Genomic DNA, 72,089 nt, shown 5'->3' on the forward strand with positions numbered 1-72,089 from the left:
TTCCTGCTGTGGAGGGTCTCACATTTTGTCATGAATCAAGAGGAAAGAGGAAGAGTTGGTAGAGAAAACAGCTACCGATCTCGGTATTGCTTTGGAAATGCTTTGCTTTAGGAGTGCTCACACTGCTGTCCATCTGCCTGTTCTCTCACAGAAACCACAGTAACAAACATAACAATGCATTAGCTTAGAGGTTTTTAAGGAAATTAATCTAGTTTTCCTTAAGCATGTTCCATTCTCTGCTCATAAAGAAACAGAGGCTGAGAGGAAGAATGCAGGCAAATAAGTCTTTTCAAGTGTCATCATTCACAACACAATGTAACTTCATTTTTATAATACCTAACACATGAAGGCTATCCTAAAACGCTTTACTGTGTTAAATAACATATTCACATAGGAAAAAAATTAAGAACAGGTTGGAGAGGAAATTGATAAAGTTAGAAGACAAAGCTTTTTCATTTTTTTATTTTCAGGTTTTCTTTTTCAGGAAAAAAAGGTGAAGATTCAGGTAAGCAAAGAAATAGGGAAGTCTGCTCTAGATGGCAGCAGGTAGGAGGAGAAAGGTTCTTTCACCCAGCCATGGGAAATGCACCAGTGTCAGCTACCACTACCAGAAAGGAGACCTAGAGGAAGACAAAGAGACAAGTGGAAAACCAGGGACAGGAAAATCAGACCTGATTAAATTCCACACAGTGGAAACAAAACTGCCTCCGGGGTTAGAAATCAAAGCATTTGAATGGATATGGTATGTAATACAAAACTTGCTTTCACATAAACTTCCCATAAGGTTACAAAAGGAATCCAAAACTTGGACACAGTTTGTCATAAAATGCGACCATATTCATAAAATTTTTCATTGAGACAAATTTAAGTTCCCTTCTGTGCATCTCATTATCCTGAAAAACAAGTTACAAAGGGTCTGATATCCCCTACTTGAATGGTTCTCCACTGACAAAACTTCAGAAGCACAATTGCTCTGTTCTCCATCACATTCTGAGAACAATTCCCCTTTCGTAACATCAGCACTACGTAGAAAAATGGCATTCCACTCCACAAAGAGCTTTAAGAATCCAACACTGAGTTCTGCCTTTTAGTAAAAATTGTTTTCAAGTTCTCTATAAAGGAGAATAATTAAAAAGTAATAAATTCAGGACATACAAAATATTGGATTTCCTTAATATTAATCTTTAATGTTGATACATTTAATATCTGAATTTAATAAAAGATATTACTTTTTTCAAGTGAATAGTCTGAGTGCTTCATTCCAAAACCATAGGAATGGGATATTTTGACATCATCCAACAGTTTCCTTCTTTTTCCCCTAAATGAAATTACTGCAAAACCTGCCCAATTTCTCAAAGCTTTTAAATTTTGAGAGAATCTTAGATTTCAAAATAACATATTCTGTTGAATTTTGTTCAGCCTGCAATGAGCCAACAGTGTATTTCAGAATTTTAATATTCTCTTTTAAAACAAACCAACAGAAAAATGGTCCGGCTGTTACTTCTCCTTCTTCCTGTGATTTTCCTCCCCTTAGTTGTCAACAGCAGCAGTGGTGAGATGTCTCTTCTTGTAGAGCTATATGCAGGACACCCTTGGATTTGCTAGCCCCTGCTCAGGCCAGTGGGTTGTTTGCACGTATAGTGTTATAGTGTTGATGGGAAAACTGGGTGAGATGTAGTTCACTGAAAATGAACCGGACATGGGGTTTTGAGAAGTGAGATGAGCATTTTTCGTCTCCTATTATGGGGAATAACAGTCCTCAAGATGAAATGATCTTTCTGAGATGTAAGTGGGACTTATTTCAGATAGGGCTGATGAAGAGAAACACAAGGTAGAATGTGACGTAGTATTTTTAATGAGAATCATGTATCTTCTGCATCTGTCAGCTTCCTCATCTGCTTAGTGCCTGTCTAGAGGCCAGCAGGAGTTAATGGTTGCCATAGGCATCAGGCTGACTTCTTTGCCTCCATCTGGTGAAAAATGCCTTTAGCAGGAAAACTGTGAAGTCCCATGGCTCAGCAGCATCTGTATGGCTCTACACAGGGGCAGTGAAAAAGCAGTCACCCCAAAGCCAGTTTCACTGTTCTCCACAACCATTCAGAGCAGTGTTCTTGGCCAGTTTGTTTGTTCATTTATTTTTCTCCTCTTTCTCAGGCATTTCTTTCAGTTATAACCTTCCACGTCAGAAGGATCAGGTTAGGGTTTTTCAGGTCTTTAATAGAATAGAATAGAATCATAGAATAGTTAGGGTTGGAAAGGACCTTAAGATCATCTAATTCCAACCCCTCTGCCATGGGCAGGGACACCTCACACTAAACCATCTCACCCAAGGCTACGTCCAACCTGGTCTTGAACACTGCCAGGGATGGAGAATTCACAACCTCCCTGGGCAACCTATTCCAGTGCCTCACCACCCATACAGTAATGAACTTCCTCCTTATGTCCAGTCTAAACTTCCCCTGTTTAAGTTTTAACCCATTACCCCTTGTCCTGTCACTACAGTCCCTAATGAAGAGCCCCTCCCCAGCATCCCTATAGGCCCCCTTCAGATACTGGAAGGCTGCCATGAGGTCTCCACTCAGCCTTCTCTTTTCCAGGCTGAACAGCCCCAACTTGCTCAGCCTGTCTTCATATGGGAGGTGCTCCAGTCCCCTGATCATCCTCGTGGCCCTCCTCTGGACTTGTTCCAACAGCTCCATGTCCTTTTTGTTGAGGACTCCAGAACTGCACACAATACTCCAAGTGAGGTCTCATAGGAGCAGAGTAGAGGGGCAGGATCACCTCCTTCGACCTGCTGGTCATGCTCCTTTTGATGCAGGCCAGGATACGGTTGGCTTTCTGGGCTGCGAGCGCACACTGCCGGCTCATGTTCATTTTCTCATCGACCAGCACCCCCAAGTCCTTCTCCGCAGGGCTGCTCTGAATCTCTTCTTTGCCCAACATGAAGCTGTGCCTGGGATTGTTCCAACCCAGGTGTAGGACCTTGCACTTGTCATGGTTGAACTTCATAATGTTGGCATCAGCCCACCTCACAAGCGTGTCAGGGTCCCTCTGGATGGCATTCCTTCCCTCCAGCATATCAACCAAACCACACAGCTTGGTGTCATCAGCAAACTTGCTGAGGGCGCACTCAATCCCACTGTCCATGTCAGCGATGAAGATGTTGAACAAGACCGGTTCCAACACCAATCCCTGAGGGACACCACTTGTTACCAGTCTCCAGCCGGACATTGAGCCATTGATCACAACTCTTTGTGTGTGGCCATCCAGCCAGTTCTTTATCGACCAAGAGGTCCACCTATCAAATTGATGTCTCTCCAATTTAGAGACAAGGATGTCGTGTGGGACAGTGTTGAACGCTTTGCACAAGTCCAGGTAGATGACATCAACTGCTTTACCCTTGTCCATCAGTTCTGTAGCCCCATCATAGAAGGCCACCAGATTGGTCAGGCAGGATTTCCCCTTAGTGAAGCCATGCTGGCTTTCACCAAGTATCTTGTTGTTTTTCATGTGCCTTAACATGCCTTCCAGGAGAATGTGCTCCAATATTTTAAAAGGCACAGAGGTGAGACTGACTGGTCTATAATTCCCCGGGTCTTCCATTTTCCTCTTCTTGAAAATGGGGATTATAGTTCCCTTTTTCCAGTCGTTGGGAACTTCACCTGGCTGCCATGATTTTTCAAATATAATGGCCAGTGGCTTAGCAACTTCATTCTCCAGCTCCTTCAGGACCCGCGGATGGATTCCATCAGGTCCCATGGACTTGTGCACTTTCAGATTTTGAAGATGGTCTCGAACCAGATCCTCTCCTACAGTGGGCCCAAGGTCTTCATTCTCACAGTCCCTGCGTCTACCTTCCAAGACTTGAGTAGTGCTGTCGGAACCTTTGCCAGTGAAGACCGAGGCAAAGAAGTCATTCAGCACCTCAGCCTTCTCCAAATCCTGTGTAGCCAGTTCTCCCGAGATCTTCCTCAGGGGGCCTATGTTGTCCTTACTCTGTCTTTTATTTGCTACGTACCTGTAGAATCACTTCCTGTTATCCTTAACATCCCTAGCCAAGTTTAATTCTGATTGGGCCTTAGCTTTCCTAACCTGGTCCCTAGCTTCCTGGACAACATCCCTGTATTCTTCCCAGGCCGCCTATCCTTGCTTCCACTTTTTATAAGCATCTTTTTTCATTTGAATTTTCCTCAGCAGCTCCTTATCCATCCAAGGAGGTCTCCTGGCCCTCCTGCTGCACTTCCTTCTAGTTGGGATGCAGCACTCCTGAGCTTGTAGCAGGTGATCCTTGAATATCAACCAACAGTCTTGGGCCCCCCTGCCCTCCAGGGCTATATCCCATGGAACCTTACTAAGCAGGTTCCTGAAGAGGCCAAAGTCTGCTCTCTTGAAGTGCAGAGCAGTGAGCTTGCTACACGCTCTTCTCAGTGTCCTGGGGATCTCAAATTCGACCATCTTGTGATCGCTGCATCCAAGGCTGCCTTGGAGCGTCACATTCTCAAAGAGCTCTTCCCTGTTGGTGAGCACGAGGTCAAGCATGGCACCTCTCCTTGTTGGCTCCTCTATTACTTGCAGAAGGAAGTTGTCTTCCACACAATCAAGGAACCTCCTGGATTGCTTGTGCCGGGCCATAGCCATTGTTCCAACAGATGTCAGGGTGGTTGAAGTCACCCATGAGAACAAGGGCCTGCGAGCGTGAGGCTTTTCCTATCTGTCCATAGAGTGCTTCATCCACAGGTTCTCCTTGATCAGGTGGCCTGTAACAGATCCCCACAGCAATGTCTTACATAGCTGTTTTCCCTTTAACCCTGACCCACAAACTCTCTGTAAACTGCTCACCTGTCCCCAGACAGAGTTCCATACTCTCCAGCCTATCCCTAACATAAAGGGCAACTCCCCCTCCCTGCCTGCTGAGCCTGTAACCTTCCATTCCAACACTCCAGTCATAGGAGCCATCCCACCATGTTTCTGTGATGCCTTTTATATCATACCCCCATAGATGTGCACACGTCTCTAATTCCTCTTGTTTGTTACCCAAGTACCAGCAGCATATGGGTTTTAGTATATATAAAACACTGCAAACTGGAAGAGGAGAATAAGGAAGTATGAGGTGGTGATGAGAGAGACAAGGATGTTCTTGTGTAGAGGCACAGAATGTAAAAGGGTTAGGAGTTTTCTTGAAATCCTTGATAAATTATATAACATTATTATTACTATGCATTTTGGAAGGAAATATAGTTTAGGATTCATGATCTGTAATCAGTTAATTACATTTAATGACATTTTGCTTTTGCAGTCAGTAAGTAGTACTATGCCATCCCATTTTACCAGATATGAAACCATGTAAAACTTTCTCTAGGCAGTGCAATAAACTGTTGGTAGAGTTCAGAGTAGCACCTGAAAATTCTTTCCCTGTGCACCAGCAAAAAATAAAAATAAAAGAATAAAATTATGGAACTGCCTTATAATGAAAATTATATTCTATACTGGTGTTGAATAAAATGCAAAAATAAAGTTTGGGACTCTACCATTTCAAGTGGCAGAGGTTGTGCAGGGGAACTGGATCCTGGCAGATCTCAACAACTTTCAAGCCTTGAATAACCTGAGAAACGTTAGATTCTGGTACTGCTGACTTTGCAACTGAGATAGCCCCAAAGCTATAAGGGAAATTAGACCTGCACTGGTTCTATGTACTATCTTTTCAATACATCATTACTGAAAAGAGAAGTTATATAGGAACCGAATTCTAGTCACCCACTCCCTGTGGCATGCACCACTTATAAATCTCAACTGCAATCCATTCTGTTCTTGGAATTTGGAAGAAGATAATTCATCAGAACTAATAAATGCAGAGAAAGAATTGTTTAATTTAGGTCATCAGGTTACCTGTAATATATATCAATATTCACAAGAATTCAACACCCTCACGTTTTTGTGACTTGCTGGGTGTTCTATGTATTCCTGATACATTCTTGTTAGCATTTGAACATTCCTGGGCTCTTGTACCTGCTGCCCTCAATTACTTCAACAAGGATTAGCTCTTTCTTTGCTCTGTTACAACTTCTACCTGCTAAGAAGGAGGGAAAAATCATCACTGTATAGGTACATGGGAGCTCTGCGATGTTTTCATTTACTGAAGGCTGGAAAACATCACAAATCTCTGCTTCTTGAAAGGTCTTGAGAACACGGCTATACAAATTGTATCAGATTTTGAGACATTCAAATTCCACATACAGAAGCTTATTAATTTTGAAACAGAGTAAGCTGGTGCAGTAACCACATGGCTGGGGTCAGTAACTCCTGGGGTATCACCTGCTCTCCATCTCTGTCTCACTGGTTGGTCTTGGGCAAAGCTTTGCTTCATGTTTGGGAAAGCTTCTGTCCCAGGTTGCACACCTGTAAAACAGGCTAGACTGATAAATACTTCTCCAGGGCAGCTCCTTGGGCTTTGTGGGGTTCTCTTGTTCAGCCTTGTAAATGTAAATGAGTTCTGTGAATGTCAAAAGTTCTTACATGTCATAACTTTGCTTACAGTTCAGGAGCTTTATTCACAGATCTCTTGGCAGGCATCAGCATAGGAAATGGAAGGGCTGGAGGAAAAATTGGAGCAAGCAGGCAAAGATGCTTAAATGGGAAAAAGGAAATTACTTGTGGGGGAGAGAGCACCACTGAGAGTTTCTGCTGTCAGCAGTCTTACCCAAAATAACCTTCTGTACTGCCATTCCAGCCAGAAACAAGTTGCAGACTCATACAAGCACACAGAACTGGGGCTTAAAGAAAACAGAAATAACACACAACTTTTGTGGGAAAGAGTGTAGCTGTTGGAAGCACTATTCACTTTATTGTGGAGAGGACACAGTGGAGTCTGGGAGAACCATAGTGTCCTGTGTGGGAGTCCTCAAATTAAAAATCCCCTTTACAGTCTGTTTCATCTGAGTCATTCGTCTTTTGAATCATGAGGTAGATTGTACTAGCCTTTAGCACTTTACTAACCTGTGATAAAGATGTAGCTTGAAATCCCCTTGACTCCTCCTCTGGCTGGTTTTATTGAGCATATTTGAGTAGACAAAATCCTAAACTGCCCAAATGTATTCTTTGTTGAGGATTTAGACACCTACCCCGACTCAAACTGAAAGGACGCTGCCAGACAGTGACTGTCCACTCTGAGTAAGATGTCATTTTCCACAAGTCCCTCCTATCCTGGAAATGTCTCTGTAGTGCCTAAAGACTCCTGCCTGATGTAACTGTGAGGGGACATACTGTAGGAAATGAAGCTGGAAGGACAGAAAGACTGCTAAATGTTATATAGGTTTTATCTATTATTGTCAGTATAGCTTTATGAAAGAGTACTGTCAGCCATGTCTCTCATAGCTGTTTTCTAACATTTGCTTGCTTATTTATAGAACCACCCTCACTTTTTACCTGGATTCAGGAGTAAAAGAAGGGAGGAAATTTATAAAGCTGGAGTGTTCCCATAGATTTGCTATAGGAGAACTGATGTTTCTTTTTGCTGAAAATAAAGGTCCAATTAGAAAACAGTATCTACAGTGAGGTGTGCACAGTTGAGGGAAATTTTTGATGGTTTCAGTGGGAATTAAGCACCTCTTAAAATCGTTTTCATAAAACTGTAATCAGATAAAAATGCATAAGTTGTACACTTAACCTTGAAAATTTCCTTTTATATATCACCTGAGGAAAGGATTCATCTTAAATTTGAGACATATGCATCTCCTGTCTGTAACCATGAGGATAATGTCTAATATCCAAGGAAGAATTGAATATCTTACCATTTTAAATAAAGAATTAGAAAATGTTCTAACAAGTATCTTCTACTTTGCTAAAAGAAAATGTGATTCTTACAGAACAGAAGAGAAATAAAGCCAGATCAAGAATAATGATTTCAAATGTGGCAGAGTGCAGAGCATGCAAATACTCCAGGATGTGACAAGAGAGCTGCATGATCTTATATCAGTAGGTTCATAGTACTGACAGCTCTAGTTCAGGTTGTAAAACAGTTTCCAGTGGAAATTTGGTTTCGTTTTCTCACTTTTTTTTTGCTTCTTCCCTTTAATGTACAATTTTTAAAGTCTTGATTTGAAAATTTACATTCAAACAGAATTAAGAATAAAAATGAAATGTTGAAAAATAAGCATATGTTCATTGTCTGCAATATCGGTATCTGTGACTTTGTCATGAGTGAAAGGGCTTTGAACAGTACGTCTATCCCCACAGACTGATCTGTCTAGGTCCTCTGCCATTTTATTTTCTGGCCCAGATCAGGGTCCAAATCTTAGAGATGAGGCTTTAGACTAGGGACACAGGTATTCTCCTCTACAATTACATTATCGTCTGCACCGCACCATGGTCATCAAAATTGGAAGACCACAGGTGGGGCCTTCGTCAGGAATTGATACCCATCCTTCAGCATATTAGATATAGCAGACATAGGATCTTCTGGGGAAGGCTTTCAGGGAGCTAGACCTGAACTACAGATTACAATAAAGATAGAAATAGAAGGCATGGAGGTCCTGCAGCTCAGCTGCTGAGATCTCTCTCAAAACCTGCTCTGAGCTCAGCACCATAGAAGTCAATGAATCTGATTCTGTTGTTTGACTACTTACTTATCCTGCATAAGTCATGGCCTGTTCAGAAGTCTGGAGGGTCCCAGAAATACTTCTTTTCTGCAACAGATTTCCTAAATTTCCTCACTGTGCATGGTTCTTGCCTATTTGCAGAAGCTCCTAACTAGACAAAAATCAAGTTTCTTCCCCAATGATAGTTTTAGGTTTCATCAGGTGACTTAATTTTTATATAGGATCCAAGGACAACATCATGAAAGACTAAAAAGTGTTCATATACATGACCTGAAGGAGGATGCTTCTCAACAGATTACCATATTAGACCTTCTAATCTAGTTTGGAAGGTTTTTGTACAATTTAGGAGAGAGGGAAAGACATTATCTTGGTTTAGGACTTTTCTGTTCTGAGTGATTTTTATCTTTTGATGGCCTTTATCATTTATGCTGCATTGGCTTATGGATTTCTGATATTTGTTTCCTAAGTGTAATTTTAAGACAATACTAGACGTTTTCCTTTCAATAGGTTTAACTTTTAGTTTTTCTTTTCATTGATCATCTCTAGACAGAAGAAGCTTGATAGCTTACTCTGCTCTTTCTCATTCAGTTTATGACTGTTTTGTGGCTTGTGTACAATACTGAGACACACAAACGTGTATGTACTTGACATCAGATGCTAACCGCACTTAGGTGTTCCTGATGGACAGATGAATATCATCTTTATTTGTTTGAAGTAGTTTTTGTGTGGAGATCACCATAAGATTAATATATTCAAAATGCAACAGACATTAGTAAAAGAAGGTGGTAAAATAGCAAATGGATATACCTTGATAAGTGAGCTGTTTTTTAATGTCACAGGAGTTCAAGCAAGTCACTAAACATCTGCATGAACATTTCAATGCTTTCTATGTAACATCAATACAATTAATTGTCTATTCACAGAAGCAAGTCTAAAGGCTTCATTAGGACTTACAAATATCTTTGAGACCCTTGAAGCTAAAGTAAATTTTTATGGATAGTTCAATGTATAATATAGAATCATAGAATTATAGAATCATAGAATTATAGAATCATAGAATAGTTAGGGTTGGAAAGGACCTTAAGATCATCAAGTTCCAACCCCCCTGCCATGGGCAGGGACACCTCACACTAAACCATCTCACCCAAGGCTTCATCCAACCTGGCCTTGAACACTGCCAAGGATAGAGAATTCACAACTTCCTTGGGCAACCCATTCCAGTGCCTCATCACCCATACAGTAATGAACTTCTTTATATCCAATCTAAACTTCCCCTGTTTAAGTTTTAACCCATTACCCCTTGTCCTGTCACTACAGTCCCTAATGAAGGTCCTTCCCCAGCATCCCTATAGGCCCCCTTCAGATACTGGAAGGCTGCCATGAGGTCTCCACTCAGCCTTCTCTCCTCCAGGCTGAACAGCCCCAACTTGCTCAGCCTATCTTCATACAGGAGGTGCTCCAGTCCCCTGATCATCCTTGTGGCCCTCCTCTCCCAGACTTGTTCCAACAGTTCCATGTCCTTTTTATGTTGAGGACACCAGAACTGCACACAATACTCCAAGTGAGGTCTCATAGGAGCAGAGTAGAGGGGCAGGATCACCTCCTTTGACCTGCTGGTCACGCTGCTTTTGATGCAGGCCAGGATACGGCACATTGCAGCCTGCTCATGTTCATTTTCTCATAAACCAATACCCCCAAGTCCTTTTCCGCAGGGCTGCTCTGCATCTCTTCTCTTCCCAGCCTGAAGCTGTGCCTGGGATTGCTTCGACCCAGGTGTAGGACCTTGCACTTCCATGGTTAAACTTTGTAAGATTAAATTAGCAGATAAATATTACCAGATCGTTGTGGCAGGAACAAGCAAACATAATTTACCCAGCAAAACAAGATCCTAATCCTCCTCAAAGTTTAAGATCAGCAAATAATAAGAATAAAAACTCTAAAACTAAAATAAAAAATTAACCACACACATGGTTAAAACTAGAATTTAGTGTCTTGTCAACATTTTAAAAATTCAATTAAATATTTTTCTGGGATTTCGGGATTTTGTTTTTTTTTGGGCTTGTGTTGGCTTGGTTTTTATTTTTTTTTTTTCATTTTGTTTTTTAAAGTTTATGTAGTGTTGAGAACAATTTAAGAGTATGACAGTCTTATGAACCCCTGTCCTTCTATTGCAACAGTGTAACTACCCTCTAGCAACCACAGCATTGCATACCTGTAAAAATAACATGACAAAAATATTTAGTGTATTTTTAGCCACCTTTTAATGCTAATCCATAATTAATTTGTAGCATGTATTCAATATTATTACATTGGGTTTGTGTTCTGATTTTTAATGACTTTTGAAAAGAACGACTAAGAAAAATAACACTGTTAATTAACAGCATCAATTCAGAATGAAGTTAATGGCACATTTTGCGTTACTAATGCAAGTAGGATTTGGCCCTTAGGAAGTCATTTCATATGGCAGTTACATGTTTATCTCTGAAGTACCAATACCAGCTGCCAGGTGGGTGGCTGACGGTGAAAATATGTAGGATTTAGATTGTTATGCCAATGAAACTTTTTGACTTGATATTGTAGGATATTTCTTGTAGATGACTGGAAGATTCAATTATAGCTAAAGAATGCTTCAGCCCTCTTAACACCGTAGAGAGATGAGTTGTACCAAATGACCTCAGGAGTGGAAAAACAAGTTGGAACAGAAAGACCTGAAAAGGGAGATAAGCCCCCAGAGAGTAATAAAGCAGATGAGTGAGACATGAGGGATAATGAAAAGGCAAATGGTTTAGATAAAAGCTAGAGCTGAAAGTTACAGCAGAGTCCAAAGTCCAGGTTAAGCCACTGTTCCTCATATACCCCCTCTTCCTCACACCAATTGAAAACCAAAACTTTGTAATGGCCAGTAATGAAGTTGATTTTCCTAGGTCATCCTTTATGTTCGGTCACATAGCTCTCTGATTTGTATTTCTCCAGCCTTTACTTATATTCTTAGTTCAGTGTAACTCGTTCAACCCATGATGATGGGCTTCAAAACAGACCTTCAAAAGCAAGAGCAATTATCACCTCACCTTCCTCCTTTTGCTACTGGAGACATCAACTCCGCTCATTCATTATGTAGCTCAACTGCAATTTATACCAGGGAATAAAAGGACAGAAGGGAAAGAATTTGTTGTGTATTAGGAAGATATTTTAGAGTACTGTTTCTAAAGCATAGGAGGAACAAATATTACTTTCACTGTTCCTATTTAAGAGTCTGAACGCTGAGTTTGCTCCTTGCTTTAAAGCATTGCAGTCATTAAAATGATTTCTCAGAGGTGCAGTAGATCTACACAGTCATTAGCATAATGTAGTATTTAAAAAACAACTATGTTCTTAAAAAAGATTTTTCTTGTTTTTCCTCCTTATATAACTTCTGCATTGTGCAACACTGGAAATGCTGAATCCCAAAAGGATACTCCCAGCTGGCAAGCAATCTTTATTGAAGGAAATGTGATACTTTTACATTATTATCTAGCTAAAGATTTTGAGGTCTTTTGGTAATGCTAATTAAATAATTCTCTCAGCACCTCGCCTGAGGTACTATTATCAGTTCCACCTTTTATATGAGTAAACTGGGTCTGTCTTGTCCAACCTCAGATATCATTCCAATGAATGCAGTGAGCAAAGAATTAATGCTAAACTTCTTCATGCTTTTCAACAATTCAACATACTTATTTTCAACCATTTTTTGTCTCTGTGCCATACAACATTCCTCAGGCTAATGGGGCCTGAGGGGAACTTTACCTTTAATATATCGGAAATTTAAAAAAAACAACCCAACACTGCAATTTGGGCATTAATGTTCTGAGGCTAACGTATGAGCACTTTCAATAAAATTGCAACTTAGAAATAAAATGTCCATCTAGTTTTACTTCAGTAAGGGACAAAAATATTCTTGAGAAACTGCCTGGTCCCATACTTTTCCTTAATGCTTTGGGGAACATCTCTAGATGCAATAGGCAGTCTTTGCCAGTCACAACCAGCAGCAACCCTCGCCTCTCAGACGAGTGGATGTCTACATTCCTCAGTACATAGGGATGTCCCAGCAATTCTTTGAAAGCTGTTGGCTTTCAGAACCTGCAGGTGACGTACTTTTTCTCCTTCCAGCCTGTGTGAAACCACTGAAAATCAGTGGAGTAGGTGAAAAAGGTCTGTGAGTTCCTCAGCTGTAGCAAGATGCTTGTTTAATTAACTGCTTGAAAACTTTGGTGCCTAAATATACGTAGCAACTGTAAAATAAGGACAGCAATTTCACAGAAATGTCATTTTATTGCTCTTCCTCTTCTTGGATCATCAGGAGTGCAGGTCTCCCCCTTGTTATCTGGTATATACACATTAAGGGTAGAATCTGTGAGTTTCTGCTGGCAGTATATATTAAATATATAATTTTTTTGTATTAAGATTCCATATGAAATTAAAAAAGAAACTGCTTTAGACCAGTGTTCATCATAGAAATGAAAGCAAGGCTTGGTCTAATTTCTGAAGTAAATAGGACTTTTTGGGTTTTTTCCTGCCATTAAGCCATAGTATCTTTTGACTGCCATATAAACCTCTCATTCCCCTAAAGACACTTTTATCATTTTCTGTTCCTACAAAATCTGCCTACTTCCTGAGCTCATTTCACTGTTCTTCATTTCAATCAAAAATTTAGGATAGATGAGATTTTGAGAAGACACAGGAAAGTAGCTCTGTAAGTCTCACACCTCCACCAAGCCTCTTTTCTATAGGAAATGACAGAAGTACTTCTTTTATAAATTATCTTAAAAAGTGAAGTGGTTTACATTTTGTGGTCCATATTTTTCTCCAAATAAGTTGAAGGACTCTTCCTACTTTTTGCAACAATTTGGATGCTAACAGAATGGACAATCATCCAAAACATTAAGAGATACTGGTTCAAGTTTCGCAAGAATAGGATATACAGGAGGCTGAAATCTCAGCTGCATCCATTCTAACCAGGATGCTTGTGTACTTCCCCATAAACCTACATGGGAATACTGCAGCTAAACGCCCTCCAAAATTAAAGGCTCCTCATTAAAATACCAATAGACCACTGCTTTGACTCTTGGCTTCCTCTCAGTTTTGCTGCTGTAGATTTTACGTTTTCCTTAATGAATCACATTCCTGAATCACCATCTGGAAATAACTACGCACTCTCCCCATCTTTCCCCCTAAAGGCTGAGAATAAGGATGTGTCCGCCAAGTACAGTGAAGGCTACATGAGATATATGAGACTTAAACTGGTTTACTCTAAGCCCCTCCAGTGTGCTACCAGCCTTCAAAGAAAAAAGATAGAGCGAGAGACTGTTAAATTTTCCCAGTAATCTGATGAGAAGAGAGAGAGAAACACAGAGAGAGTTCACTTGGCTAATTTCTAGCCAGCAGCTACAACAGTGCTTCTATTGGGAGATACGAAAAGAGACAAAGATATATAATAGCTATAGATTGGCTTTGTTGGCTAGAAGTTTTAACTATGCTGGGGGGATGATGAGGTAGAGAGGCATGCTCTCAGGGGATATTTTTTTACTTTGATAATTTTGGTGCATCTCTAGCTGCACATTCGCTTAACACTGACTGAAAATTAAGTTTTTAACATCTCACACTGCCTGCATACGTAGCTGAAATGAAAGCTGGAAAAATGCGTTGACCTTGTGTTTTTCTCCATTGCGCTGACTTTGTGATATTCAGATTCAAATTCTGTTGGCCCAGTGTTTTGGACAGAAACCTTCCTTCAATAGACACATTTGTTTCATCTTATCTTCACTCTGTTCCTCCCCCATCCCTTATTAGAAAAGATGGGCACGTGCCATCTTGCTTTATAGTCCGCCCAGTCCACTGTCATTAGATTATTCTCAAATTTGTTTGTCAAATCCTTACCCAAACCGTTCTTCTTGTACTAACTCATTCTGAACAAGAAACTACACATCACGTCTCTTTCATTCATTCTTAAACTAAAGCAGTACTGTCTCCCAAAGCACAAGCATTTGAGAGTTATGCTTTTTCATATTTCTTATCCATGTTAAATCCAAGATCATTTTGTTCCCCCTTACCACCTCCCTCTTCTCCTGACTGCTTGCCTGGATAAAAATAAAAATGCCTTAAGCAAATCCTTTCATAAGCTTATGTATTGGGATAGGTAGACCAGAGCTCCTAACATGAGAGAACACATTTCTAGGAATGGGTGTGTGCCTGAAAGCTAGAAACTAGACAGGACAGGGTATCCTGTTTTCATAAACTAACTGATCTCCATTTAAAAGACTAAATAATTTGACTTTATTTCCATGAGGTTCTGACCTTTGGAGAGAGAAGCTTGTGCACCTTTATGTGACACCCAATAACCATTGTGTCAGTGATGTTTCTTCTTTCTGGATACATGCACATAGCAAAGAAAGTGGGATAATATAAATGAAGATCAGAGAGATGCAAATAAAAGGGGACTGGTACATATACAGTTTTTTGAAAGTTGCATGAAATTTTGTACAAGTCATAATTTTCTCATACCTTAGTTTACCCAGCTAACGTAATGTTTATGTTACTGGTATCTACAGTATCATAGCAAGAGTGATGCTTTGCTAATTAGATGGGTATGCTAAATTCAGTGGTCATCTAAGATTTCATTGCTACACTGCAGAGCTCAGAGACCTTCATTGTTACAGCCATTCCAGAACTTAAATCTAGCTAATTACAGGCTCCAAATATTGTGCTTTCTCAGGGTTAGGTCCACAGAGAGATTTGGGGTAAATCAATCCAATTTTTAAGCATTGCAGAGATTCTTAACCTCCCACTCATCTGCTGCCAAATTCTGAATCTTTAATTATATATATAGAGCGTTTAACTTCACCAGAAGCAACTGAAAACTTTATCCAGAATGCCAGATAACCAACTGGTATGGCCACTGTTCCTGGATGGGAGGGGGAGGTAGGACGGGGGTGGACAAAAAAGGAAAAATACTTCAATCCCTGCTTCAGAACAAAAAAGATTAAAACTTAAAAACTGCTCCCTGACTTTCTGGAGAGCAGTCTGAATGAAAGTGCTTAAGTTGCAGGTATATTTGTTTCTATAGACACAACTCATGAGGAGAGCCTAAACCAGAGCTAGGTGCCCAGCTCCACTGTGATTAAGAATCTCAAGAGACCCCAGTCTCTGAGGGGGGAAATTAGCTGCTTTTTGTGTGGTGTGAGCTTTATGACCTGTCTAAAGCTTCCTGGTTTTTGAACCTCCAGCCTCTATGCTCCTCAGTCATTTTATGTGTCACCTGTGACACTTTGCACGGGGGCTTTGAGTTTCACTGAACTGCTCCCCACCTAAAAATTACATGTTGTGAGACCCAGGTCCTTTTATGGATCCAGCCACCAGTTCACTACATATTCCTTAAGACTAAGTTCATCCTCACATACCTGGGCTAACTGCTAACAGCTTATGACATACAGCTGAGGTAATTCTAATTCCCTCTAGTAAAAAGTACAGGATACACATGCAGGAGGTAGTTCATTATGGTATCATAATCATGCACTGCTTATACCCCAAAGTCACTCACTTCCATTAAAGGTCAGGAGAGCAAATGTGAACTGAATCACAAAGTGAGTAAGTAGCACTGTTTGGAGACAAGGTCGATGAGGTCATGGTGGTATTCATGGTGATGGCAGCCCTCATGAATTCACCTATTATTTTTTATTTCATTGCCTTCCTAGAAATTTTTCTAAGCTTTAAATAATTACAACCTGTGACATTATTTGTTTAGGATTTTGTTTTGTTAACCAGGACATATTCTTACTCATTCTTAATTTTTCATAAATACAAATATTTGTTATTGCATACAGGCTAAGAAGCAGGGCTAAGCTAGACTAGCAAAACAAGTGGATCTGAAAGAATGTCACAATTTTTGCAAATCTTTTTGTACCGTCAATACGGTAATGACTGCAAGGACTGCCCAGTGTGATCATTAGTATTTTCTTCTTCAGCTCAGGAAAAGGTGTATTAAGATTTCTGAAGGATATTGCCTGGAAGCTATGAAAGTAGAAAAGACAATCACATGGACAAGTAAATATTAGCATTTTAATACCTACCTGTTTATTGTGCGGGTGATTTGCACTGAACAAATTTTTGCAGGTTGTGCAGGACAGAGGCATTCCTTGTGGCTGTGTGCGCCAATGGGTACTCCCACATTTTCCTAAACTGGGGACTTACCAGTCACACTTCAGGTCATCAAGTGGAGAACCACCAAAGAAACAGCACAGAAAATCCAAACAGCCCTTATTCATCTGCTCAGGCTCAAGTTGGGCTAGTTGACCGGGATATAAATCTGGGTCTGAATTCTTTCCTGAACTCATTGTCAAGGCCTAAACAAAACCAAACTGAACTTAAAATCAGATTTTCTTCTTTGGTATGAAAGAGAAACCAAAGAAGGATTTCCTAAAAGAAGGAAATGTTTGGAAAGACTGTCCTACTTTTTATCCTCATCATCCTTTCTTCATGAGAAACTCTGTAAAAGAGGAATAAAGTAGATGAAGTCTTTTAAATTACTATTGGCAGTTACACAAGTCAAGAATCAAAATGAAAAGTAAAAATCAAATACGTCACTCCCCTTCTGGCAGGATACATGTTTTTAAGTCACAGATCCATTTCAAATACCTTGATATCTGCAATTCAGCATTTCCCCTGGGTAAACCAGGCAACCAGCTCCTAGATATAGAGGCCAGAAGAACATTGTACTGTTTAACTTAACTGTCAGATCTGTACATAGGAAGACACCACCACTCACTATTAAAAAAAAAAAAACACAGAGTGACATGCAGGATCTGTTTAGGGACACTACAGAGAAATGTTGTTTAATGGTGTAACACACAAGGTGAAAAGGAGCCTTATCCAGGGACACTAGAGAAGCAGACTTGGCAGAGAGAATCTCAAAGATTGACTTGGCTGATATCAATCAGATTCAGTGACCGCCAGTCAGAAGTATTCTTTTTGCAGATTACAGTCAGCACTGCAGTCAGGCCTTGTGGCTAGTATATTTACTTTTTATGGCATTTAATTTTTATGGCTGTAAGTGGTCAAGACCTCAATTTTATATCTGGTGGAACCTGGTACAACACAATGTCCTTAGCACCATGCCTGAGCACTTGTTCAGTACCATCTGTTAAACAGAAGTGTTCCCTGACAGCCTGCCATTTAACTATTGGACTAGTCCAACACTGCTTAACTCATGAGTGTTGACAAGATCACAGTATAAATTGATAACATTTATTTATTATTATTAATATTGTTATATTATCCCACCACTCTACATTCCCAATCACAAATACAGCCCCATTGTGCTGGGCAGTGTGGAAACATTATGTAAGATAATGTCCATAACTCAAGGGCATTACAAATGAAATAAGCAGAAATTAGGTAGGCATTGAAAATACTCTAATTAGTGCCAAAAATATGAAGTGGTACCATAACTGTTATCTGCATCCTTGTTTGTCATTAAAATGTCAGCATTTGCCAACAATAATCTTACTGTATTATTCAACACAATCCTACAATGATCTTAGAGTATGAAATTATTAGAATTGCTGTAATTTGGGGAAGTAGGTCTTGCTATACCAGCCAGCTGTTTCCGTTCCCACATGCAGCCCCATTCTCCGTTTAGTCAGCCCAAGCTATTTGAATAAATGGGCCAAACTCAGCAAGGACAGACTTCACAGGGGCAAATCCACAAGCTCCAAGGAACTCTAGATTTCCCCAAGCACAAGATATGGGCCATCATACTCCTTCTCATTTTAAATCAAAACAAATCACAAAAAGCTGCAACCTGACTTTGTAAGAAAGTAATTCTGGATCATGTAGTGATGCATGTCAGAAAGTCTAACATGCCACCAGCCTATTATAGCAAAAGCAATAAGAACAACAAGTTATAACAGAAGTAAAAATGAAGCCCTTTTCTTGTGTATGGTTTGATTCTTTAGTTTTTGGAGAGGTTTTTTTTTTTTGTTTGGTTTAAATCCTTGCTTTGGGACACACACAGACAAACAGTTTAGCATTCTGAAATCTGTTTTGCTGCAAATAGGGACAGGAAAAGGGAAACTTACATCTTTAATTACTATCTTATTGTTGGTAGAATTTATAAATTATGATATTGTTACCTGAGGGCTTGCTGACAGACTGCATCAGTTCTCCTCAGTCTGGCTCTAATCCCAGCTTCTATTTTTTTTTTTTTTTAAATCCTGGAATGCAGACAAAAAAGGGTTTCCCTTTAATAAACCAACTGTCTGAACCCAGATTACTGTGCTGTGTCACCAAAATAAAGGATCTAGCATTAATCTTCTCAGCTCTTAAAAACAATATAAAATATCTACAGTATTTGCTAGTCTCTTCCCCAGGTAATGGAGTTTATTTCATACATCAATCTTTGTAAAACCAGAGTACAGCTCAGACTGAGATTGAAACAATTGATTTGCCTGAATATTACTATCTACCCACCATCAGTTAGCTCTTTAAACCCTAGTCAGTAATTAGCCAAGCTTTGCCTATCCAGCAGTCAGTAAGATGAACAATTAAAGACTGGATGTTTATTGGTTGAGAAATGCATTGTAAAACCTACTTATCATAAGTCAGTTCCAATGCCAGTGCTTTAAGAAAAGTACAAACACCTAAGCATGAATGACTGGAACTACTATCAGGAAAAAAAATGTTTTTCAGCGGTAGGTGGAGAAGTAAACAGAAGCCATTAAGGGAATCTTCTTCCAGTTCTTTCTTTTTTTGGCCTTCTGTGCAGTCATCCATCTGCACTGCAGGGAAATAAATTACTCCCCATAATGCAGTTCTGCTATTATGAATAACCCACAGGAGCCTCCAGACATTGAGCTGAAGGAGTATGCAGAGCATGCAATTGTGGCTCCACTGTCAGAGGAGCAGCATGAGACTTCCCAGTGGCTGACAGGAGATGCTTCACTTCAGCTTGGAGAATGACATTGTCCATGTACACACAATAAATATATTGGGTTTGGTTAGTGCTTGGATGACAAAATAGGAGTAAACCACATGTGCTTAAAGGTGTTCACACCTTTTGTTCGGCTAACTTATTTCACTCTAATTCAGTATTGTGGTAACTCAACATCAACCACCAGTTCTGTTAGAGATACCTTCATTCAAATGAACTAAAGCCAGCGACACATAGTTATTGAAGATGACACTGCTGTCAGTGGTAAGCCCAATTAGAAATTAAGAGAAATACTTCTTTCAAATATTTGCTGCAATCCTTCTCTTTACATAGAATGGATAATATTAGTAACGAAGCCCCTTTTCTCGCTAAAAATAATTCTATGGCACAGCAAAAAAATATGCAATATTGCCCAAATTTTATGCTCTGGTCTTTGCTTTCCTACGTTCACATTTTTAACCTGGATGAAGTCAAACTTGTTTGAAAGAACTAAGCAGCCAAATCAGTTAAACAGAGACAGAATCTGAATCTCACATTTGCAAGATCACTTAAAAATCAATGCAGAGGAAATTAGCTATATGCCTTTACAACTAAAAGGACCAAACCGACAACTTCAAAAAAAAGTTAGTTCCCCAGGGAAAAATGAATGTAACTGTCTCTAGCTATGTAGAAGCCACCAGATTCAGAAGACAGAAAACATTGAGGGGGATTTTTTCTTCTTTTATATATATATTTTTTTTTATGGTCTTTGCTACTACAAGCAGAGAGATGGGAATTTGGAATTCCCTGGGCCCCCATGGAACTCAAATGTATCTCTGTATTCCTGTAATGCAGTAGCTCTATATAAATGTACTAACCTCCCACTAAGAAAATTAGCTCTTTAATCACTTGAATTCAAATAAAGCATTGTTATGTCCTAAAGGCAGTAAAGTTCTGCACTTTTTAAAAGAGTGTCTGAACATTTCCCAAACACACTTAGAAGGGGGAAGGGGGGGGAAGTTCTTTTATTTAATTTTCTGTAATTAAAGAACAAGTCAGGTAGAAACTAAAGCAGTATTTGTGATGTCGCTTGCTAAAAGCAGACAGCCTGCCTTCCACAACTCTTATATTGAGTATAAAAAAGAACATCAAAAAGCAGGAAGGAAAGAGAACAAAAGACTGAGAACTTCCCAATGTTATTCCAGATGAAGGAAACAGCCTAGATGAAGACAGCAAAATATACTCTGTCCATGTGCAGTGATTTACAGGACTTCAGGTTACAAGTTTAGAGTTTCAGGTTTGTGTTGAATGCCTGGATTTTCCGCAGAATAACCTTAATCAAATGGCTCCCTCATTCATAGTTAGAATGTGCTGACAGAAGCAATAAATTAGGCGTGCAAAAGTGAGATAGAAAGACCAGTTTTGGAAGTCCTTAAGTGACCGCCTTCAACACCTACAAGCTCTGGAAGATCCTGCCATCAAATCATCTTCTTACCACTCTTAAATTAATCACCCTGCTCGGAGAAGCATACCAGAGAGCATCCATTGTCCTGATACACTGATATGAAACTAGTAATGCAGGAACTGTCTTTTTTGATGGGTCCCTCACAAGTTCAGCTAGTGACAGAATTCATCACAGTCTGCTGTTTCCCACCCTTAATTTGACTTGATTCTCTTGGACTTTATTATCTCCTTGCTCCTATAATAGAAGCCTTCATCTTTTTAGCCTACTACATGAAAAACTTCCCCCCAGGTCAGTGGACACAGAAGATTAATGAAGTTTTGTTAACTTTGAGGCAGGCTGATTTCCAGCTGAATTGTTGCATGCATACTGCACAGACAGCCCTACAAGTCACCTCAGTTCAGAACAGCTTGGCAAGTTTAGTATGATTACAGTTGGGATCAAGATTTCAGTAAAGCATACTTAGTCTGCCAGGTGATTAATTCATTGTGCATATTAGACTATCCAAATTATCTTCATTAAGGTTGTATTTCACTAACCTGAAGCTTAATTTTTAAGTGTATGACTAGTATCCTTGAAATCTTGGGGCTCTTCATATACATAATGTTAAGCACATGCATAAGTGCTGTAATGAATGGGAGGACTGGCTTTTTCTTTTATACTTTTTTTTTTTTTAAGTATGTGTCATCGTTGTTTAAAACCTATTTGCAGACCATTTTAATTTCCTTTTTTTTTTTTTTTTTGCTACACTGTTATTTGTGTCTTTGCTTTACTACCTTTATACTCATTTGTTAGGCACTAGAGCAAGGGCCCCTAAAAAGAGAGAATAGGGCCTCATCCAGTGCCAGATGCTGTAGAAACACAGAACAAAAAAGTCCATGTTGAAGAGAGATTCTATCTAAATGCAACACATGGTTATAGCCAGGTTATGAGCGCAAGGCAACAATGAGAAAATGCACAATAACTGTCTTAAGAGCGATACAATGTTTCAGTCAGGAACCCATGGTACATGACAGGGTTGTTTGTTATATTAGACTGCAAAGTTAGGTTCTTCCTACCTGATGCCTAGATTCCACTGTATTTAGAAACGTAACATGTAAATATGTCAGGTAGCATATCCAGTGATAAGGACAACAAACTGGGGCTAAAAATACCCATTCACTTCTTAGTTCACCCAAATGTAACTGTAACTTTGTGTGATTCTACAAGCTGCAACAGACATATTTGGAAGTAGAGTGGTATGTAGCAGGCACAGACGTGTACATGTGTACAGACTACAGCAACATACATATTTAGTGGGGATAATAAAACAAATTAATGTTGTATGTTCATGTCTGCACACTTGAGTCTCTTTAACCACAGTCTACCCCGTAAATGTATGCACCTTTGGCGCATGGGATTTCACCTGATATCAGAAAGGTTTACATATCATGTGAGGAAGATCAAAAGGAGCTTGTTAACACTGGGTGAAGGTTAATTGTCATACCCTATTTCCATATTGCAGAAATACCAGCTTACACCCTATGTACATAAAACTAGAAGTTAATATCAAGTGAAACCACCAGAAAGACTGACACTGGCTTCACTGGGATCTGGATGGACACCTTCAAGGGGCAGCTGGAAGTTCACTGCATGTGTTGTTCTCAGATGTCACAGAATAACAAGCAGCTGAGTATCCAACATAAAGGAATAAAGGTGTAAATATATACATACCACATTCACATACACACATGCTTAGAATTGCCTTCCACAATTGTTGAGCTACGTTTTTCTTCCTTAACTTCCAAACCTGGAGCCTAATTTCTTAATCTGGGTTTAGTTAAACATCCTGCACTGGTTCTGGCATTTGTCAAAAATAAGAGTCAAATAGAAGGGGTGGAAACGCTAATTAGCCCTTGTCACAATTCATGCTGCTGTTGGAAGAACTCACAGTATGCAAAGCAGGTTCAAGCTATCCTAAGTGTCAGGCCCTTCTATAGCTAATAGAAATTGACAATTCTTGGGTTGAAAGGCAAGAAAAATGCTTTTTATATTCTCCGTTTTACAGATAGTGTGTTTTTGCTTAGTCAGGCTTAAATTACTATTACAATAAGAAAAACAGGTGAAGGGTTATCTTAATAAGTGATGATAGTAGTAACAATAACAGGATACCTTTTGCACCACAGCAAAAATATAGTCTGCTATATTCAGGCTTAAAAATAAATAAGTACCTAATGAAACTGCAATTCAACTTACTGTAAATATCACAGAAGCAAACACAATACAGAGTTAATTCCACAATAAATGACTGAGCACTTTAAGCATATCATCGTTTAACAGGTTGCTGCTTATATAAATCAAGAGTAATTTAGGAATCCAAAGTAGAACAAAAAACAATGAAAATTAGTTGTTTTGTATTACCTTTTAGCAATATTTGTACACTCCTAACTACAGATAATTTTCCAAAGAACAGCTTGTTGCACATATTATGAAAAGCGCAATCTTTATTATACTCACTTATGCATTGCTCTATGAAGTAACCTTAAAGTACTGAACATAGAGTACTGGTTCACACAAACATATACTGAACCTTTATTGCTTACAGTGCTCATTCAAATGGAGAGGAACAAAGGCCTGACCATTTGTCCACACAAATGCTAAGAAGTTTGAGGGTAAACAGGAATTATTACTGGCAAATAAATAAATATCTTCATCCAAGCCCAAGTTTTTACATTTTCTTGGTCTTTCATAGAACTTCTTTAATTTCCAGAGTAAGAACAGCAAGTGGCTTGGGAGATGGTACTTAAAAGAAATTGATGCTCACAACTTTGTCACCAGCAGGCGTGATAACCTGGATAGGGTTTTCAGGGTTATAAGTGTTATAACTGCATCACCACTGAGACTGTACAAAATGACATCCTCCATTTTGAAAAGTGAGCATCTGAATTGCTGAATACAGAATAAATTGGTGGGCTGAAACACACTGAGATCTGTTACTGTTGTATTTATAAAAGCATTAAGTCAAATTAATGCAACAGGTGAATATAAGCTTAGTATATGGCTTTAGAAGAGGGCTGAAAAATTATTGATTTTTAAAATAGAGAACTTTGAAATCTTGCTGTAGGCTTCAGCATTTTCAAATTTATGAACTTGTAATGCCTGCTCTACAAAGCTGTTTCTTTTGATTGGCTTCACTATCTGAGTCTTATTTCATTTGGACCGACCTATAGGGGGAGACATATAACAAACTGGAAAAAATTACAGTGGCCTGAGGTGTAGTTTAGGGAAAATTTTGGCCTGACACTATTCCGCCTCTGCAGATTTCTCAATGTATTATACTGAGAGAATAGACTTCTTTGCATCTGTTTCTACTGATGCCTCCCAGAACAATTACTGTCTTTGTATTAATAATGGAGCCACAACTCCTACCATAACCTACCCACACTATTACTGCTCTCTCACTCCCTTCAGTGCTCTGCTATCCAAGGTAAATTGGACCATCAATGCACAAACCAAAAATGTCTCAGCAGCTATTACTGTACAAGGAGCCAAAGAGTTCAAAAAAAATCAAGATAGATGAATTTTCTTAATATGTGGCTAAAACATCCTCAGCATTTCTGGAGCTATTTTGCTGCTCAAGGGTTTTCAATATGATATTCTGATGATAGAAGAAGCACTTCTATCAAATATTAAGCTACAGTCAATTTGCTATAATTGAATAATTTGCCTCTTAGCTTTGGTTCACTAAAATTGTAGCAAGGTTCTCATCTCTAAGTGATCGTTCCACAGTCTGTTTCAATATATGTCATGTCAGACAAGGATCATATATAGTACCATTTGAGATTAGTAATTCCAAAGCCAAGGGACCTTGTAAAAGATCTGGATGATTGACCATTAAGTATGTAAGTATTTAGTCAAATTAAATTGCGATTAAGGTTTTGAACTCCATATTTAAACACAAAATAGTTGTATAAATCTTTGCTACTTTAAAGAAGTGCTATCTGTGAATTCAAATGAGTAGAGCAAGTTCTACACAGATTTTCAGGAAAAGGAATTAGGGGAATATTTGCAATTTTCTGTGACCACTTCTATACAACAAAAATATTTGTGTAGATTCTTCCATCCCTGAAGAAGAGAATGTTGAGTGGAGAGTAACTCCATAAGATCTCTCCATGAACCTGATCTTGATTTTGAGTACCTTTTTAGTCTAATTTAACTCTATGAAAGTGAAGGCCTTGCATTTCCAGGAGCTGCTAGGCAAGATGGAAATGAGCCCAGGTTTTCCACAGATAACTTTTTCAGTACAAAGGTCAGCTATTATCCTCACTCTCTGCAGAGTAAAACCTTTGAAATTCAGGTTCTTGAAGAGTCCAAGCATGCCAAGTAATCACCTAAAGACTCTGTGATCCCAGGGTGTTTCAGGCGTGCTATTGTTCTTCCTTATGCCCAGTTTCTGATGAATCCTCGAGGCTAGACACTAACACTCTTCCTATCCTGGTTTGGTTTAGGAGTGTTTTTGTTTTGGTTTTGGTTTGGTTTGGTTTGGTTTTTGTCTCAGTGAGTTTATGTAAAGGAAATAGTGTGTAATGTTTCATAGAATCATAGAATACCAGGTTGGAAAGTACCTCAAGAATTATCTGGTCCAACCTTTCTTGGCAGAGCATGACCTAGACTAGATGTCCCAGAAGACTGTCCAGCTGAATCTTAAAAGTGTCCAGTGCTGCGGAATCCACCACTTCCCTGGGGAGATTATTCCAATGGATGATTGTTCTCACTGCAAAAACATTTCTTTTACTCTCCAGCCAGAATGTCCCCAGCAGTAACTTGTGCCCACTACCCCTCATCTTTTCCATGTGACTCCTTGTAAAAAAGGAGTTTCCATCTTCTTTGTAGCCACCCTTTAAATACTGGAAGATAGTGATAAGGTCTCTCCTGATCCTTCTTCTCTCAAGGCTGAACAAATCCAGCTCTCTCAGCCTTTACTTATCTGACAGGCTTCCTAGTCCATTGGTAATCTTTGTGCCCCTTCTCTGGACCCTTTCTTCCTCCTGTCCACAACTTTTTTGTATAGCAGGGACCAAAACTGAGCAAAGTAATTCAGGTGTGACCTGCCAAGCACTGAGTAGAGTGGGATGATGACTTCTGTATCTCTTCTGGTGATACCCTGATAGGTGCAACCCAGCATCCTGTTGGCTTTCTTTGCACACTGTTCACTCATACTGAGCTTTTTGGCAACCAGGACCCACAGGTCCCTTTCCACAGAACTGCTTCCTAGCTGGGTAGATCCCAGCCTGTGCTGCACTCTTGGATTGTGGTTACCCAGGTGCATGACCTTACACTGTTCTTGTTGAACTTCTTAAGGTTCTTGTTGGACCATGTCTTCCTGCAGGGTGGCTTTGCCTTCAAAATTGTCCACTTCCACACTCAGTTTGGTAAACTTGGTCAGGGTATACTTGATTCCATCTTCCAAATAATTTATGAAGATATTAAACAGTGGTGCACCCAGTATTGATCCCTGGAGGACCCCATTAGTGACAGGCTGCCAGTTATTAAAAATCATTAATAAGTAGCTTTTTTTCGGGTGAATTTTTCATTCCAGGGTGAAAAGAAGGGGGTTAAAACATCAGAGAGGCTGTGTGGTATGTACCTACATACGTACACAGCTTGTGTTTCCAAGAGGTCATTTTAGAGGCTGAGGTGTAGGGACAGGAAAAGATCTCCCTTTTCTCACAAGCGTACACCTACAACACATGGAATTCCTGCAGCTGTCCAAACAGAATCTGTATCTTCGATATGAGTCATTCCTGGAAGTTATTGCAGAACAGCTCCACAAATATTCACTTGGAATTTTATGTTAATTCATTCTGAAAGTCTGCATGTCCCATATCTGCATATCCACATGAACTGTTAGGAGAACTGAACCAATACCAGCAAGTTCATGTGAGTATTAGGAACATATTTGGAAAAGTCACTGCTGAATTAGTTAATAAGTGCATAACACAAGAAAGTTGGAAAGCATTTGCTCTTCCAATCAGAAAAACGGACTGTGTCCAATCAAAGATCACAATTTAAATAGTGAAATGCAATCCAGCTGCAATCATGATCATTCTTTTCTGTGCCAGATCCATAAACTTTAAATGCTTTCATACTCTTGGGATGTAAAGTAGTTTATTACTACTCTCGATCTCTTTTTATTTATCATAAACAGAATTGCTGTATTTAACTCCTAATCCTTCCAGTCTGAGGGTTAAATGAAGCTTATTCTACTACTAACATGTCAGCTTGGACAGAGTACAGCTGAGTAGTGGAGAAAGTTCATTTACCAATGATGTCAATGACCTTACAATTTTCTAACTGCTGTTCAGTGATGTTAAACAGGTATCAGGTTATTTGCTTTGCTTTAGAAAAATATTTTTACATTTACCCATTCAAATTCTGCTTTTCACTTACTGCAGTTTCTCATAACCCATTCCTTGCTTCCTTTTTATCTTTACCTTTTTTAATGCAGGAGGCTGGTTTTAAATGAGGTCATGGAGAGCACCAGTGCTGTTTCCATCAGAATCTTTCAGATCTCACAGCTGTGTTAAGTCAACGAAGCAGTCAGTCTTGTCTTAAGCAATTCTTGATGTAATCAAGAACTATGCTCTAACACCCTTGGCTGCACTTGTGCTTCTATCATGGCAACATTATGACTTTTTTCTTTTGAAATATCCCATATGCTACTATGCACTGGAAAAGTCTTAAAAAAGCAGACAAAGTCCAAATTCTGCTGCCAGTGATGCTGCTGTAAATCTGGAATCACATCCATTGACTTCCAATAAAGTATGTCCAGATTCACACTAAGGTTCCTGAGAGCAGACATTGGTGATATATGTACAGCATTGTGATAGGTGCAAGGTCCTGCTGACAGAGCCTTTCCACTGAATTTTTACAGCAGGCAGATGGGACCATAGCCTCACATTATCAAAAAGAGGTAAATCCAGCACATTACTCTTAAGAGTGCCATGTTCTTTTCTCATGTCTGTTAGAAAAAATTTGAAGCAACTGAAGTTATTGGACTTTTTTTTTTTTTCCTGTAACTGGCAGTCCAAAAGACTAGAGGCTGCATACCAAATTTATCATTCCTGATTCCATTAGAAAGACTCAAAATATTTGGACCCTGGCTTTTGGATCTTTCCCTGTACCTCCTTCCTGTTGGAATAAAGTAGAACAGAGCATGGACAACATAAGTGTCCAACAGTGCACAGCCCAGTATGCAGAACTCCCATGAGTCCCATGCACCTATGTGTAGACATCAAAGCTCCTGATTCAGATCTTCATCTCTATTGTGAAAAATCTTGTGGTCACACTCAAAAAATGAACATAAGGGACTGCTGACACAGGGCTCAGCATTGGAGAACTGGAATTGTGATCTGAAAAGTTCTAGCTGAGCTAGCACAGCCTTGACTTTAGAGACCTTGAGGCATTCTGAAACTTCTCTTCTTCTATATATGTATATATCCTTCCAGATATTATCTAGGAAAGATCACTGATCTGTGGGTGTCTATGGGTCTGGAGTCCTTCCCATCAGGCAAATACTAACAAGTATCTCATTGTCTAACTTTAAAATAGTTAAACTCATTTCTTTAAAACATTTAAATCTTAGACTTAGAATTTTTTAATGCATATATTAGAATGTTAGCTTGATTAAGGATAAATATAACTCCGAAACCTTTCGTAAACTGCAACCTACACAAATAAACATTTCTAACAAAAAGAATTTCTTTCATTGAGTGGTTTTCAAGCAAGATATTCTGCCTTCACTCTGCCTGTGAAATTCCTTTTTATGTGGGAATAATTAGACCACCAAAATTCCTGCTGCAGATCTTAGAAGAGCTTGTACTAAGATTTTGTTTGCTAGGCTTGTGTATTGTACTTCCACCAAGAAACTTACAACAGGAGCACCCATATTGGATGTAATTCTGACCTGACACTGCAAAAATACCAGAATCTTTTTAGGTATAATAAATATAAAATATCAGAATCAAGAAGATTATACCAAGAAGATATAATACTTAGGAGGAGTATTGTATTCTGACCTGACACTGCAAAAATATCAGAATCTTCTTAGATATAATTTGGGGGTCAAATAGCTTCCATTAGCTGTGGGTGAGGGGAGTTTCATAGGCAAAATCACACTTTGGGTTGCAGGTTATCACTGTAGTGTAATGAGTGAGCTGAAAACCATGTTCTGTTTTCAGTTGCACCAGTGCCAACCCAGTGCAATTCCATTTGAAACTATGGAGAAAGCCCAGATTTCAACGTGGTGTAACACAAATCAGTTTACTCTCTCCTTTTGTCCTGTAATAAATATATACAGATTTTACATGATCATTACTTTGGCTACTTACTTTGAGCCTTTAAGAAAAAGCAGAGGCAGGCAGGAGGGAAGGAAGGAAAAAAGGAAGGGAGATGAAGAGAGGGAGGGGCAGAAAGAGGGAGAGAGTGGGGGAAGGAGAGAGAACTGACTGTAGGTACACACTGTAAGATTTTAAAGGCTTAAGATTTTTGCATTTTCTCAAATGATCATTAGGTTTAAGTAGAGATCAGTATAAAAATCAAATATGAAAAATCTTTGTCATCATTATAAAAAATTACAGATTAGAATTTAATTCTCCCACAAAGTGAAGCTATAATATTCAATTCTATTTTGATGAAGTGTAGAAGGACCATTGAAAAAGGATACTATTCAGTAGTCTTTAGTATTTAAATTCTTGCACTGAAAAGGGTTAATTACCTATTATATAAAGTTTTTTGAGTGAATGTCATTCTTCTGTGTCAAATCTTATTTTCATTGCACTCAACCTTATTTTAATGACATAGAACTGGACAAATGGGGAAAAACACCCATGGCACAATTTCTGCCAATGAATATTTCAGCAGGTGCCTCTTGGCTAAAAGTCTAGATAAAAGCCTTGCTCCAGGCAAATTAAGAGTGGAAGAAAAGACTGCTAAGTACTGAGAGCTTATGAGAAAAGAATGAGCATAGAACCTGAGACATGATCCTTTCAATCAAAAATCTAGAGATCACAGCAAAAGGCAATTACAGTGGCTCCTCCCTTGTGTTATAGTCTGTGTTTTGCTGCTGTGTACAGCAAAAGTTTCCAGCTAGGAAAAATGCTTAGCTTCCTCTTTCATTGTAGTTGTTTAGTTGTAGCTGTTAACAACATAATTTCCTCTTTTTTGGAGCACAAGCAAATCTCTTACAGGACTCCCTATAAACACAGGGTGTAGGCTTGCACTCTTGAACTACTCTGAGTTGGTTTATTCAGAAGACTATAGAAAGAATTGTGTAGCTGTAACACATTGACATGATAAAATGAATCCTGATAGGAACTAAAAAACGGGCTTAAACCTGAAAAGGCATAGCCCTAGGTAGACTTTCTTCTCTGGGCTTTCTTTTGAACTCTGGCTTTGAGGATTTTCTGAGCTCTGCCAAAAAGCACAAAGGTAGGATCAGAACTGGGGTAGCAGAGGGTAGCCGATACAGACAAAGGACAGCTGAAAGGGGCATGAGTTACATGTGAGATAGCAGTGGGGTTCTCAGGGAAAACAAACAGGAAAGGCACAGAAGGGTGGCAACAGGAAAGGCACAGAAGGGTGGCAGCACCATAAAAACTGTAGGGCAAAGCATGGTGAAGTTGGGGAAGTTTGGGCATGTGGTTACAACTTTTGAGTAAAACAAAAAAAAATCTTCAGCTTCAGGATTTCCCCTAGGCTTGCAGCTGCTCTGTAACAGTCTTCCCATGCCTTGTCTTGCTTCCTTGTACAGACTAAAATTTTGAAGGCCATGGTAAACCTCACATCCCCCAGGAGGGTGGGCATACACTGCATCCCAACTGTGCCTCAACTCTACTGAGCACCTGCTTTCTTCTTGCCATTTTATACGCAGCTGTTAACTCTTTATTGATTTCAAAGATGGTTCCATTACAAAAAGCATAAATTGAAGCAAAACAATGAGCAGGATTAGCTGAAATTCTGAGTTTCTTGGCAGATTTTTAAATGTCAAAACCAAAACTTCTACTATATTCACCTGAAGGCACAAGAAATGTGACTTTTTGCTCATGTGTTTTTGCACAATCTTTTTTCATTTATTTGCTTTCTTTGCTTCTTATTGTTTGTTCATAATATGTCTACCTTTAGCCTTTCTTTTTTCATTGATCACTTTCCTGTCCATGAAAATTCCCCTGTACGTATTTCATCTCATTTTTCTTTTTCATATTTTCCTTTCCACCTCTGTCCTCTGTCTTATTGTTAATTTTTTTAGCACCCTTCCCATTTTGTTTTTATCCTAATACCAAATAAATCATTTTGGAGTGAATAATCTTTTATTCCCATAAAAAGGCCCCTCTAAGAATTGCATTATCTCCTTAAAACTGTCTTGCAGAAAAATAAAAAAAAGTTAAAATTTTCAGCTTCCAAATCCTCTGTAGTTTGCTTTGCTGAAATATGTCAGCAGTCTAAAATGTTCCCCCAAGTGACAAATCTTCTCATGAAAATTGTTGTTCTGTCGAAAGATCATTGTCTCGGGAAGAAGATACTTGAGTGTGACATCTTTGACCAGCTCTATGAAATACTCTTTCCACATCTCCCTATTTCAGGGTTCTTTCCCTTGCTTTAAATTTCTATCATACCCTTGGTATTCTCTGCATTTTGTCACATTCTTCTGCAACTCCATCATCACTGCATCAACTTCTTTTCTGTGCTGTCCTCTCGGCACTGATCTGCCACTTTGCAGTGGAATTGGGCAGGAATGGCTGTCTGAAAAAGAGAAAGGTCATGCATTCTTGTCTGATGACAGGGGGTATAAGCCTATTTTTCTTTATGCTATATTAACTATGTGTTATCAAAGGTAAAACTTTCACAAAAACAATATCCAGTGAAACCTCTTGGCAGTGTTTTAATTCCTGAAGAATAAAGCTAGATTATGGAAGCTGTGTTATGATAGGTAGTGTGAGTCAGCTTTGGAGGAAACTTGATTTTTCTGGAAGCTAATAATGCCAACTTCATTTAGATGGACATTTAACACTGCATAGCTGTAAGAATCAAAACAGTCCTTACTATTTTACTTTTAACAAAAGTCAAGATTATAACATCATTTTCAATGAAACATAACTAGGAGCTAAACCACTGGGAGACAGTAGAGTAGCTGTTCCTAAACTTTAATTTGTTGAAAATGGTATTGTTGCTATTGTTAATATTCCACAAAAGAATCACTGAAGCTTCAACTCATCAGACCAAGCTGAGTGTCTACTTTAGCTTCCTCAGCAGTGCTGTTCAATTATGTCTTTATGAAAGTGAACCATAATGTCTCCAGGAGTTTGGAAAACAACTGATGTTTCTAACTGTTACCAATAGCTTCTGTAATCACTTCCATAATAAATGGCCCCAAGATAAATAGCATGAGGGAAGTGTGGTAAGGAACAAAAAAAAAAAAAAAAAAACATTGCTAAGCTTTAACTGATATGAAGAATACTGATTTTTATTGGTGTTTGTTTTTCAGAATTCCTTTTATTTTTAATAAGGTTATATATACTTAGAGGCTTGACCTTCAGCAGGAGGAGTAGTAGTATTAGTATAGATACTAGCACAAGAATGAAGTTAAGCATTTCTCTGACAGGTATTATTTGACATCTAGCCATTTCACTGACAAACTATAGACTGCAGTGCTATAATAAAACTCCATTCTCTTCATGACCACTCAGTCTACAGATCCACGTTTATGCCATCAGCAACCATGGATGTTTTTCCATTGAATATTAATATGCCCAAATAGAAATGCACAGGTTATCAGCTGAAAATCAAGCCATGTAGTCTGGCCCCTAAAGTAGTTTTGGTGTCATTGCCTCAGTCTGGGCATTATTATTTGCCCCAGATGAAAATCACTACCCACTGGCTGTGAAACACTTCTCTGAGAATCGTGGTCTCCACTCGCAGCTCCAAAACCGTAAAGCTTCACTATATCTCGTAACTGCTGCCTCAGGTCATCATCATATACTTTATGATACTATACTGAAACAAGCCAGAATGCGTACATCAAATTAACTGAGAGCAGTCAGCACAGAGACAACACAATGCAAGCTCATGAGGGCAGATCAGTTGTTGACTGCATGGAGAACAGCTGCAATCAGAATTAAGACCTTAGTCAGTGACTATGCAAAGCAAAAACTGCAAATGGTTTGTGATGGAATTGCATGTATGACATATCAAGGTAGTATTGCAGTTTGTACTGCAACTTTAATCATGCAAAGCTTCCATTCCAGAATGAAAAAGGGAAACAGCATAATTTGAAACAGAATAACAAGTGATGGTTCTTGGGACAGAAAAATGATCGGAGATTTGAATATTTTTCTGGGTGCAATAAAAACTTCTGCTGTTGATGGAACTACCTTACATATAATAAAGAACAATGTCTTATTTCTTGGAAATAGGTATAACTGGTCTTTCAGGTCCAGAAACAGAATGATAATTAATGTTTGATTTCACAGAAGGCATTCCAAGCTAAATTTTCCACATGTGTAGGTACCTAAATTTTTAGTTAGATGCCTAAACTGGTTAAGTATTTAGCATCAACTGATTACCATGCAATTTATGTATAAACTTTGAACAGGCACTTCTGCAATTCCTTCAATGTACTTAGTTGGATCTTTAATTCCTTTGAAACAAACAAGAAACATATTTTAAATACGTTCCTGTTTTAATTACAAATAAAGCTGCTTTATTGTCCAGTGTGCTATTGTGCCTTGGCAGTTCAAGGGTTAAAGGCTCTATCTACTCTTTACTGCCAGGTGTGCCTGCAGATGCTGTTGGGACTAAACACAGGAAATAGTCATATTACCTTCTTCATGTAACTGGAGAGCAAGCCTTCTGAAAGGAGAGTGTTAACAAGCCTAATTGTCCCCACTAGCCTGATTGCCTACAAGGTGAGGTGATAAAAACCAGAAGCAGAAAAATAAGTAGGAGAAATTGCAAAGGAAGATTTAAATGAGGCTGGTAAGGTTGTTTCTAAATTATTTTTTTTCTTGCTACTATTTCCTCTATCAGTGCTGTATGCTGAGAGAAACGTTGTATTATTGGGGAATGGAGAGCATTAGCTGAGAAACCAAGCTTTGCCTTATGACGTTTGACAGTTTGAAGAAAAACACATCTTTACCTTGTCAGGCAGCTGACAAGTACTTGACCTGAAACCCCATTGTCCCGCTTGCATTCCTAGCATGAGTCAGCAACAGAGACTATAACTGGTGACTAATAATAATGGTATTGGGAAAACCTACTGAGAAGAATTTTCATTAATACTTTCTCATTATCTCTTCCCCTACCATTATGATTGCACAAATCAGCCTTCGCTTATCACTGAGTGGTGAAATGCATGACATGACTGCTTTCCATCTTACTGCCTCTACCTCAGCTGTAGAAACAGAGCATCACAGCTTCAGATGGGTATAAAATTTTTTCCTTAAACAAAGTTAGGTGAAACTTTTTCTGTGCTGTTTACTAAATCTGTTAAATCACAAAATGGTTATGACACTCCAGCATACCTGTTCTGCAGTTGCGCAGTACAGAAGCAATTACACTTGGGGGATAGAATAACTCTCTGGTATTATGTGTCTGGTCCATATGAGAAAGTTCCAGCTCTTCCTGCAGTGGAGGAGCCCACAACAATGCAGAGTCCATTTCACTATTATCTGCTCCACACTGTGAGTTAGATGAAGACTCTGAGTTTTTGATGAACCAATGTTTCTTGTTCTGGCCTGTGTTACAGTAGCCAATATTAGCTATGATCAGCCATCTTAATGAAGTAATTTCATTTGTTTATCCTGAAACAAGTGGCTTGTTTTCTTCATCTTATTTCCTGTACCACTTCAGTTCAAATCAGATTGCTTCAGCTGTCACATGTGAGTACCGTGGATCTTGGAACTCATTTGTGGTGAGCTGATGAAATGGTGGGAGTAGCTTGGGACCATGCAGGGCCAGGTACCTTACCTGCAGGAGGGTACCTCCTCAGCCCCTCCATAGCGTTGAAATAAGCTGTAATAACCACTTCTTGGCCAGTCATGTGAGAAGGAGGGAAATGGCTGTCCAGGCAGGACTTACTGCTCAAACAGCTGTTCCTTACCTCTTCAGCGGAAAAATCAGCAGGCTGATTTTTGAGAAGTTGCTATCTGGACCATATTGGCTTAGAGTTTTTCCTCTTTGGTACTAACCCCAGCAGTATGTATTTTCAGGCACTAATCCTGTCTTTCTTGGTCCTTCCTTGACTACATTAATTTTCTTAATTTCTCCCCCCACACCCCCACCCCCACACCCCCACCCCCTCCAAGATGCTGTCATGGGATTAGCTCTAGAATATCTCTTCCACATCTGTTCCAACTAAAACTGAACAGTGATATTCCTACACTCTTGGAAAGGATCATCAGAATTCAACACTGTATGCTGGACTGAGGTTTCTCAATGGCAATGAGATCTCATGAAAAACTTAATACTTTCTTAGCTGTATTGGTTATACTTCTCCTGATTTATACCAGAACTGTACAAATGGCCCTCGTGGTGAGATTCAAGCTAGCCTGATTCATTGTCAGGGAAGGCAGAACCATTTTGGTCAACTGATCAGTGTCTGGTATGATGAGTGAAGACTGGTTGATACATGCCAAATGTAAACTTTTGAATTAGACCAGTTGAAGAACAAGAAAGCAAGCAAAACTGTTGAAAAATGCCAGTTATTAGAGCTGGACAAATTTCTGCTATTAGATAATGTAATTATTCCCCAAACTATACTTAATTATCAGGTACACAGATAAATCAACATTTTTATTCCTTTTTTAAATATTGAAAATTAATTGAAAAAAGCTTTTTAAGAAAGATAATTAAACAAATATGCTATGAAACAAGGCCATGTGCAATTTCATTTTATGTGTAAATTACATGTAGGCCCAAAGGGGATGCAGTCTTATTATACAGTTTATTCCTCTATTAGCATTTCAATAGAAAGACTTTTCCTCCTGGTTCAGAGAAAAACAAGGAAAGCAAAAGCTATATGCTGCAGCTACATACAGATAGAGGGCCTGGAAAAGCTCCATTATTTCTCCTCTCACCCCCAAAAAGGAATGAAAGAGAATAGGGTTGTGATCTCTACAGATGAGAGGAGATTGCAGAAGTGTGAAGTGCAACTTATTTCATTCTGTAGTAGACTGGACTATAACTTGAATCAGGTCCTAAGTCTTGATACTGTGATGTTAGTTCCCTGCTGGAATCTGTTCGTGGCAGGACCTCAGTACAGAGTACAAAAACCCAGCAGAAACAGTTATATTCAACTTCTTTGCTTTCCCTGCACCTACCTTTTTCTAATAAATAAATGCAGAAGTTGAGGAACTGTGGCTACTAATCTGAAATGTTTAAATACAGTACAGAGCATTTGTATTTATAGAAAATCCGAGAAAATGAGGACAAGGGGCAATGGGTGTAAACTGGAGCATAGGAAGTTCCACGTTAACATCAGGAAGAACTTCTTTACTGTAAGAGTGACAGAGCACTGGAACAGGTTGCCCAGGGGGGTTGTGGAGTCTCCTACACTGGAGATATTCAAGGCCCGCCTGGACAAGTTCCTGTGTGATGTACTGTAGGTTACCCTGCTCTTGCAGGGGGGTTGGACTAGATGATCTTTTGAGGTCCCTTCCAACCCTTGGGATTCCGTGATTCTGTGATTCTGAGGTTTTCAGCTTTTTCCCTCTTACAAGGAAGTTCCTGACATCTTCCCCAACCAAATGTAGTGTGTTTAGCCACATAATCATTATCCCTTTGCTTTTTGTGCATTTGAGCCTCAAATATATAAATACTGTTATCTACAGAAACTAGCTATGTTGTGTTCTTTTTAAGTTCACACTGTCAAAGGGACATGCTGTGTGTGTGTCATGATGGAGACCTTATTTCTATCCTTGTTGACTGTATGCTTTCTTAATGTTGGAGTAAGTAAACCCAAGAGAAATTGTCTACAACACTTGCCTAATATGACTTGGATACCCTCTTTGTGAAATTAGAAATTGGACTGAAAATGTAATAGTGTGATTGACATAGCATATCTTGACACCTGATAAACAACATAATACCAGGAGATGCAATTTAAAACTTTTCACAATACAGTGCAAATTGAGTATATATTGAGCATACCAAGAACAGTATATTGACAGGTCTGACAGGGTAGGTATTAATGTGAAACATCAGATGATTTTTAATTGAATTCAAGGTGATGTTTGTAGGCCTAAATTTTTTCATATTTTTTATCAATGATCTGGAAATAAAGGAAAATAATTACTACTGAGAAAAGTAGCAGCTTTTAGCTTAATGATCAGAGGAGGACAAAGAAAGATATGCTAATTTGAGCAATGTGTATTTTAACATAGCAAAGCGTGCTATAATATAAAACAAGGAACATCATGCTTAGAAATGATCAGTGTATCCTGAGCCTAGTTTCTTGCAAAGAGACTTAGGAATCAGAGTGGGCAAGCAAGTTAAATTACATATATGATGCCATGGCAAAAAGGACTAAGGCATTCCTTGGTAAATAGCAACCAGCTAAAGACAGAGAGCATGGTGTAAGGTGGTGTTTATGTATCTGCGTAACATGTTGGTGAAAAGGATGCTGGAGTATTGCATTATGCTCTTGTGTTGCTGTCGGAGGGAAAAGTTGCCCGAAAGCTGAGGAGATATGAAAAATAAAATGTATTCTGAAACTAGGAAAAGTGTTCTTAACTGATAACCTATTTATCCAAAAGCCAATTTAGAACTGCCCAGAATTACCTTCCTGGAAAATGATTCCAACATTTAAATCTAGCAGATTAGATCATAGCAATGACTAATGACTAGCAAGTGAGACAAGGTAAACTTAAACTAGAAAGTTTAAGAAACTGGAAGATAGGAAAATATTTAACAGTCAGGATAGTTAGCCAGAACAATAAACTAGCGAAGGAAAATGAAGGATACTTCATGTACCAACCTCTGTGGATCAAAGCAGGATGACTCTTTGCTTTAATGGTATTAATGCAAAGATAACTGAAAGAAAATAAATTGCCCAAGATGTATGGGAGGTCAGCCTAGGTGATCTTCTTGGCACTTCCAGGCCCTAATATGTTGAAATATGTGAATTATTTTTGTTTATTTTTTTCCTGCGGACAAAATATGAATTTTTCTATGTTTCTCCATTGGGGAAAAACATTTTCCAAGTAGCTGTAAAGGATGCTGCTAGTTTACAGAAACTAAGACAGATCTAAAGATAATGATTACCAGCCTTCCAGTTGTATTATATTTTACAAAGCTGGCTAAACAATGACTAGGTAATTGGTGACTGCTGTTTACTGCAATAATAATCACTGTCACCTTACATGTCCTCCGCTCACATTTTATCTACCTGTTGTCTTTCACTTTATATTTGGATTGAGAAGGGAATCTTTTTGGGTTTTCTTTTTTTTATTTTTTTAACTAAAATGTAGTCTTGATCTTTGCCTGCAACCTCTTGCCATTGTAAAAGTATAAACAAACAATAATAAAAAAGTACATGATAATAGGGGAGAAAATTAGGTGTGAAGTGTCTTTTATACGTAGCCTTAGATGTTGTTTCCTTTCCAATGCTTGATGTTGCAGCCGGCAGCTGAATGATCTAAAAAGTACCATTATATATTTGAGCCACACAAAGCTATTCAACTCTCAATTCTTTTCAAGTCCCCAGATTATCTTAATATGATTTACAGTTTGCTTGGCACTTTCTAGGAATACCTGTGCTCTCCAAACTTTGTCATTTGTAGCATTTATGTAATAACATAAACTGCAATAAAGTGTGGTAATATATCATAATGTCCTGTCAAAAAGGAAAAGTGGCAGTAATGACACTTATAATAACAATAATGATGCCAAAAGTTTCTCCCTTCCCCAAGCATATAACAAAGAGCTGTATGAGAAAGCAGAACTTCTGTGACATCTTTCATCTTTACAAGGCACTGCAATTCAGTGATTTTTTTTTTTCCAATATAAAAATGAAGCATATTTTTCCATTGTTGAGGTAGAATTTCCTGTAGTTCTCTGCAACTAATTTGTGTGTATAAAGGTGGTTTAACTGGGTGTATATAAGCTGGCATATTTTTTCCTATCTCACTTTCCATTCTCCAAAGACTGAATTTAGCCCTTTATTTCAAAGTCTTTGTGATTTCAAACATGGAAATAAAGTATGGAATAAAGTCCCAGTGTATACATCCCTTCTCACTAACTACTATAATTTAAAGATCTAATAATTTTGCATATAATGAATGACTGATTGAAGTCATACACCTTCTTTAGCTGATTAGTCAGGTACCTGCAATTCCACATGCTCTGTGGGTGTTTTCTTCATGAGGTATTTCATTGATCCAGACTCTCTTGTTTGTCACCTCTCTGGAGAACGGTCATCTGTTAAAGATCTCAGATCTCCTATTCTCCCACATACACCTTTCTGATGGCTTCTGAAAAAGGACAATGGTAGTAGACATGCTCATTTGTCAATCTCACTGAAAGGTCCAAAGTTATTTCCGCCATTCTTTTTCTTTCCCTATCGCAGCATAGTGGAAGCTACAGGGTTTCCTTCATGATCAGGCTTCTAAAGAGTGAGAACGTGAGTCTGAGGCCAGTTCTTGTCAACATGCAAAATTAATCTTTTTATTATAAAATAAAAATTCAGAGTGAAGCATAATTAAAAAAAAAAAAAAGATATATGATGGTATTAAAGCTGAAGAGTAATAGAACACCTCCAGATATATATGTATACATATACACATAGAGTTTGTTATGGTCTTTTCAGTGAAGAATCTGCCACTCCATGCCACATTATTAATTATAAATAGATCTTAACCAAAGGATGTATGTTGTGTCTAGCTTTAAAAGCATATGAAGTTCAGATATTTATAGGCAGAAGTTTCCACAGTCTGCGTGAGCAAGACAAAGCACTTTCAGACTGGGATTTGACACCTACAATATGCATGTATGTCTCAGTTACACAGTAGTCAGGGGGGTAGGCATGCAGAGAGAGAATATTTTATAAGTCGATATCAGTAAACTTCAAAAGCAGGCCCAATGATGGAAGGGAAAACTGTTCATAAGGTACAGTGAGCAAGAGCACACCTTTAAAATCTTGGCAAGCAAAAGCCAGAATGTGATAGATGCTGTAATTCAGAACCAGAGGCCAATGCAACAGAGAGAGAGCTGGAGTGATGTACTGCCTGTTTGTGCTGCCAAGGTCTCTGTGAATAAGATGAAGTTTGAAGATCACATTTCTAGGAGCTAGTTCAGCAATCAGTTCTGGATCCCAGGCCAGATTAAACTGCCAAATAAATAAGTGATCTCTAGGTCTATTTTAATTTGAGTTTATTCTGTGCAGGACTCTAAAACAATTTAATTTATATTTTCATTTTATGTTTTATAGGACACAAAAGCTACTTTTTGCCCCTTGAAACACTTACTATGAAAGATTGTTTTTCTGAATGTCCCCCAGGGCAAGTTACAGGTTGATTTAAGGGCATATGATTAAGAACACGGTCCATAGGAAAGGCTAGTTATGTGCAGTGTAGGGAGTGAATCAGGTAAATGTCCCGTTATCTGACATTGCCAATAGCAGAAAGTCACCAAAGAGCAAGGTTTCCTAAAGTTTCTAAATAAAATGAGTATAGTTCAGTTGGAAATTTACCTAGCAATGTTAGAGAAAACAACAACGTGTTAGCCATTTTCAGAGATGTAGTCACTGCAGTTCAATAGGAAGCTTGGCATCAATCATCCCCAAGAGAATGGATTCAAATAATTCTTACACAGGGAGTTTTGTGTACCTGCTGAAAGTTTCTTAGTGCAGTAGCTTCACTTTTTCTTCATTCTGTATACTACGGAATGTAAGCAGAGGGTCATCATCTTTAAGGACTATATCCTTGTGTGAGGAAACTCAGATGGATGAATTACATTAATTTTCATAAGAGCACTTCATATGGCATTACTGGAAAGACTATGTTCGTTCATTTAGTGGATTTTTGGTGGTTTGATTTTTATTTTTTTTTTAATCCAGCTTCTCATTTGTACTCAGGGCAGAAGTCTTTTAATCTGTGTTTGACGTCATAATATAAGTGGAAGAAACCAACAAGATATTCATACCCTTCTAAGACTGGTGGGATGAATCATGCTCCAGAGGTGCCTGTCTCCCTTCGCTGAATGCAGAGACAGCTGAGATAATTGGCTTAGACCAGGTGCCCAATTTTTAAATTATTAATGTTAGATGAGGTGAATCTTACCTTAAGAGGGTGTTTTTAAGGGCAGTCAGTGTGTATACAAATGTAATTAGTAATGCCATTATGAAAATCCTCCATTTAATCAGAGAGATACAAATGTGATGCTTTTCAATAATGATAAGCATTCAAAATCAATACATTTTTTAGTATGCCAAGTACTTATTGCAGGGAAGTATGGACTGGGATCCAGTGTCTTGTCTTTCAACATTTTGTTTACAGATGAAAACATTCTTGTGTTCCACTGTTCCACTTCATCCAGCGATGCCTTAAATGTAGCCATCAGTAGTTCTCCCAAGCTAGTCTGATATCCAGGACTGTTTTACAAACCACAACTTTGAGAAAAGTAAATTGCTATATGCTGCAGCTGTATTAGAAAACGTTCTCTGGTATTATGAGTGAAATACCTCATTCATCCTATATTCAAGTTAATGCACCAAAGTGGTTGCTGTAAGAAAAGGTGTAGTCTGATGGCATTTTGAAAAAATAGGTAACTGAGTACCTTTCATGGAAAAGAAACTAAAATTCATTACAGTGCCAAATACTTCCAAGCATTAGGCTAGGACCCATGAGGATTTCAGTTTGCTCATATTTCATGGTGTAAATTGTGTATCAACTGATCAGAATACCTTTACTAAGTTTTCCATCAGTTTATTTTACTGAGGACTAATCAAGTACACACATACTTAAGAACTAAGAAGGCATTAGCCTTTCTCTTGATTCAATTTATTCAATTTAATCTATTACTGAATAGTGCAAAAAATAATTTTGAACTGATCAGGTTAAAAATTATGTAAGCTAAAACAAAGAGGTGGCTTAACTGAATAAGCACACTTAACTCATTAACCCTGTGCCACTGGGACTAATCAGTATGAACCCAGGGTTGTTAATCACAAAGGTAGTAAAGTTCTGCTTCTTGCTCTTCCACAGAAAAGAGGGGTAGGAACAGCCAAAGAGAAAATAAATGTGGTCTGTAGGTATTTCTGGAGTAAGAGAAGAGAAAAGGGCACAATATAAAGTTATTAGTTCTTCATTTTCCAACAGAAAATCCTGCACTGTTATAAAGCTTTTTTTCCCTCCCACTAAGAACAGAAGTTATTAGGAAGTAGAGCAGACAGCTGCTGCTTTCATCGTCATGAGTTATGGGAATGTGAGAAAGGTTGGGTAGTTTCAAACAAGAATAAAGAAATACAGTAGATCAAAGACCAGTGATCCCGTCTGACCTGGCTTAATATAATGAGGCATTGGAAAAGGCTGGTGTGACAGGAGTCTCAGTTTCCACCATTGCTCAGGATGCAGCAACTTGGGGGCTGAAGGAAGCAGTAGTGGGTCATCTGTAAATATTTGGAATTCTCAAGGGGATATTTAGTCATTGGGAATAGGTCATATCTGCTCCTTGAAGCGCCAGTAGGACCAAATAATTTCTTAACCCTCCCATAAGAGAGAATGCCTTACAAAGATCTTCCCCTCTATTAAAAATGGAGACAACATTATGAAATATTTCACAAGCTCTCCAAAGCTGCAAACGGGGATTGGTCTCAGTGGTATAACATTCATAGTTTGCATAATAGTTTGGAATGCTGGGAGAAAAGGTAGTATTTAAAGGATACATTTGAATATCTGCTACAGTTAGAGGAGTATTTGGTGTGTGTAGGGATGCTTAATGCTGATAACATCATTATCTCCTTGCTGTTCCAGGACCTAAATGAGACCAGTGTTCACATGAACACTCTCTGGCTCAAGCTAAGTCTAAGCAAGATATTAGCAATGCTATTGGAAAAAGAGATGGTGGTAAAACCAAATCACTCTAGTCAGGTTAAAGGTTCTACTTCAGATTCTTAGAGGCCTCAGTAATCCATAAACTCAGTCTCTCTATGTGTGTGCTATACATACACAGGAGTAGGTTGTATGAATCCTAGATGAAAAAGCCCTATGCCTTGTCACTGAATCCACTGAAATTCTGTATTCTGCAATGATTAGTATTAATTGTTAATTTACTAATTACACATTTTATCCCATAATGTTTGATTGAATCAGATATCGTTCCTGGGAAAGAAACATTTTTGATAAACAATTTGACTTGAAAATATTTTAGGAAAAGATTTTGAAGCTGACCATATTCTGTATTTTCTAAGAGAGAAATTGGGTGCTTAGAAAAATAATAAGAATTATAGAATTATTTTATGTCAAGATTAATTGAACATTTTAATTCTGAAAACAAAGCACTTGGAATGAATTAATTTTTCAAAAATTTTTTTAACAAAATCATTGTGATTTTCTGCTTTCATCTGGAGTCAGGATTACAAAATCAGCACTGAAATGCAGAGTTGCAGCTCTAGTGAGTCACAAGAGATTGCCCTGTCCAAGATCACAGCTGACATACAGTCAGCTATGCCTGTGCTATCCATTATTGTGATTTACTCTGAAAGACTAAGAAAGTTTGTAAACCATGAGTATGTGACCTGTTATTATATACCATCAGACTGAAGTTTGTTGGGTTTGGGGGTTTTCTCCTAATGTTCACGACCTGCCTCCACTGTTGCAAAAGGAGCTGCTTGTTTCTTTCCCATCTCTAGTTCTGGAGCTATAGCTCCAGTTGAGAGTGGGTCGAAATAGTGATAAGGATTCTGCTAGCATTGCTGTTGCTGAAGCCCAGGAAAAGGACAGTCTGGCAGCTGGTGTTTCCACTAGGGTGGGTGAGTTGCTTTAGGTTGGACATGCCCTATAAAACACAATGCCCTGTGATTGCTTTAAAATAGGAACTAAATATAAACTGAATTAGGAATAGAATGAATGCGTTATGTTCCCCCTCTGCTCTCTCTTACCTAAGCAAACTTGCTTCCTACAAACTTTCTTCATGGGTAAAAATACCTTCAGTCTGTCTGTGTACTCCTGAAGTCTACATAATTTGATACACTCTCAAAGGTCGAGAAGCATCACTAATCTTAGCCATAATCAAAGAATTGCCTTCTGTGCCTTACACAGAGTAGATGCCAAAAAAACCAATCTCTTTGCAATGGCATCACGTTGTTAATTTTATTCTTAGTGCCATAAGATTATTCAGAAGTCAAAAATAATTTCCTACCCAACTTCAGTCTGATTATCCAAGTATTTCAGCTGGCAGAACACAAGCTTGATTAACTACAGCTTTTCCTGGAGAGAATTGCGCATTTGGTATATGGGTAAGAAATAGCTAGGGTAAGACTGATGAGTTCAGTAAAGGGAGATCACTTGATGTGTGACTTATGAGTTGCCATCCTCTAAGTCTGGTCACAATTGCATCATCTTCAAGATATAAGATTGTTCTGATCTCAGTGGTTTACTAATAAAGACAGTGAAATTATATTATTTTTAGATAATACTTGACATAGCACCAATAAAGGGACATAGATTGCAGTAGGGAAACATGATAATTTCAAAAAGTCCTCAGTAAAATGCATTCCTTAAAGTGATTAAATTCATATGTTTATTCGGATTAGAAGCAGAACAGTGTTTCTTGGATACTGCAGTACTCCATATTCTGGAGAATGACTGACAAGGTATAAATAAGCCCAAATGTAGGGGGGGGGGAAAGTCCACCTGATTTTAAATTTGTGGAATATGTGTGTTAGTGCCTTTAATGGTCATTAGTAACTGAAAATATGAAATGTGATAATTCCTTATTCAGTCGAAGATGCATGTTACAAGTCAGATGCTGAATGAATTAATGAGTGTGTGCAAAGAGAGTCCAGATAGATACAGTTGCATTTTAAAATTTTAAAGGAAAACATGCCATTATTTATTTATTATCTTATTATTGAAAAATGCCAAGTACATATTTCAGTAAAACTATTTTTTATTTTAAGACTGGCGTGTTTAAAGAGACTCATCTGTGGCCGGTGTCAGTAAGTGTGCTAATAAGATGGTTGACAGCTCCTGTGGAACATTTTCAGGGCAGCTGCATTATTGGTTCATGAAGCATTCCCTCAAATATTATGAGTGACAACAAACCTGGAAATGGTGCAAGAAAGGCGCTTCCAATCTAGGAAGACAGCTCACGTTTGAATTCTGCAACACCAGACCATTATGCAATCTACCAGCACTCCATCTGTACTGTAACTGCATGTAACAGAACTGCATTGTCTTCCTAGAAAGTGAAATGCTAACTTCTTAGGACAAAAATAAACTGCCTTGAAACTGTAAGATGTTTGTTTTGTAGCTGGTATATGTTAAAGACAACATGGTGTGGGTTAATTAATTTTACTTAGTTTACATGCCCTTGAGCTACACTGGACTTACTGAGCAGAATACCCAGAGGTCAAATCTGAGTTAGTTTCTCAATTTTCTTCAATTAATTCGAATATTAAAGTGGTAACAGACTGTATTGAGCTTTCAAGGGAACTGCAGGCATAATGCACTGTAGTTGTTCTTAGCGTTGGCTGAATCTCTGGCATTTAATCTTTGCTAAGGAAACCCAGGTGAGTGCTTTATTCTTCTTCAGTACTTTGCATCTCCCACCCTTCTGCTTTCCTTGCAGAAAAACGTTTTAATGCTATATAACCCACCTGGTTTGTGAATCTGAGGGGGAATACTGTTTTCCTCAAATGGGATGACAAAATTAAAGTGAGCCCTGAACTGATGTGGTGTGGCAGTTTAGCACCCTAAGGCAGCTGTAGGAGGGTTTGTGCCACCTATCAGTTACCATTACACAAGTGCCTTTAGGCACTCCAGTAAGGCAACTTTACCTTAGATTCTCTCTGGAGCTGGTGAGAGAGCAAGGCACCTTAGGAGGTCGTCAGGAATCTGGGAGTAGTTACCCTGCTTAATATACTGGAGTGCATCAGTGTGCCAGCTGCACACCAAACAGGGAATCACATCTTACCTTCAGAGCATACTATAGTGTACGTCTCAAAACTGGACATGAACTGATCAGTCTCAGGAACCAACAGTCCTCTTGCAGCTCTGCAGTTCATGTGAATGTTTACATTTTCCTGCCTCCTTCAACCACCATCTGCCCTTTAAGCATTCAACATCAAAGGTTGTTACAGAAACAACTCTTCTGTCTTTGTCTTACAGTGATCACTTTTTCCACCAGAGTAACAGTAGGAGAGAGACAGAAACTATACATAGTGTATGATCCGTCCTCACAGCTTGTATATTTGCCCTTGAGAAAGTACCAAAGCAGAGGGTCACCCACAAAATCAAAATAACAGAGTAGCTGAGGTTGGCAAGGACCCTAGAGACCAGCTTGTTCAAACCATTCAGAGCAGGGTCAACTAGAACAGGTTGCCTAGAACCATGTTCATATGGGGTTTGAATATCTCCAAGTATGGAGGCTACACCACCCCTCTGAGTAACTTGTTCCTGTGTTAGACCATCTGCAAGGTAGAAAAGCTGCTTCTTAAGTTTAAATGTGATTTCATGTATTGTAATTTATGCCTAGGAATTTTACCATATTACCCAAACTAAGTTTCCCAGATGTTTCTACAGGCAATAATGCACTGAAGAATGCATTTATGCACAGGTTTGTCCATAAGTCCATTCGTATACAGCTTTATAAACAATTATTTTGACTGAGATTGGTTACTTGTTCTGGGTACAGTTGGTTGGTGGCTCACTATCCCATTTAGGCTATCGATGCAGACAGACAGACTATGTGCATTGTGCGCAGAGTAGAAGAGGGACAGCTGATTACTGTAGATTTAGTAAACTAAGTCACAGTTATTACCTTGCTAGTATAATTTTGGGGGTGGTACCACCAGTAGGTACTCTCAGATTTGGAGCTGACTCAGTCCTTGAGGAATCTATCTGATCTTCTGGCAAGAAAATCCCCTTTACCTTATAGTTACAAATCTACAAATACAAGATGGAGGAGACACAAACTTTGGTAGGGTAGTTCTCTTTCCTCTCTATAGAAACAAAGGTTAAGATTCTTGGTTCTTTCTTCCTATTCTGTGTGCTCCTGATTATTCAATGCCAACAACAAATGGGACTGTTATGGACTGACAGCATATGAATTCTTCTTAATTCAGTAGGGGCTCTCATAAAATTAAAAAAACCCCAAACAACTATGTCCAAGAGTTAGTTATTTATATGAGAGGACAGTATGCCTGTGTGCTTTTCTTCTGGAGGCTTGAGAAGGTGGTTATTGTGTAGTATCAGAGCCAAGGGTGTGGTGCTGAGCTCTGGCAAGGTTAAATAAGGAGAGAAATGATTCTCAGCCTAGAGGATAGGTGTGTGCTGAAGGTTTCTGAGAAGCTGTTTGGCATAACTTAGAGGGAGATTTTGAACCATTTCAGGTTGGCAGAGTTTTAATTCAGGAAAGGAATGAAGACAACTGGTAAATGAGTTTGTGGGCGAATAGATATACTGGTGGTAAAAGGGCAATGGTAGACAGATTGGAAGAAGATTGATTGACTAGAGCTTCTTAGAAAAAAATTGTAAGAGCCATGGCAGATTAATTACTGTTTTCTCACAACCTTTTTCGTTCTCAAGGAACCATTTGTTCATCTGCCATTTTCATATACACTTCCTACCTTTCTCTCGGAAGAGAAAGAAGAAAAAGTAAAGGCAGAAACTTATAATGTCTGTTTGAAAAATAAGCATGTGTGTGATTTAATAATCTATTTTAATGTTGTATATGTTCCAGAGGCAGGGAGGAACAGCGCAGTCTATGGAAACAAGTGTGATTTACAGCCAACATAGGGTCATGTCTCCTGAGGGTTCTATTACACTCAGAGAACAATTAAGATGCTTTAAAGATTGCCTGGCTCTTTATTCTTCCAGTAAACTGCTGAAAGGTTCATATAATGCTGAAAGTAGTTGAATAGGCGTTTTCAGCTTTCTAAGTGTATTTTTCTTTTTTTATTTTCCCTTAGTGGAGGACTGAAGACTGGGAAAAACCATAGGTCCGAAATAAAATGACAGAAGGGAAGAAAGGGTTTATAAATACCATCTGGGTGGTAGATAACATCAGTGTATTTTAAATAGATAATGTATGGTCTGAGAGGTAGCCTTTACAATTTCAAGGCAAGTTATATTGCTGAACTTGGTTCCTTACATATTTTCCTTTGGATTATTCGTATTGAAAGGAATGTGGTTAATGCTTTAAAGCAAATATCCAGCTTTTTGTTCACTTTGTCTTTTGTACCCAGAAATTCATGTACTATGTCATTCCAAAAGAACTTTAACTTACTGTTTCTCTTTAAAAGAGGTATTCAAGAGGGCTTTAACCACATAGGCACCTGGATGTGTGTATTCTGTTATTTACTGCGCTTTTTCTTCGTTTGGCAGTTTGCATTCTTGTCCCTTATTTCTCATCCATGATTTTCATTTGAGAACTAGAAAAACAAGAAAGAACAATATGGAATTGTTATAAAACAGTTCACCATTGACTTTTCATATGAACTGAACCTTGGCTGAGTTTTCTTTTGTGATTTTTCTGTTTGAGAAATGTTCAGGTTTTTGTCTCAGAGACTGTGTGTATCTTCTTGTTTATGCAAACACTTCTTCAAATGTTAAATGTCACTGTGAAAGTACACTACATATATGTGTACATGTTTTCCTTATTAAAAGTCCTGAAACAAGATTTTGATTAGTCCTTTTTTACTGTGGTCTACTGTCCAAAGCCCAATCCAAATAAATTGTTAGATATTTAGGTTAATTTTAAATGCAGCACACTGCTGTAACAGATCAAAAGATGCTGTGGAGGGCTGGCCTTCTGTGGAAAAGACCTTAAACACCTTAGAACCCACATTGCAATATTTATGGTGGCCTTATATATTACCTCATGTAGAGATAGAATGGAGAGTCTGAAGCCAAATAAGATGAGAAATAAAGTTCTCAAAAATTAAAACTTTTGAGATAAAAATAAAATTAAGTAAGGAATAAGAACAGAAATATAAAAAGCATTCTGAATTTTAATGAAAAAATGTGGATTTGTCAATCAAAAATTTTCCTTCAACAATTCCATTAATATTTTGTTTTGATTTTATGTTTTAAATTCTTTATTCTTCCAAATTATTAAGATCCCAAAACAGATGGAAGATTTTGACAATAATTGTACTTTTTTTTCTAACTTTGAGGTTGAAATGATTCAAGAATTATTCCTCACAAATCCCTTCATTTTCCACAAAACTTCTATAGAAACAACACAGACGAGTATATCACCTCTGAGGTATTCTTAGACCAGCATGTGGGTAAAAATTAAAATTCTGAAAAGATGACATAGAGCATTTCTGGGCCATTTTCTAAAAAGCTGGACCATGGCCTTCTAATTTTCACCATTTTACCACTGTGCTATGCAACTCCAAACAGGTTCTTATGTTGTCCACATGACTGTAGAATCTGAAAGTCCCAGAGCAGTGCGTTAAGCAACATGACTGACATTGTCACATGTGATTTGTTCTTCCATTCTCTCCCCTGGGGGAGAAACAGGGTGTGCTATTTTGTTTTGGTGTGTCATTTTCACACATCCATCATCATGTAATACTCCTCCTTCTATTAGCTAACGCAGCAGTAGCTTTTGTCCTGGGAGAAACAAACTTCCCATGAAACTGGTACAGCTCCTGAAAGGAACCCTTAAAACAGGTCACCTTCATTATCACTCACTCTCCAGTCATGCTTGTCTCAGCATCACCCCTCTGTCAGCAGGCAGTAATATTGAAGTCATGCCAGAAGCTAGCATATTCATGTGGCATGGTTTTGCAGTGCTGAAAGCCACCAGGCTAATCTACTATATGCTTATGAGAATTCACCACAGAGATGGTCATACAAGATGTTCCCTGGTGGCCTTGCGTCTCTATTCCTAATGAATTGGCTAAATAATAAAAGAAGCAGCCCTTCTACCCCCACAGCTGCAATTGTGGCATCAGCATTATTGCATCTGCCCAAAACTGCGTCTCATTTGGGGTTGAAGGAATACCACTGCTATTCATGTAGGTCACAGGTACACATACTTTTTCCAACAAAGACAGTGCTTGGCCTGGCCTATGAAGTAATTTTTGACCCTTTAGGAAGAAAAGAGAGAAAGAGGCCTTGCTGGGTTGTTTGTATTACTTCATGATCATAGAATCATAGAATAGCTAGGGTTGGAAAGGACCCTAAGATCATCTAATTTCTACCCCCTGCCATGGGCATGGACACCTCACGCTAGACCATGTCACACAAAGTTCTGTCCAACCTGGCCTTGAACACTGCCAGGGATGGATCATTTACCACTTCTTTGGGCAACCTGTTCCAGTGCCCCACCACCCTCACGTTAAAGAGCTTCTTCCTTATATCTAACCTGACCTTCCCCTGTTTAAGATTAAACCCATTATCCCTTGTCCGGTCACTATAGTCGCTGATGAAGACTCCTTCTCTGGCATCCTTGTAGGCTTCCATCAGATACTGGAAGGCTGCTATGAGGTCTCCACGCAGCCTTCTTTTCTCCAGGCTGAACAGCCTTAACTTTCTTTGCCTGTCTTCATGCAGGGAGTGCTCCAGTCCCCTCATTGCCCTCCTCTGGCTATATACATATATATATATATATATATATATGTATATCATAGAATCATAGAATAGTTAGGGTTGGAAAGGACCTCAAGATCATCTAGTTCCAACCCCCCTGCCATGGGCAGGGACACCTCACACTAAACCATCCCGCACAAGGCTTCATCCAACCTGGCCTTGAACACCGCCAGGGATGGAGCACTCACAACCTCCCTGGGCAACCAATTCCATATATATAACCAGTGACTTCCTTTCTCTGGAAAAGGAACTAATGAAACTAGTTCCTGGCTGAGTTTTCCACACTGCAATAACATAATAATAAATGTTTAGTTTTTTTCTTTTCCTTTAATTTTCCTTAAATGGTTCCTCCTCATTAGGACAGGGACACAAATAGAGCATCACCTTACTCAGTATTTTCCCTTACATTAGTGGCACTGGTCATGGATTAGAGGTGTTATTTATTGTGACTATAACAATAGTTGGTTTACTTTCTCCACCAACATCCCATTCAGACGCATCAGACATACAAGGAGTGAAAGATCTTATCTGTTTGCAAGTAAGGAATGAGACTGGAAGCAGAGAGGCAAAGAAGTCAAGTGATTTCCTAAGGAGACCAAGAAGGAAAGCTGGAGGTGGAGTCCAGATCTTCTCTTGGTCAGGTTATTGTCCTGTGTAATAAAGCAAAACAAAGAGATCAAACCTGAACCTCAGAGAGATGTGGAAAATGAGAACAGGAGGGTGAGAAACAAAACATGGTGCATGGTATTTTCAAATTCAAATGACAGTACATAACTGTGCTTGTGGTTTCTCAAGAAGGTGACACAGGTAAGTAGGGCAGTTCTGAGTTAAGCAAAATGCCCATGTCAAAACTCTCAAACTGCACAAACCTGGCCTCACTTCGGGTTTTGCTATCATCTCAGAGTCAGCTTGGATCACTGGAGGATTTTTACTGTTTCTTGTCTTAGATGCAGCCAGGGCACAATTTCTAAGAAAACTGCACACAGCATGCTTAATTTTAGTAGAAAAATCATGTTAACTGTGTTCCAAGAAAGTGCTTGTAAACAACAAAATTTCTGTATTTAGAAATGATAATACTGAGTAGAAATGAAGCAAAAAAGAGAGGTGATTAATGCAGTAAATGTCTAGAGGCTATTCGGGGCAAATAGATGAGGCAGTAACAAATAGATTGAGCTTTTCCCTATAAAACCAGGCTACCTTGCTACTGGAGGGACTGGAGTGTTGTCAGAGATGTTTTGACCATGTATCTGATCTGTCATGTGAGGAGTGAAGAATGCTGGAGTCAAGCTCAGCAAATTATGTATCAGCCTTCCTGTGCTTGTTGCTGCTTGCACCTGGGACTTTGCCAAGGAAGAAAGAAATGAAAACATCTTCCCTTGTTATGGGCATTTCATAAATGAGGGAACCTTGCTCTGGGTGTGGTTAGGAGAAGACTTGCAGTTGCCCTTTGTGAAACAGCATTTGGAGCATGAAAAGTGCATACTGGTTTCAGTATGTTGTGGTTCATGGCTGAAGGGAAATCTTCGGAAGTTTAGCTGGCAGAATGAGTACCTACCTCCGGGATGGAAGTGGGATGGGATTTTTTTTCTGCTTGTCAGTGGAAAGCAGGCTGAGTTTGACATGAGTAGTTGTTGCAATGATTAGTTTGCATGCTTCTGCTCCTACATTTTGGCAATGAGATATTCGCTTTAGTCAGTGGTGTCTGTATGGTAGTATTAGTGTGTGCTCAGCACCTGTTCAGTTTTATAGGATATCTGGAACTGGCATCTGAGGTAACTCTAAGAAACTTTTTTAGCAGAGAAAAAGGTGAGGCAGGCTGAACTAAGCTTGTCCCAACTGACTTCCTTCAAACCCAGCTAGATTTCACCCACAGACATATTTGTGATAAAGGGCAATGCTCTGACCATTGAACCCGCAGTCCCTGTCCTTGGTCACTGACTCTTCTGCTAAACTCAAATTAAAAGAAGGGAAAGAAGCGGGGTAAAGGGAGAAGAAAGGGAAGAAACCTAAATGTAAGTTTCCAGTGCAATGTTGTGGCCAAAAAGTCTAAGGTGATACTCTGATCTATAAACAAGAGACTATGGAGCGAGAAATCTTGGCCTGTCTGAGGTCAGAGACAAATTTGCAATGACTGCAATGGGATTTGTGATTTTTCCCTCTCAGCTTCCAGTGCACTGATGCAGTCTTTAGGACAGAATAAAGGGGAACTCTAAAATCAGATATGCCTAGTTATACTCCAATAAAGGCACACTAAATTCTTTGTAGTACTTCTGGCTGGGAAAAAAGAAACCAAAACCGAAAACACTACACAGACTGTATTTTCAAAATGTCAGCCTTAAAGCAGGAAAGTCCCTGATTTTTTTCCCCAATTTTTAGTAAGTTAATGATGACAGCATTTCTGGGGAAGGCTGGGGTGGGGCACTGCTTGCATGCATCAAGCAATAAGCTTCTTGTGTCCATTTTATTTGTTTAGGAATTTATTTCTGCAATTCCAGTCCTACAAGATTGAAGTGAACGGAGTTTTATTATTGTGACTTCCATGAGAGCAAGTTTAGCTTTTGACTATGTTAAACCTGATTTAAGGAAAAATAATCTTCCTAACCCTGGACCACCACATGCTCGTGGTATATAATGCACAAAATGGTGTGTTTAGCACCTTTACTGAAGAAATAGTAGCAGTGTATATTGGAACATTTTACAGCTGCTAACATAATTATTTTTAACTGTAGTAAATTTGCTTGCTAAAATGGGGTTGTTTAGAACTGTTTTGCTGACAGAAATGAGGACAATATGAATATATGTTAGCTATTAAAAAGCATGATTTCTTTAAAATAACAAAACAGAAGTTAATATTTATTTTATTTTGTCAAGAAAGTGCACGTGATTTTTTTTTTTTGTCTGTAAAACACAAGGCATCTGCAAAGTCTGACAGTGAACCAGATATCATTTCTCATATATTTTAATTGGATTCAGTGCTGTTGGTTTAAAGTAGTGTGGGTTTTTTTTTGTCCCATTAAAAGATGGAAGAGACCAAGAAAGCTGCCTCTCTACTTTAAAATAAATACTTCCTGGACATGCCTTCTTAAGTGGAGCAGCACAGGGAAATAAATATGATTTAACTGAGATTTCAGACCCAAAAAATCTTTCCTGCAATTTAGCATTGCATTGCAATGGGTAAGCACACCATTCAAATTTTGAGGACAAGTATGAGTTGCAATTGCAGTTTTTCACATCACACATCTGACCTCTCCTGTGCAACAGGACCAACAGTGCAACAGTGCCTGCTAAGGGCTCTCAGACAGGATCTCAGTGCTGTGCTCCCTTCTGAGTACTGCCATCATAAGATCTGGTAGATAGGCTGCCTTCCTGGCTGGGGTGTAGGAAGGATGGATTGTAATAAGGGGAGGATGTACCAAACTTTACCTGTTCTTCAGCTAGTTTTGTGAGTAAAGAAATCAAAGGACTGATTAGTGGCTGAGTCAAAGGAGAGAATCCTTAAACCAGATTTATGGCTGCACAAATGCCTTTTTGTAAAAAAAAAAATAAAATGCCTTTTTGCTTTGTTTCTCCCCATCATTCATTTTCAGTACTGGAAAGGGTGAACACTGAAACAGACTTGTGCTTGGGTACTGGGAGGTCAGATTTCACTTACAGTTTTCTGACAATGTTTTACAGCCAGACATGCATACCCTATGCCCATTTGCCAAACCTCATAGGTACAATCAGCTCTGAACCAAATGTTGTATGCTTGAAGTTTTGCATGTCGTGCTCAGGGAAATAATCTTTGCAGGGAAAGGTGTTGAGAGGCACCTCTGTGCTACACTATTCAGTTTCAGATAGTTCAAAACATCAGCAGAATAACCTCTCCAATCTGCCTGCAGAACAACAGTTGAAAGCCAGGTCTATGTAGTCCTACTTGGAATCTATGATTATTTAGATATGGGAGGTTGGTGGTGGGTACAAACACAAGCCCTCATTCTTGGTTCTTTTCTGTTAGGGCTGACCCAAGGCTTGCTGGAGTTGATGGAAATATATTCACCAATGTGCATGAACTCTGGTTTAGGTCTTTCTATATCCACAGAGGCATGACTCATTCTGGAAAGGTCAAAATCACACTCATCTACCCCATCTTTCTTAACAGCTTGCTGCATGGATCTGATGCATCAAAAGGCTGTACACAGAAACCTCTTAGCACTGATGACAGCAAAGTCTGTAAGTTTATCAAAGTTCCCAGCAGTGACATGGAGATAGAGTAGATGATTTAAGCAGGATTTACCAACCTTGATTTCACTTGTCCATTTGTATTCTGAAAGCTGTGAACTAAACTGTTAATAGCCAGAGGCCTGGTAACTCGGCAGGTCTGAAAGAAGCAGGTGTGGGTAAGCCTGCATGGGCAGACTGCAGATTTGACATCCAGGTTTTGATCAGATCTGAACAAGAATTTTAATGAATCAGCACAAGTATTTACCACCGTTGGACAGTGATACCAAACATGCTTGGGGCTGGTTAGTATCAAATAGGTACCTTCTAGAGGAAAATAAGGGGGGGGGGGGGGGGGTGTGTGGAAGCAGGGAACAAGAAAGGCACCAATCCTTCTTTTGAATTTCTGACAAATTAAAACCCAAACTTCATTAAAGAATAAACCTCTGTTAAAATGTCTTCTTCAAGATAAGATACATGTAACTGAAGTACAAGATCATTTGTATTAATTACATTGAAACTCACCTACCTAATCCTGATACAGCTCACACAGAAGATATTAACAATATGGTTTTGCTATCAAAGCAAACTATGTTTTATACCGTAGCTAATAATGAGAAACAATATTACTAGTGCTGTTATTAGCAGATGTTATTTCTGTGTCTGTACCTGTGAAATATTAATTCTTGAGCTTCTGGCAAAATGGTAGTTTGGTGAAAAACTGGGGTTAATTTGCTGAGCAGGTTCTTTAATCATCTTTTTGTAAAATCTTTTTTGCTTTTTCTTTCTTCTGACTTCAACATAAATAGCTCTTTTAGAACCTGCCCCTGAAAAGAGCACTGTGTTGCTAACAACAGCAACACTGATGAGAGGATCAAATATTTTTATTTGTATATTTTTGACTTTATTACTCCACTTACATGCTGACAGCACAAAGCAAGACAGTAGTCTTATTTTCCTAAACATTTTAGAAATGTAAAAATATCCCTCACACAATGATTTAGCAGCCTTGACTTATATCTTACTTATCAACATTATGAATTTATGATGTGAAAGGTCTGCAGCAGCCCAGTCCACCTCCAGTTAAAATTGTCAATGAAATGCCTTTTAGTAAATGAAACTCTGAATTTCTGGCAAGACATTGGGATGCTTTCTGTCCCTTTGGCTGCTCTGTGGAGCATCCAAGCATTTTACAGGAATACTCTGGTGGACATAAGGAGGAATAAAGAAAAGGCAAGTCCAAGAAAGGTTAAAGCTGAACATTTCCCCTATATTCTGAGGAGGGAACTACCTCAAGAAGACCTGCTTCTGCATAGCCCAAGGTCCAGCCTCCTCCTTAGACTCTGCCCCTATTTCTATTCGTAAGAGATATTTCCTATACATTCACCTCCTTGGTGCAGAGCATAGTCCATAATAAGTGAGATGTAAAGCTCCTGGGACGTGACAGTTTAGAGCAGTTTTGCTGGTAATGGTCATGGATCCTGTGTGTTGAAATGTGTACTGTAGACTTGACATACAAAAGGGCTGGGTCCCTCTGTGCTCCTCAGTTTGTGGTGAAGTACAGAGGAGAAACCAAGGAGAAGTTAGATACAGCCAAATTTAACTTATATAGAGCAAAACAATGAGGATGATGTGAACAGTTTTCCGAATATCCAGACTGGAGACACTGTGGTTTGCACATTCAGAGTTAACTGGCAGTGTGTGGCTAACACAGTTTGGAATAAATGGGCAATGTAAAATATACATGATCTGTTGGTTTCTCTGCACAGCAATTTCTTTGATGTTTGCTGTAGTGTCTATTTATAAAATTTGTGCTTGCAGGCGGGACAACATGTGATTCCTTTCCCCCCCTACAGCATTTCAAGGATTTCGTTTCCTTATTAGATTTTCTTTAAACTTAGGAGAAATACAAGAAGAAAACCCTATCGCTCCTGGGCCAGTTGCAAAGATCCTTTGTGCATGTTTTTATGCTGCAGGTTGATCATACAGCTACAGTTTCTATACTGAATAAAATGTTTAGACTGTATAACAAAGGAGACAAGAGACAATACTTTGTCACTGTCCCTGGACAGAAGAAGAAATCTTTTAACCCTATGCATTGGACTGCCCTATATGATGATGTCAAGTGCCAATATAAAATGTGTTTGTTATATGTCTATATTGTTGTAGGTCTCACCAGTGTCAGATGAGAAAAAAATGATGAGTGGCAGAGAATGCAATAGTTAATAAAAAAAAAAAAAAGAATTAATTAAACTACCAACCAAGACTTACCATTATTTTGAAAGAGAAAGCACAACAGGAGAGTCAGGAAGAAAGAAGAGTCAGGAAGAACTGAACTGGGAAAATATCTTTGCAGAAATTAATAAAAAATAAATAAAAGGGTTTTGATTATATCAAGGTGTGCTTAGTAACAACAGCACAAGGGGAAAAAATAGTTTTAAACAACAGTATCATAGCAAGATACACACTTAAGAATACTTAGAGCTTGAACGTATAGCTCTTCTGGGAAATTACACACTGGAGTTACTGCCAATAATGCCCTCTTCTGGCGATGCTATTGCAACTAAGTTGGCGTGTCAGTCATCTCAGGACCCTGCATTTTCAATGTGCAGGGTGAATTCACTGTAGTCAGGGGGAGAGTTTTATCTGAGTTAAATGTCACACCCCCTTTTTCTTCTCCCCTCAGTTCCAAAGACTAGCTGTAGGTAAATAATTTTAATAAAGTAAGAGATACCACAGTACAGTTTTCTTTATTTTCCTTACCCCAAATAATGCTCTCTATGTCATCTGTATATTTATGATAGCTCAAAGACATGGGTGTGTGGATCTAATTAAAAATGTGAAAGGGTTTAGCAGCCTGCTGCTTCCCTGTGAGTCTCTTGTTGCCAACTCTTGGCAGCTCTGCTGTCACTGAGCCAAATGTTTAGTCTTCAGCTGAACTACTGCCAGTGAGCTGCACTGCATTCTGGGACCACAGAGCCTCGAGGTACTGTGTTAAACTATCTCACATAAGGATGTGCAGTGAGCTGGACTTCATATTCAATCACCCAAAAGAAAAGTGAAGGAGAAAGCCCACTTTTGCCTGGTGAGCCTCAACAGTGTCTAAGACACAATGGCCAATTCCTTCAGGATTTTGCATCAGGGAAAGTAAATAGTTTCTTGAGGTGGACCAACCCATGCATTTGTTTAATGTGCCTATGCAGCAATGGCAGTAGTTATATTTAGCAAATTTAGTTTAAATCTGCCTGCTCTGGATATGGAATTAAAAAAAGAAATATTAAAAACATGTCTTTCTGCAACTAGAGTCTGGCCTCCAAGCCAATGGCTTGTGCTAAATAAATATATTCTGACTCAACTCCAATACTCCTTAGCACATACAGGGCAGTTTGGTCCAGAGTAAAAAAAAAAAAAAGAAAACCAGATAAATTTGGTACATGTGCATTCCAGCAAGCACTGGGAAAGCTACACTGATAGAAACATGCTTAGCACAGTTGCATTGCTTAATAAATTCAGGTATAATGTGGAGATAGATGGAGTTATAGGCTAAGCTGGCCTGTAGGCTTTGATCAGTGCTCCAACTCACTTAGGGCTTAGAGTGGACTGGAAGAATTGCCAGGTCTCATGAGTCAATGATGGATTTCCAGCAGATCAGAATTAAATTCTCCTTTTAGCTGTTCTCCCTGCACTCTTTTCTGCAAGTGAAATTGCTTCTACTGACGGCAGAGCTGTGTGTGTCTTCCTGTTGTTTTCTTTCTCTGTTCTATTTCTCCACTGTTCCATTTCTATCGTTTCCCTGCTCTTCTCACCTTCACACCATTTTATTTCCTTTCCATCCCATCTTTCATTTTTGCTCCTCTCCTAAAATTTTTTGTCTTGTTTGCCTGGATTAAACATCAACCTTTTTTCTTAACTTTTACTATCCTTCCTCTACGACAGCTTCCCTTCACTGTCATAATGTTCTACCTGGGAGAATGAATGAGCCACCTCTAATGTTAGCCCAGGGACTCAACAAACTGATTCTGCTGCACTTTATTTCTGGAAATATTTTCTTTGTATGTTTCTGAAACCAGTACAATGGTGAAATAATAACTAGGTGCTTCTGATTGAACTGTTTCTCCAACTTTTGACATTGGGTATTTAAGAATAAAACTACAGAAAATGATTGTTGGCTTCATATCAAATACTTGTCTGCATTCATTCATAATGCTAACTACAGATTAGACACACAGCACTAAAGGGGCAAAGAGAGAGAAAAAAAATAAACATTTACACTAATGATCACTCATTTTTTTGTAAAATTGCATTTAAAGAAATAGAAGCAGGCACAAGTGTGCAACACACCTGAACTCCACCTCTTTGATCTTTCCTCTGGGGTCCTTTTTGTTGCAGTGGGCTAGCTCTGGGAAGGAGGCAGGACTCAGAAGCTGCTTGGCATCCAGCCCAGTCTTTGTGGGCCACTGGAGAGATGGATAGCTAGGTGCAGAAGTGCCCTGAGGCAGGTGTTAAAATGTTGTTCTTAGTTCCTTGGTGGTAATCATTGCAAAACAATCCTGTCTGCTCTATTCGTATCAACAAGCTGCTTTCCCTGGCTCGTTGCTAAGAGACAGGACTGTTGCTTACAAGTTGCTTAGTGCCTTAGACTTTCATAATTTATAATTTATTATCTTAGCATAAAAATTTGTGGGGTTTTTTTTAAATTTTGTTTTTCCACCAACACAATAATTGTCACGTAAAACAAAGGTCATGTATCTACCAGCGTAGCAGTTGCTCTTATAATATACTTCGCTTTTGTATGGTTTAGGGTTCTGTGAAAAGAAAATGCTATTATAAACTGAAGATGAATATCATTTTTGTCCATTAACTTCTTGCATTATATGACTGGTTAGGTCAATGGATTCCCTCAAGATTTCTTCACTATTGAAAACATGTTTCTGTCCAACCAAGAAGGAAATGAATTGAAATGATTTCAATTATCACATGAAAGACGTCGGCTCTTCTTGCTCTACACTTCAGCACCTAATAGTTCAACTCATCAATCCTACTTTCATGAAGCTCAGTGATAGAGATGTTTAACCAATGCCAGAAATTACTCTTGTGCATTAATCTAGCTTTGTGAATATACAAACCTTACCTTGCTAAAGTGTTTTGTACTTAACACTAGTTAAATCAGCTCAGTGAGGAGTAGTGGCAAAGTGGAAATGAGAATAATTTGCAGACTTGTTAAGTTGCAAAATAACTCTGTCACAGTTCACCAGTTTAAAGGAAAAAAAAAAAAGAAAAAAAAAAGAAAAATTAAGAACTTATTATTATACACCCTCGTGGAAATTAAGGATACTGACCTCGGGTTAGGATTTACTTGGCTGTTTAACAGAAGAGCTGTACATACAGCTGGTGTTGTGGTATTAAACTAAAGCATATTTAAGAGCTTTACCAATACACAACCACCAGCTACATTGCCACTGTAAATGCTTTAAAAAAATGAAAGTAAAGTTACTTTTCCACCCTGATTTCAGTGAGCTATTTAAGCCAGTTAGAACCAAGAATGGCATCATACACAACTGTAGAAATGGTTATGGAAATGTCCTGATGCAAATAGTGCTTCCCCTGCAAGGCTTGTAAGGGAGTGTCTACCCAGCAAAATCAAGGTATGTTTTCTACCATAGCTGACCTTTTCCTTTCAGCAACACCAGTGAGGTTACACTTGCAAGCACAGGGCAATATAGCAAGGGTTAATGCATGTATCAGCATACCTTGTTGTCCTAGTTGGCTAATGTAAGCAAAATATAAGCAAAAAAAACCATCTCCTATGATAACACATTTTGTGCTGGATATGTATTCTTGAATGCTTCAGTAGCTTAATTCCCTGTTGGCTATGTAATAAGCATGCCAGCCAAGTGTATTTTAGTCAGTCTAAATGTATTCAGGAGTTGGTGCTCTTACAATTTAAGGTAACTCATGGGGTGGCCATGCTGATCAGTGCCTGAGATCCCTCTCTAAAGCTCATCTAACGTACAGTCAGAAATTTTCCATGACTTCCAGAAGTCATAAGAAATACATTTTTTCTTAATCGTGTAATGAAAGTTGCTACTTTCAGTTTTAAAAGGCAATAAAACTGCAGCTTAAATAAATGGGATGCCAAGAACTTCTTGTATATTCCTGCAAATCCCTGAAACCCTTCTCACTGATTCTGATGTAAGTTTCTCCCCCTCACATAGTTAAGAAAAATGAAATCCAAAACAACATCAAAAACCTTAGTGAGTTGCTATTCTGTTATATGTGGAATTTGAGTGACATGGAGTTAATTTGCACAATCTGAGTGAAGAGGACATCATCCTCTTATTTTCTTGTTTGTTAATATCTTTAGCAATAGTATGTCATTTATAAAACTGAGGCACTTTATAACCATGCTGGTGTAATGTCATGCTACATGCCTGCTTTATATAAGTTCATGTTAAGTAATTATTACTGCTGCAACCATTCACTCAAACATCAGAAGAGATGAACAGGGAAGAGGATTATAATTTATTGATTAACTTTCCAAGCAGGGCAATCCTGCTGACTCTGTACATGTGTCACAGCACTCTACAGAACCAGCTGGAGGATACTGAGTCCAGTGAAAGGGTGGACTCACATTCCTACAACCTAAGGAAAAACTGACCAAAAATCTCCCTTCGAAACCAATATATATTTAGAATCATAGAATAGTTAGGGTTGGAAAGGACCTTAAGATCATCTAGTTCCAACCCCCCTGCCATGGGCAGGGACACCTCACACTAAACCATGCCACCCAAGGCTTCGTCCAACCTGGCCTTGAACACCAGCAGGGATGGAGCATTCACAGCTTCCCTGGGCAATCCATTCCAGTGCCTCACCACCCTAACAGGAAAGAATTTCTTCCTTATATCCAATCTAAACTTCCCCTGTTTAAGTTTTAACCTGTTACCCCTTGTCCTGTTACTACAGTCCCTAATGAAAAGTTCATCCCCAGCATCCTTATAGGCCCCCTTCAGATACTGGAAGGCTGCTATGAGGTCTCCACGCAGCCTTCTCTTCTCCAGGCTGAACAGCCCCAACTTTCTCAGCCTATCTTCATACAGGAGGTGCTCCAGTCCCCTCATCATCCTCATGGCCCTCCTCTCCCAGACTTGTTCCAACAGTTCCATGTCCTTTTTATATTGAGGACACCAGAACTGCACACAATACTCCAGGTGAGGTCTCACAAGAGCAGAGAGGCAGGATCAGCTCCTTTGACCTGCTGGTCACGCTCCTTTTGATGTAGCCCAGCATACGGTTGGCTTTCTGGGCTGCAATGCTCACACTAAAGCTGGCTCATGTTCATTTTCTCATCAACCAATACCCCCAAGTCCTTCTCCACAGAGCTGCTCTGAATCTGTTCTCTGCCCAACCTGTAGCTGTGCCTGGGATTGCTCCGACTCAGGTGTAGGACCTTGCACTTGTCATGGTTGAACTTCATAAGGTTGGCATCAGCCCACTTCACAAGCGTGTTGAGGTCCCTCTGGATGGCATCCCTTCCCTCCAGTGTATCAAATGAGCCACACAGCTTGGTGTCATCAGCAGACTTGCTGAGGGCACACTCAATCCCACTGTCCATGTCACCAATGAAGATGTTGAACAAAACCGGTCCCAACACCAGTCCCTGAGGGACACCACTTGTTACTGGTCTCCAGCTGGACATTGAGCCGTTGACCACAACTCTTTGCATGTTGCCATCCAGCCAGTTCTTTATCCACTGAGTGGTCCACCTGTCAAATCGATGTCTCTCCAATTTAGAGACAAGGATGTCGTGTGGGACAGTGCTGAATGCTTTTGCACAAGTCCAGGTAGATGACATCAACTGCTCTACCCTTGCCCATCAGTTCCGTAGCGCCATCATAGAAGGCCACCAAATTGGTCAGGCAGGATTTCCCCTTAGTGAAGCCATGCTGGCTGTCACCAAGCACCTTGTTGTTTTTCATGTGCCTTAGCATGCCTTCCAGGAGAATTTATCCTGTTTTGTCTGGCAGGGGGTGGAGATGATAATTAAGCGGCAACGGCCACTCAGTTTCTTAGGTAGCATGCACTGGAAAATGCATCAGCAATAGTATGTCTAGAGGTGGTGACATGACCTTCTGAAAGAGTCTAAAAACTTTGAAGGAGGATTTCCTGGTTTTAAACTCTTGTGGCTATTGGGAAAAGAAACAGATTTATGGCTGACTGCTACTGTTTAGGTTCTTGGGTGAGCAGCAGGCACCAAAGGTTTGGAAATCATTGTAAAAGCACAAAAGAAATGCACTGGAAAGAGTGTAGTGAAGTGTCAAATCTACCATTTTAGCCCTTATGTTAAGTCGGGTGGTAGAATCAGAGATATGATCTTAGGACTAATTTTGCTGAAACTCACGTGTGAAAACATTCAAAAGTTCTCGAGGGATTGTTATCAATTGTTCACTCAGGTATGTCAAGTTCATAATCTAATCTAGAGTTTCATCTCTGGAGCTCTGCCAGAAATCTGATAAATTATTCTGTCATACAAAATCAATGTGCATTCAACAGGTCAGATCTTGGGGTTCAAAAGGAAGGGCTGATGGATCATTATATGGTACAGTTTGTGCATTAATAGGTTCATTTGTATTTTATGAGGATGGTAATAACTGATCAAACAAGTCATGTGAACATTTTAAATTAAACAACCAGCAGAAAGTGAAAATACCCTGAGTTTTCAACAGGTCAATTTGAATATCCCTCAGCTACTGATACTTTTTAAAAGCTTTGATTTCCCTCCCACCTCCCACCCCCAACCTATCTCTTGACCTGTTTGGACTAAAATCTCATTATAAACTGGAGAGAGGAAATTGGTCTGAAGGACTGTAGCACAAACACACTACTGTTTCAGGATGCCCTCCTGGCAACTTGCAACTTTTGGGTGAACAAAGGAAATGTTTCTCTTGTTGTTTTTAGATGCTCTGCTTTCAGAAGCAACTAGTAGTATTTATCTAAAGTCAATAAAAACCTTAATGAAAATCAAAAGAGTTTATAAATGGAAGCATTTGGCTGAAGCTCTGCTTTAATGGATTAACAAAAAAAAAACCAACCCTGAAACCACAGTTTCTTAATCACCTGATTAATTTTTCCTAGGGGTAGCAGGAGCTCTCCTGAGAAGATACATGGACGTGTGTTGCCCAGTGGGAAATGAGCATCTTGAATGTTTACACCCCTTTTCAGGGAAATGCCTGAAAAAAGACAAGGGAGAGCTCTTCACTGCTCCCCTCTCAGGCAAAATGCCCACTGAATTCAATGGGATTTTTTCATGAGTAAATCAAGCAGGATTTGGCTCTGGAAGTACATAACAAGATTGAACAGACTTGGTTCCCAGTAATGGCGTCCTATTGTGCTGTGGTATGGTAGAACATGCAGTGCTGGAGTGCATTCTGTCAGTACCTCCGACTTCCAGAGGATATTGTAATATCTCATTATTGTAAACTAGAAGAAAGGGATCTGGTAGAATTAGGACTGGAGATTATTGTAGGGGTTTTCAGTAGTACAAGAAAAGTGAAGAAATGTAGCCATTATGAATACAGGATATTAATAGCTTACATTTGCTCTGTGAACTGTCTTTAATTCTCAGCAAGTTGAGGCAGATGACGTTCCGCAGTGGTGCCTAGTGGCTCCATTCTAATTTACAGATACATTACCAAAAGTCTGACTAAAAAGGCCCAGCTTGCAAGTTGTTGACTGTCTCTTCTCCTTGATTTCACTGGCTCTACAAAGCTGTCATCTTCTGTTGGATTTAGGAGGTGAAGCATCTGAAACAGGCCTTTACAAAGCACTCTGAGGTCTTGGCTTAGGCAACAGGGTAAAGCCTGGTGTATTCCCTGGCTCAGCACTGCACGTTCCCATCAGCAGACACTGGACACATCTATCGCAGAATGGTGCAGTCCGAGGGTGATCCAAGCTCAGGTGACCCATAAATCCAATGCTCCTTGCAGCCTTCAACCTCCAAACTATTTCTGGAAGGGCACCAGAACTCACATAGCTGCTGTGAACCACAGGTTATGTATGCTATAAGAAGGAGCCCTGTATATTCATAGAGCAGGCTGTGGTGTGCCTTGGGCCAATGCCAGGAAGTAGATCAGGCCATGCTTTCCCCTGGGTATGGCTCAAACCTTCTGCTTGGTCAAAGGCTTTTGTGTGTGCGATAGAATTAGAAGGTGAATATGAACAACGGCTGGACCTTGAGTGAAAAATGTTTTCTCAGAATTTTGTTTAAACATGCCCAATTTGCACCTACAAGCATGCAAGTCTTACTTGCTCATATAAGTTCTAGACTGAATCATTCACAAATCCTGGGTATTGTGTAGCCAATTTGCTCTAGACTTCTGAGAGATACTTGCTGAAAAATAAGTGTGTCTGGCTTTGCTAGGTCACCCTGGTACAAATGGGAAGAGGTACTAGATTAGGGGACATCTCTGGAAGGTATTAGGTGAGCCCCTGACTCCAGCTCAACTGTGGCCATCCTCACCTTTGATCCTGATTATTTGAAGAAGGTGACACAGGCACAGGAGTTGCACCAGCCCTCAGAAAGCTGGAACTTGCCTGGAAGAAATATCTCTAAATGCTGTAGACTGGAGGAATCTATGTGATTTTTATGTCCTCCTGGTACGAACAAAAATCAATGATTGCCAGCTGTTGCTGTTCTCTGCTCCAAAAGAATTCCATTTGTAATTCCTTTGGCACACACCAAGATTTTTTTCTGAAAAACACTCCAAAAAGTCACTTATACAGAGTTTATATGGTGTATATGGGATATGTACATGTGTCTGTACACACACACCAATAAAATGTTGGTAAGCTGAAAAGTGGAAAGTACCAAGTATGCAGTGAAAACCACAAGGGCCAATATGACTTTTTGGTATTATTTTAAAAATTTACAGAGTCTCTGAGAGTGTTGGTGGTACCTGGAAGGCATAACATGAACTTTTATTTAACACAGACCTATCTCTGATGAGCATTATTAATTGATATTTATAGAGAAGTGTATTAAGAGTTATCTGGGTATGGGCACTGCTATAAAGCCATAAATATATTTAGCTAGTTTTTATAGTTCCTTAAGATCGGTCACCAGACAGAGAATAATATATATTTGATATGAACAGCATCTGTATTTGTGTCTAACTAGAAGAGGAAATGCATCTGCCTTCAGTAGAACTCTCTTTTTAATGTTTCAGCCTGCAAGAAATGCACATTAATAGCAGCTTCTTCCCTGAGGAAGGTTTTGAACTAGAGTACTTGAGAAGAAACTTACAACAGAGCAGCCTAAAGTGCCACCCAGTCCCTTTTAATTAGCACATATAAGTCCCCCTACATCCAAGATATGATTGAGAATTTCTGCCATTTCATTTTACTATCAGTGTTATATGCTAACGTTTGTCAGACTAAGCTAAAAAGCCACTTCTTTTTATGTTGTTTCCCACATGCAGAGCAGACCTCTTACATTTTTGTTGGCTGCTAACGTACTAAGCGTTTTTTGGCAGCGTGCGGTTCTGGATTGAAGCCATGCATGCAAGTCTTCCACAGTAAGTATGGCCCAAAGGATTAAAGATCAATGGATTTAGTTATCTGGTGAAGTTCCCCTGCCTCTCTGGTGCTATTAAAAGATTTTGCTATTGTAACAAGCACCAGAACTTTTCATTTTAAACTTGCCTAACTTAGGCTTCCACTTAGGCTGCAGAGCATAAGAAAGTTACTGGACTTCTGCAGGCAGCCTTACTGTGATGCCACTGAAATGCAAGTCCAAGAAAAAACCCAAGCAGATATTACATATGTTTGAAGACAAAAAATTCTGCATAAAGGGAGGGGGGAAAACCCCAACATTGCAGTGTGTTTTCTCAGTGTAATCAAAGGATGCTGCCTTAGAGAAAATTGCCTTCTAATTAGTTCATAATCAAATCCTGAGAAATGGGGTAGAGACTGAAAAACTCTGTTGTCTGAAGCACCGCAAGCTGGAGGGAAAGGAATCCTAGGTCCCTAGAGCTCAGCGGCCTCCAAACCACAAATCTGGCCCATGGCTGAGCTGCCACAGGCTGTTGGCTGAGGACTAGTGGACACTACCCATTGCTCCCCACTCCACCACTGGCTCCAGTGCTTTCGTGTGCTGTTCAAAGCTACTGATTCGGGCCCCAAAATACCTACTTCCTCCTTCTTCCCTTTGTGAGACAATGCAAACAGCTGCCACAGAGATTTTCTCTGCAGTGCATGTGTGGAGATTCATCCTGCGTTTGGCGTCACCATGCAGCAGAAATATATCATAAAACCCTTCAGGATTTGGCCCATGCTGTGTGTGAATATCTTGGCTTTCAGGTTTGAGGGACTAAGCAGGTTTTTATTTTCTTTTTTTAACCATGGAACTTCCTGAGGAGAGAAAAAGACTGAACCCAGCTGATTTAGTCTTGTCTTTTTTTTTTTAGGTGAACAGAATAAACCATTCCAGGCATTTTCCTTCATAGTGGACTCTTATTAGTAGGTAAAAATACAATTCAAATTTGTGTCCACCCTGTCTTATAGGGAATGGGAAGGCAGAACTCCTCTGCACTTTCCCACTATCTTTATCCACACCTCTGTACAGCTTCAGGCACTATTCCTGTATCTACTGAGCTCATAGGGCTAATCTTTCCAAGAAGAGAAATGAAAAAACTATAGAAGAGTAAATTCGACCTTCCTACCTTTGTATTAGCTAGCTGAAATTATTGATACATATTGCACTGCTGCAAGACTGGATGGTAAAAGCCGATAAAAAGTCTTTCAGTGCACAGGACAGATTCTAGCTTGACCCATATGTTGACACAGTATTAATTCTGTCTAGAAACATTTTAATGCACTGAAACAGTTCTCCTCATGTCAGTCTCTGTTATTGTGGATGGTTTGAAGCCAGGAAGGCAAATGGGGATCTGAACTTTCTCAGAATTGGAACTGGTCTGTATCTGAGGTTTACCCCAGTGCAGTATAGATGTAGGAGCCAGCCAAATAACTCACATCTGAATGCTATCTGCTTGGGGGTGCAAGTGTGCTCTGAAGTCTCTATTCCCAGCCATGACCCTTTCCCATTTGTGTTTCCATTTCCAAGGCAGCACCCAGCCCATTACACTGCTCTCATTGTAAGAATCTGCAGGTGTTTCCAGGTAGAGTTCATCTTGTTGGGTTTGTTTTTTTTTTTTTTTGCTTGTTTATTTGTTTGTTTTGTTTTTTTGTTTTGCTTTTTTTTTTTGTTTTCCCTTCTACTTCATCTCTATTTTAAAAACAAAAATACCCTTTGTTTTAATAATCTTTCCACCACCCTTCTGTTAGGGGGCTGGTTTTAGCATGCCTAACCAAGCTCACAGACACCTATATTTACTGTACTTTTTTTCTTTTTTTGTACTTGCCCTTTTCCTCTTGCTTTTACTGCAGTGATGTCAAGAGTCCTAAACCATGAAAACAGGCTTAAGAGATGTGCAGCACTTTCAGGGCTTGCAGACAGTGACAAAAGAAAGCTAGTCAAAGTCAGCCTGCCAAGCACTTGCTCCAGAGCAGGTGCTGCTAGAGGAAGAAGTGCAGAATTAGGGCCACAACATGGTGGCCAGAAGGGGGGTTGTTACAGGATCTGTACAAGCATAAAGGTTTCCTCCTATTCCTCATTAGGATGGGAAATTGTGTCTAAAAAAATTATAAAAATATAGCACATATAGTGTCGTCTAAAGCAAAGGATTTAGTAAAAAGGGGTTGTCTGGTCTTTAACTAAATGGCATCAGCAACTTACAGTTTTCTTTTGTTTCTTACTTATCAGTGGGGGTATTGCATTTAATTTAAAATATTTCCCAACAGCTTGCGAAGAAAACAAATCTAGAAGAAAATGTTTTCTTCCACTAAGTTACTCATACTGATATTATTCTCAGTCTGTGTTTATATGTTAATGCAATCATACCTATGTCCTTCCCCTCATTTCTCAGCGTGTCTTCTTTCACTCCTCATCTTGTAGCACTCCCCAAAGGTTTGCCTGTATCAGTCCACAGTGACTGATTTACACACTAGAAAGTCTCTGAAAGCATAAAGATGCATCATGCATAGCACTGCCTCACTTTAGAGCAGGGACATGAACAAATTAATTCCCATGATATTTATGGGAACTTAAACACAGAGGGGCAGAGAATTAAAAACAGGGATGCTCTCTAGCAGGCAAGGAGGCTGCTGGCTAGTATACTCCCTTGGATGAAATCTCACCAGGAAAGTGTTTGGAGCCTAACCCTAGGCTTCACATGCCAAGTTCTTCAGCCTGGTGCTATTCTAAATGTACCAGTCCAATCTGTGGCAGTGCGTGACTCAGCCAGACCTCACACAGCTGAACTGAGCTTGGAAGCCTCTGCCTATGAATTCCTGGTTTAGACTTCACTTTCTCTGTCTGTTTTCTATTAGCTCTGTGGGTTTTCAGGCTTTTATGGCAATCCTCTGACTGAAAATTACTGCTGCCCAAGACAGCCTGACTGCCAACAAGGTTGCAAACACAGAAGATCTTTTTCAGTAATTGTTTGGGGCATGAAAAGTTAGTTATTTTCAAGCTTTTCATTAAATGTACATTTCTGAAAGCCGAAACGTTAATTTCCATATGCTTCTCTCTCTCTTTCTCTCTCCCTCTCACTTACTCTCCTTTTTAAGCTGACATCAAGAATTCAGGCACAGAGAGAGAGGGAGTGAGTACAAATCTATTTTTCATGTAACTCTACTGAAGTTGGGGAACTTACACCAAGGAAAATCTGGGTCCGCTCTGTTTATTTTCTTACTCTTGGTTTGCTTAATTTCATGCCACTTAAAATTGTATTTAATTGCAGCAGTTCTCTATTTCATTTTCAGTCACACTCATTTCCCAGCATGTTTCCCAGGACATTGGAAGAAGAGAAAGGCTGTATCAGTTTGGAAAAATGAGAATATTTCTGCATGTGTGGACACTTCTCACTTCTCAAGTGTGGGAGGGATATTTTACTGGCCACCTACCCATCACTCAAATGTCCTGGTCAGGTTACTGAAATAAATTAACCTTAAGAATAATTATCTGAAAAAAAGAATTTGCCTCCTGCCTCAAAAGCATATCTACTATCATATAAGTCTTTTTCACGTAGGTATCTTAAACCTAAGCTGGTTTTGGAAAATAAACTGAGGAATGCCCAAACTCTCTGAGGCACTCACTTCTCAGTACTTGATTGATCTGAAGTTGCATTACTGGCAAATAAAACTACTCACGCAAAACCCTCATTCTGCCCTAGCTGCATTTGAAACAACAGCTTATACCAAATGAAACATTTGTACTCTGAAAGCCAAGGCCCCTACCTGCTGCTAGCTCTACCTGGGCTGTGGGAAAACACAGATTGAGGATTTTGCTAAAAAGCCTCTTGCTGAGGTTCCTTGGCACTCACCAGCACAGCCTCTTGGAACACGTTCATTCTTACTTTCGTTTGCAAATTTAGTAAACAATCACATGGTGGAGCTTAATTTTCTTGAAAGTTCATGGCCAGCAAATTTCAAAGTAAGTCACATGCACGCATTCACATGCATGAGTAGTCCCATAGGAGATTGCTCATTCACCAAGGAGCAAAACAGTACCATGTGACTTATGGAAGCACTCATAACTCAGTTACACATCTTGAATACTGTATATGGAATATTTGGAGACAGCTGTTCATGATTAACCCAGAAAGGTTTTAAAATATTTACATTCTTCCTTGTGGCCCTTGTTCAGCAAGGTACACAGGCATATGTGTAACTAAGCAAATAAATAGCAGAGCATGGTAAGAAAGCACAGTGTGAGAATAACCGAGATGTTTTACTTCTCCTGTCAATGGATATTCCCTTTAAGTGGATAGACGGTAATAAATTTGGTTACAGAAAAGATATGAGTAAGGACAAGACAGTGTCATGGACGTGGTGTGACCTGTTTATTGCTGGTCTTTAGAAATGGGGAAGTCACACAAGAATAGAAAACACATGGGGTAACTTTGAAAGAAGTCCCAGTTTAGTATATTTTTAACACCAAAACCTTTTGTTGCAAGTAAGTTTTGCTTGTGGATTTTTCATGAGCAGAAAAAGAAGATATATTCATTGGATGATTTATGCATTTCAAATTATTTGCTCAGCTCACTGAAGAATGAATTGATACGCTGCAGAAATCCATATTACATCTATTTCACCTTCCTGTAGCATTGAGGATACATGGCAAAACAGCTTTGCTTAATGCCATATTCATGCATCCTGTGGGAGAAAATATATTTTTTTGTTGTTGTTGTTCTTTTTCTGCATCTGTGTATTCATTAAGGACACACAAACACACAGAAGCACTGAAATACGAAGAGATCCCCGAAAGCAAAGCAAGCTGAGTTGGAACATGTTTCTGAGTTTGTTTGCAAACTCAAGACAGTGAACAAGTCTCAAAAAATAATACAGGTGAGACTGCAAAGTTTTGGGGAAATACTTTGAACACTTGTAAACATGATGTGTGTAGGCAAATGTTTAACTTGCCTTTTTTACTTCTACAAATTATATTATGAAATCAGACATCTCTGACTTCTTTGGAATGTCAAATCAATGTATTCCTTCAAAACACATAATTGCGGGGAACTGCTCTGCTGCTCAGCTTCTGTAGTTTTGATTGTTCCACTTTCAGACTGATAATGATCAGACACTTCAGTTGTTTTAGCAGTTCATTTACATAATCTAGGTAGTTTGGGAAACATCACCTGCAGCCCCAAATATAGTGTGTTAGACACTGCAGAGTCTGAACAAAAAAAGAAGCAAACACATTGAGTTCATGTAATTAGAGGACAGAGACAAGTCTTGTGCTTTCGTTCACTGCCCTTTGATCACAAGGCCTGACATTTAAATCCATCCTAGGTAGAGTCATGAAAAATGCATTTGATCTGATATCTGTATCAGCACTACTTTAGTGTGCTTCTCTCTCAGATTCAGGATTGAAGCATCTAGATTTAAAATGTTCTTCTAGTGCCAAAAGAGATTGAATTTGACAGATTAGGATTTATGAGTACTGCTAACATGTAGCAGAGGTCGCTTGATATGGTCACTCATCT

This window comes from Lathamus discolor, chromosome 6, assembly GCF_037157495.1.
Source record: "Lathamus discolor isolate bLatDis1 chromosome 6, bLatDis1.hap1, whole genome shotgun sequence".
Taxonomy (NCBI): Eukaryota; Metazoa; Chordata; class Aves; order Psittaciformes; family Psittacidae; genus Lathamus; species Lathamus discolor.